The 72,089-nt window shown below is 34.0% G+C and overlaps 1 protein-coding gene across 1 annotated transcript; it reads right to left on the minus strand.

Annotated features, from left to right (window-relative positions):
* Window positions 1-2,003: 2,003 nt before the first annotated feature.
* LOC142334941 (uncharacterized) lies at window positions 2,004-33,448 on the minus strand. The gene is made up of 7 exons (XM_075383270.1): window positions 33,391-33,448; window positions 31,586-31,745; window positions 30,715-30,880; window positions 23,523-23,648; window positions 11,404-11,528; window positions 2,735-2,893; window positions 2,004-2,154 (listed from the first exon to the last, which is right to left on the minus strand). Exons 1-7 carry the CDS (start codon window positions 33,446-33,448, stop codon window positions 2,004-2,006), a joined length of 945 nt encoding a protein of 314 aa, XP_075239385.1.
* Between the last annotated feature and the right edge of the window lie 38,641 nt (window positions 33,449-72,089).

The raw sequence follows: 72,089 nt of genomic DNA on the forward strand, positions 1-72,089 counted from the left end.
AGATATTGAAAAGAGGAAATTCCGCTCAGCGTTGAAAGACAGAGCAGCAATGGCTGACGAGACTCCCCGCCAGACAATATTTGCCGCCCAAAAAGACATCAACAGAGAAACAGCAGCCAACATTCCAGCTTACCACTCAAACCAAAGGACAGTTAACAGAACGCGCCAACAAAATCGTCCACAAATGAGTGAGCCCTCGTCGCTGAGAGGATTTGAGATTCCCGAGTTATTACAAATGGCACATAGTGGTGAGAAATTCATGTATTACGATTCAGGGCCCCAAGATGAAAAAAGGATTATTGTTTTTGCAACTCTGCCAGCCATTGACTTGCTCGAGCAATCGGAGGACTGGTTCTGCGATGGGACATTCTCAACTGCTCCAAACGTCTTTTTTCAGGTCTACACAATTCACGCTTTGGTTGATGGCGTCAACTTGCCTCTCGTGTATGCTCTTCTTCCTGATAAAAAAGAAGAGAGCTATCGAAAACTACTCTGTTCTCTTCCGGAAACATCAACAAAACGAGTAACAATCGATTTTGAAATTGCAGTTCGGAACGCATTCCTTCAGTGGAATGAAAACATTCAAATTCAATTTTGTTTCTTTCACCTTGGCCAGAATGTGTGGAGACATGTGCAGTCAGCCGGCAAAGCTTCGGAATACAACAATAACTTGGATTTCCGAGAGCATATCAGAATGATGCTTTGCACGGCTTTCTTGCCAGTGAAAGATGTCATTACTGCATTTGAAAAATTGCAGTCAACTTGCCCAGAAGACTGTCAGCCAATTTTCAACTACTTTGAAGACAATTACATCGGCCGATACAACTCTACTGGACAGAGACAGAAACCACGATTTGCGATTGAACGATGGAATTGCTGCGAGCGCATAAAAAAGGGCTATGCCAGAACCAACAACTCCGTCGAGGGCTGGAACAGTAATTTCGTAAAATTGGTCAATACAAAACATCCTTCACTGCCCAAACTGATTGAGAAATTCAAGGATGAACAAAAAAATGCAGAAATAATGGTAGAGAAGATAACAGCTGGCCAGCAAGTAAAGAGGCCAAAGAAAGCAAATTACGCAAAAATTGATGCAAATTTACAAGAACTTGTTCATAAGTACCAGCATCAGAATATGATTGACTTCTTGAGAGGCTGCAGTTATAATATCAAACTCTAACAGTTGTTGTTTTCTCATTGTGATCCTTTATTTTCTGTGATTCAATTCATTCATTTTCTACCAAAATTTTTTAAGTTTAAAAGTAACGCTAGAAGCGATCTGATTATTGCAAAATGTCGATCATGAACTAGCTTTTCATTTTCCCTTCTCTCACGACAACCCATGCCCGGGCTCTCCCGATTTTAACACTTTTCCCAGTTTTTCCCAATTTTCGATCTTATTTAACCTCAATTTTTGATTTTTGCGAAAATATTTTTCCCCACTCGGGCTCGAACCAGCGACCTCCGAATGTGAGCCCAGAGCACTAACTACTGCGCCACGGTGATTTTGATTTTCCGACTTCAAAGCTTTCTTTGAAGATCAAAGCTGCACTTTCTTTTTGATCTGAATTACGAGCGCTTTGAGCGGGACTGTTTTGTCTGGGACTGTTTTGTCTGTTTTCTTCGGATTATTTTGTCCGGGACTGTTTTGTCTGGGACTATTTTGCAATTTAGGACTCTTTTGTCTGGGACTGTTCTGTCTGGGACTGTTTTGTCTGTTCACCGATTACAACATAGTTTTTTTCAAATTATGTATTTATAAGTGGACGCTTAGCTTATATATTATATTCGTTAATTGGCTTTAGATTATATATAAAAATGTTGAAATTTGTTTGATATTTAATTGGTCTAGGACTATTTTGAATATAGCCACAATTGTTTTAGGAAGGCAAGATTTCAGCAAAAATTTAGCAAAGCCCTGTCATGTCATCGCAGCAAGTACCGTCGAAAATTAAGCACCTTTCATCAAATTAGCACTGTACTTAATGGAGCCATAACTGTGGCTAACCCAGAACTGGTTTCTGTGCGAAGAAGCGGTTGAATCGTGCCATCTGTGCTGCCACAATGACGTTGTGCTTGAAACTGTCTGCAATCCCACCAATCAAGTATCTCTGCAGTTTGTGTATGTCATTTGCGCACAGCTCGTTCACAATGCTAACAAAAAGACAAATAAATTGCACAGAAGTGAAAAAAAAATTAAATTGCGTCTATGCCCCGGTCTAAAATGGGGGAGGGGGTTGCCCAGGTTGAGGTCGCGCTCGAAATCGCCTCTGATCAGACCGTCCCAGACAAGTGGGACCTCTGATCAGACCGTCCCAGACAAGTGGGACCTCTGATCAGACCGTCCCAGACCGAAGTGACCTCTGATCATGAGCCGCGGTAAATAAAAGTAAAAACAATTTACCGATCGAATCTTGACATACTTAAACGGATTTGCTGCAATATTATTGCATCCGCAGCATTTAAAAATTATAAGTGACGAATGCCGAAAAACATGGAGTCAGATCCCAGATACTTCTAAGAACTATGGGAGTCTAAGGATCTATTTTGCTTCGCCCCTCCCGCCAGTTGTTGGGCCAATATTTTTTACGACCCAACCCCGATGACGCACGTGGTGCTATTTTTATACAGAGTAAACTGCTATATAACAAGAAACTACACATAATTCGTAATTGAGGTCACTGGTGGGGGGGGGGGGGTGGGTGGGCAGAATAGATTCAAATATGACGAGTGCCTGATGAGCTGGTCCTCGTAGAACTGGTGAAGGTTCTGGATGCTCTCCTGTCTGTAGACACACTTGACTGATATGCGCATCTTGCTCAGTCTGGTGAGAGTGATGCCAGCTGAGACACAAAACAACACTCTGTTGTGAAGACGCTTCCAAATCACCAAGCTGAAAAAAACAAGTCATAAATGTCCATAACAATTTAGAAATGATATTTGTACACCTGTCTAATAATAGTTTGCTTCAATTGGAGTTAAGACTGGCCTCTTATTCATCTAAGCAAACCAGTATTGATGCAAAATCACGTATTATTCTATTGTGAAAGAATCCCAGATATCTGAGAAATTTTATCGTGCAAGATCTTATAAATTTCTTACAAAATTGTCTTTTAAGTACTCATAAGATTATGCGTCGCCTGACTAAGACTTTGTAAGACAATTTATCAGGTCATACACGTTAAAAAATTTTATCAGATCTGATCAGATCTTACACGATAAAAGTTCACTTTTGTCAGATCTTACACGATAAAAATTCAGCCTGAAAAAAAGTTTATCATGTAAGATCTTAGAAGAATCTTATAGATGAACATTCGGAAAGCTATGGATCATCTTTTTGGATAAGATTTTTATCAGATCTTATACGATAAAAATTCTTTAAAAATAGCATGTTCCTATAATTGAAGACATTTCAGAGTTGCTTTCATGCAGCACCCAAAAAGCTAAAAAAAAATGCAACACTTAAGTGTCAGAGCAACAAAAAAAATTATCTTATATTGCCTTTTGCTATCTATAAGGTATTATGGAAAAGGTTATTCGATTATCAGGGGCTTCTTGTGAAGCGGTGATTATCAACTTAGGTGATTATTAAAATTGTCCAAAATTTTTTTAAAGGCCAAAACTATCGTGGACTACTAAACTGAGCCATAGTACCTAGTTGAGACTCAGAATAGAACTGCCACCAAAACAGAATCAAAAAACAATTTTCCATGTCTCATAATTGGTAAGTTGACCGATTATTTACAAATTTCGTAGGAAAATGACTACGTTAAACGGCAACAAAAAATCATTAAAACATTTCTTATCAGATCTTACAAGATAAAAATTCTGCCCTACGTGAACTTTTATTGTGTAAGATCTGACATAATTTTTATCAGATCTTATAAGATAACAATTCAGCAAAATAGAATTGGTATCTTATAAGATCTGATAAGTACCTTATCAGATCTTACACGATTAATGCTCACGTAGGGAAGAATTTTTATCGTGTTAGACCACATAAGATCTTACACGATAAAGATTTTTGATCAGCATCTTATCAGATCGTACACAAAAAAAGTTCCAGAATCACTGGGGAGGCTAGAAAAGATGACATTTTTAAGGAAAAATAAACATGCGTTCCCGCAGTCTTTATAAAATGAATCCCCGAAGCATCAATGATCCGTCGGAAAATTATGACATATTCTAATTTTCTTACCTTTTAATACTTCGGAAACATCTACCGGACATTGTGTGCTGATAACTCAGGCATTTAATATATTTTAGAAATACTTTTGGATGTAGGATTTGGTCGGCAATTACGTAATTGTTAATGTTTTGCAGAAATTGGGTAAATTAATCATTTGGCCAATTCTAACTCAACAATAAGAATATTTGATCAAAAAATTCAAAAAGATTAGTTTTCTTTTGAGTTATTTTGTATTTGTCAAAAAATGATGCAACCAAAAAATTTTCAGAAATATTCACAAAAATATTCAGAAGGCTAACTTATCGCAATTTGTTTTAATTAAATTTGAAAAAATTTGGAGGTTCTGCTTTTCTGCACTTAATAATAGCCGTCTTTTTAAATAGTCTTCTGGATACACTACAGAAAATTTTTATTTAACACGTTCTGTTTTTTAATCGCAACCAATACACTGCAGCCAAGTTGGCATTAAATACAAAAATTATTTGCAGAATTTTGAAATTTCTTTTAAGTTCGACGAATTATCGTAACAATGTGGTGCATTATCACAAATAATTTGCTGCTGATCACACGGATATCCTAACTTTTGTTTGGTGTCTATTAACAATGAGCTGCCAAAAAAAATTATCTTATATTGCCTTTTGCTATCTATAAGGTATTATGGAAAAGGTTATTCGATTATCAGGGGCTTCCCTTGAAGCGGCGATTATCATCTTAAGTGATTATCAAAATTGTCCAAAATTTTTTCAAAGGCCAAAACTATTGTGGACTACTAAACTGAGCCATAGTACCTAGTTGAGACTCAGAATAGAACTGCCACCAAAACAGAATCAAAAAACAATTTTCCATGTCTCATAATTGGTAAGTTGACCGATTATTTACAAATTTCGTGTGAACTTGACTACGTTATACGGCAACAAAAAATCATTAAAACATGTCTTATCAGATCTTACAAGATAAAAATTCTGCCCTACGTGAACTTTTATTGTGTAAGATCTGACATAATTTTTTATCAGATCTTATAAGATAACAATTCAGCAAAATAGAATTGGTATCTTATAAGATCTGATAAGTACCTTATCAGATCTTACACGATTAATGCTCACGTAGGGAAGAATTTTTATCGTGTTAGACCACATAAGATCTTACACGATAAAGATTTTTGATCAGCATCTTATCAGATCGTACACAAAAAAAGTTCCAGAATCACTGGGGAGGCTAGAAAAGATGACATTTTTAAGGAAAAATAAACATGCGTTCCCGCAGTCTTTATAAAATGAATCCCCGAAGCATCAATGATCCGTCGGAAAATTATGACATATTCTAATTTTCTTACCTTTTATACTTCGGAAACATCTACCGGACATTGTGTGCTGATAACTCAGGCATTTAATATTTTTTAGAAATACTTTTGGATGTAGGATTTGGTCGGCAATTACGTAATTGTTAATGTTTTGCAGAAATTGGGTAAATTAATCATTTGGCCAATTCTAACTCAACAATAAGAATATTTGATCAAAAAATTCAAAAAGATTAGTTTTCTTTTGAGTTATTTTGTATTCGTCAAAAAATGATGCAACCGAAAAATATTCAGAAATATTCACAAAAATATTCAGAAGGCTAACTTATCGCAATTTGTTTTAATTATATTTGAAAAATTTTGGAGGTTCTGCTTTTCTGCACTTTATAATAGCCGTCTTTTTAAATGGTCTTCTCGATAGACTACAGAAAAATTTTATTTAACACGTTCTGTTTTTTAATCGCAACCAATACACTGCAGCTAAGTTGGCATTAAATACAAAAATTATTTGCAGAATTTTGAAATTTCTTTTAACTTCGACGAATTATCGTAACAATGTGGTGCATTATCACAAATAATTTGCTGCTGATCACACGGATATCCTAACTTTTGTTTGGTGTCTATTAACAATGAGCTGCCAAATTTGATTTCAGACGACTTGGCATACACTTTTCTTAATTTTTGCACTAAAACAAGATATTTCTAGCATGCTTTTAATCATGCAGTAAATTATTGGTAACTAGTCTTCTTTTTTTGATAAAAACACAGATGAAAGTGCTGATAATGGAACTAAAAAAGATTAAAAAACAGTTTTTGGAACATATCTGATCTTTATATGGAATTCATCATTGTACTGATGAAGATGCCACCAATATTTGGAAAAGCTCACGTTTTCTGTTTTTCTTTCGGATTCCTCAAGCTTAAAAAATTTGCGAGAAATTAATTACATATTAAAAACTGATATCTATTGAAAACGTCAGAACCTTTTTATTCTTCCAATTGTTTTCATTTGACATAATCAAGATACTAAACTCAATTTCAGCACATCCCTCGAAAATAAAAGATTCATAATTCTTTTTCAATTTTTCTTAACACAGAAACAAAATTGTTATTGAAAAAAAAAATCTTTGAACTGTTTCAAAACTTGATTTGTTGCTGTTCATAGATCAATCGTACGATATGAAAAATGGTGTGTATGCGTAGTAACATCATTACATAATCGCATGATTTTTAACATAATCGAAGCATCATTAACATTCCATTGAACTTTGAAATTGATTCTATTACTTCCAAAAATTCCATAATAGTTGGCATGTAATAGATACTGACAAATTATTGAAAAATAGTGAGAAAAAACTTAAGGCGATTTTTTGAACATATCTCCATTTTGTTGTTGTTCTGTATTGCTGCCTTTATCAATTGAAGTTCACATATTTTGTCATGTTCTTTGTATTTAAAAAAGAAAATAGATTAAAAGTCTCTGAGTTTATTAGAAATTTTTAGTACAGGTCATACATTGCTGCTAAGTTGGCTTTAAATATTAAACTTGCTGTAGTTCTTTGGATTTCAACGAATAGATGATGGATGATATTGTGTTTCTGCAAGACCAATACCTTGTTGTCGATAAAACGACTATCTGAAATTAAAATATGCGTCTACTGAAATTGATTTATTGGAAATGATTACAAATGATTTGAACTATTTTTCCTCGCTCTCTTACAATTATCAAAAAAATGACATGTTTTTAACTATTTGTTGTCCATAATCAACACCTGAAAACTAACTTGTGCTTTTTAAAGTCTAAAATATGCAAAAAATTGCAGATAAGAGACGTAACAAGAAAAAAAACATTTTTATAATGTATAGATAAATAACAAGACTTAAAAATTTTCAGTGTCTCGTTTTTCAATCATCTTTTTTTGTATTTTATTGGCACCTTCTTTTTTAATTTTTGTTTGTCAAAATATAAATAAAAATATTATACGGGAATTAAATTACGTTCTAAAAGAATAGAAAAAGTTTTACAAATTTTTTTTTGATATCGTCAAGGAATCAAAAAAATTTAAAAGTTTTTCTCTTCCATAAAGAGTTAATATTTTTACTCGAAGCATTTAAAAAATATATTAACTCGAGAGTTAATAGTTTTACTCGAGTTAATATTTTTACTCGAAATGTTTTAACATAAAATGCTATCGAAAAATTTACCGAAAAAATAATACTTTATTCGAAGAATTTTTATTGTTTTTGGCGAATCGGTTTTTTGGAAATGACGAGCCCTTTTTTTGATACATCTGGAACCATCAACGTTCGATGTTGCTTTCCTCAAAAGGTTGGTTTCCATATTTTGATGTTCTGTAGTACAGGAAAATTAAGATTCCTGAAATTAATTTTACCAGGAACTTCTAAAAATGTGTTGTCGTAAATTGCACAGCTCAGTTGATTATAATTATCGATGTTTTAAATGACTGACAAATTGCGGTTTCAGATACCCAGTCCCAGTTATGCAGACAGTTTAAACCTTATTAAAGCATTTATATAGACAAAATTAAATGAAACCCTGTAGATAAAAAAGTTTAAAAGAAAAAAATGCGTTTTTTGGAAAGGAGTGGATCTGGAATTAAAGCTTTTTACTTTCGTATTTCGTAAAATCTAGGAAAAACTTCATTTGATCCAATTTCAATTCAGTAAGTGTGATATAAAACATTTAACTTTTCGACCCGTTCAGTTGGTCTGATTTTTGTGTGTGCACTTTTTGCAGATCAACTCTACTGACATTGCTCGCAATCGTCAATTTTTTTTAATTTTTAGTTATTAAAAATGGAGAAAGGCAGAACAATTTTTTGCATTATCTATGAGAGTTTTTAAAGTTCGAACTTCATTTAAGCTTATTTTTTTTGAAGTTGGGTCATTCTGTTTTTACACCTTTTCTGTTTCCATATCCGATTGAGTGACATTTTTGCCAATGACATTTTTTCAAATGGAAAATTGCATTGACGTGTAAATTATTGAATAAATAAATAAGCTTTGCACAACTTGAGATTACATTTATTTGAAGAACCAGTTTTGATTCATTTAAAAATATACAATACATAAATATTAAGGTGTGGTAACTGTATCACATTGTTGGTAAAAAAATAGTAGGTTAATCTTGTTGCTCAAGAGCGGCACAAACAATGTCGCAAGGGGTCAATTAATTTGTAAAGTTCTTTCCAATCTCTCCAATGTAAGATTTTATAATGGATTTTTATGCTAATCCAAGGTAACTCGTTTCTAAATTGTGCGAATTTGTACAATGCACTAATCTGTGAGTAAGTTTTTTTCAAAGTAAACATCACTAAATAAATTTGGAGTAGGAAAAATTTTTGGCTACATGACAGAACATTTTTCGATTAGGCACATGTCTGCGCTGAATAAATTCTACTATACAATGATGAATCGGTTGGTGAACTTTTAAGGAAACCGTACTTTTGCTAAACAAGATAAGTACAAATTGTGTCCTTTTCGGGATCTCATTAAACTTGCTCAATCCCCAAATCTTTTTTTTTCACTTGTTGCAAGTTGCATATTTCTTCGCTCATTGCAGTACCCAATAAATATTCTTAACATCAGTATTTAAATTGCAGAGTTTTTCTCGGGGTGAAAAAAATGAGAGAAAAATTTATTTGCAATAAACTTTGGAGAATTACGGTAGAGATCGAATTAACCCTATTTTAAGATGGAAATGTAAATGAGATGACGATAACCAGTTTAGCTATTGCACAAGTAAACATGAAGAAAAATGAAGATTTGAATATAATTTTGACACCCTGGTCTTTTGCGACCCTGGTCGAGACAGGATGGTAATCTAGTAGGAATCTGGTAGAATCTGGCAGAAAATAGGTTATCTTCCAACTGCTGGCAGAAAACGTGTTATCTTGCAATAATCTTCTTTGAATGTCTTATGTTGAGTTCTCATCTGTTATCGCTAGTTTTGATGGACCATAAAACCGGAGTCAAACCATCTTCAACTTATCTTCAACCAAATTTCAACCCAACTACAATCCAAGATAACAATTAATCCAGATAAAAGTCAAAAGTTGCAAAAGTCAGAGACAACTGTTTTGAGAAAATAAAAAAGGAAGACCGCAGGTCTTCTTTTCTGATGCTTTAGGTTGATAAAATTTTGGGATCTATTCTTTTTCGGCCCCCAGTGTTTTTTATGACCCCCAGTTACAAATTCTATGTTGTTACATAGCACATTACAATGTAAGAAGATAGCACGTGCGTCTGGGGGTCATAAAAAATTTATGCTCACTAAGCTGGGGGGGAGAAACAGAATAGATCCAAATTTTGATGCTTCTTTGGTTTTTCTTTTGACGGTGCCAAAAAAATATGTACATTCAAATGTTGCATCGGTTTGAATTTTTGGGCTGATTAGGACCCTAGGATGATTTGCGCGTGATTTTTTGCTGAAGAGATACTTGAAAAAATTGTTTATCTTGTAAAAATCTTGTATCAGAAATTGGGTCTCTTGTAAAAATCTAGTGGAAAATTTGCAATCTTTAGAAATCTGGCAGAAAGTAGTCATCTTGTAGGAATTTGGCAGAAAAACGGTTATCGTGTAGGTATTGCTTCCCTAGTAACTGAAAAATCAAATCTGCCACTATGATAGCTAGTGTGGAATTACGATCAATTAAATTGAGCTTAAAGACTTGGTATCAATGGCCTATTAAAATGAAGGAGATGAGTATCCATTTTGCAAGAATCTTAAGATCACCTTGCGAAAGAATTCAACGCCAATTTTTTCCATTGATTTATAATCTCATATTCTTTTTATCATCATAGAAACTTATCTTTTCAAAGAATCTAGGTTTTAAAAAATAGATTGGTCAGTAATTGCCAGTGAAATCATTGTCGCCCCATTTTTGGCATTATGGTCAATTGTTCAAGAAAAATTTGCAATAGTCGGTCGTGAACATTTTCAAAAATTCAATGTCTTTTCTGCAATATATGACCTCAATAACTAACCGAAAATGTTCAATATTGGGGCAATTTAAACATAGGGAGCTCAAGTTGCTTAAATTTTTTTGTTTTTTTTTAAACATGACGTGGTCTTGAAATTTTGTTTGACGGAAAATGAAAAATCACATAATAAAAAAAGTCGTCTTAACAAACATATACGGTTGCACAAAGGCGCAGAAGTTGTATCAAGCTTTTGTTTGTTCGAAAGCGTTATTAAATGCAACAAAAAATTTTATCTTAATTTTACTTCGAACGGTAGTACTTTTCGCCGGTGACCGGACAATAGATCGAAAAGACAATAGACCGAAACCTGCAAAATTGGGACAATAGATCAAAAATTAATCATTGGCCGAAATAATATCATCTCATCTGGCCATGCCTTAGTGGGCCGTGGGACTTGATATGATTCTATCGCAACCTAACCAATTATCATGACCGAAGATGTTATGCACTTTATCATAAGTCAGCGCTTAAAACTGATTGGCTTATACGCGACTTGAATAATTTCATTTTCAATCAAATGTCACAATTTTTGCCTTCGATCTGTTGTGTTTTCGATCAATTGTTCTAGCACCCATTTTACCAGCCAACTTTTGATTTATATCGTGCTAAAAGGTCGAGAGAAATTGAAAGAGACAACCTAATGTGAATTTTGCATAAAATAAGCTTGACAAGAAGCTCTACTTGTTCAACCTATGCTTGGCTAGGAAAAGAGATGCGCAAGTTCGAGAGCTTAAGATAAGTTGGTATAACCGGACCACTTTCACATCAGTTGACCCTGCTTAGATCCCCTCCCCCTAAGAGGTTGTGGGCTGGCTAATGTATGCAGTTTATATTGTTTCTGAACTAGACTTGCTTCTCTGCAATCGTGCTCGTGGCTCATGATTGTACTGTGTCTGGCCTAATCCAGGCTTACCTTAGTCTTTTGTTGAGAGTGAGAAGAGCGAGGTGAAACAGGTACGCATAGTTGGCCATTTTGTCCTCCTTGTAGCCTTCAGTCAAGTAGCTCTTCATCATCACTTTTATATAGCCATCGTGCAGCTAAAGTACAATGCCATACGTATTTTTTTAACAAAAAATCTTTGGACAAATTTTGGAGATTTAATAAGTATCAGACGTTCAGTCAAAAGAAACTGAACGTCTGACTTTTATGCGTATGATAATATGCGTATTGGTTTATATGATATTTGACCTGATTTTCAAGGCTTCGGTTTAATTTGTAATTGTATGAACCAATGACACCAATTTGCAGCAAAACTAAAAAAAAAAACGAAAAAACTATGCGTCGAGTTCAAATGTTTGGTTTAAATTTGGCATTACTGCAACTTTTATGGCGTAAATTTGCTCAAATGGAATTTTTCATTATTGGAATATTATCCTAATTAAGTTACGTCGAAGCCAATCGATTGCCAGAAACCGCAATTGACCACTACAATTCTAGAAAAAACAAGAAAAAAAGAAATTGAATCCATTTTTCTTGGAAAGTCTCGAAAATTGTTAGCATTTAGTTGTGCCGTTTTAGTCCGATAAAATCTATGCTGACTTCAGTCTCTAGTGAGAAGGCTCACAAATGTAGTATTGAAGCCCATTCGCATCGCCTTTACTGAATTATAATTGCGACACAATATGTCTTAATGTCTATTTTGACTATTTATCCAGTATCCTTTTGACTTTGCTCTTTTTATGTTGTAATTATGACAGAAATCAAATTATAATTAGCATAATTAACACATTCCTCAGGTCGATTCCGTTAAAACTTTGAGTGAATGAGATCTGTTAGAAGTCGATACCATTTTTGTGAAATATTTCACTGAAGTACGTTGTTCAGGTTTTCAGTGCACATTTTTTGCATTAATTAAAACCTGTGACTTGTATGAACGAAAATAGTTAAAACAGTTTTTGTATGAACCGGAATATATTAATGCCAATTAAAACTGCGATCAGACTTTGAACTAAACACCGAATATTTTCATCGGAAAAACTTAAATATTTGAGAACTTCAGGTAAAATTAAAATACTTATGAGAAGGCATTCACAAGAACGTTTTCATTTGAAAGCATTCACAGATTAACTTGAATGGAAATATGCAAAGGTAATAGAACAGCGGGGCAGTTAAATAACCCAATGTGTTCAGAAAATCAGATATCACTTTTTCACTTTGCTACAGAAGCAAATTCCATAGCTGAAGTGTTAAATTCATATTTTAGGTCATGGCGGTGAAAGCATTATTTGACTCCAAACTCAAACAAGGAGGCTCGATGATGTGTGTTTGCACATAATGTTCCGACTTCGTCTATCCACAAATTTGGTTTAATTGTCTACTAAATGAAGAACAGATATACTAAACTTTCAAAAAATATTGATTAACAATAATCGGCGTGTTTAAGACAAATAGCCTCAAACTCCACTCTTTTAGAAAAAGCAATAAGGCCATATTAGTAGGCCGATGAGAATTGCCATCATTAAAACTACGAGACAAGACAAACAAAAATATCAATTAAGAACAAACTTTTACATCTAAAACTAAATCTCTATCTTTTTGAGAAAAAAATACATAGTAACAAAGTGGAATAAATGTCGAAAAAATCTTAACCTAACCGACTAGTTTAACATCCACATATCCATAGAAAAAACATTGGACCAATTTTAGATGAGACTTGGTAACAAGTAGACAAAAATGAAGGAAAACGTAAGAAAAGTTCATGTTTTCTTGAACAGATAATGAAAACCACTAGATATCAAATGAAAACTTTGAACATTTTTCTGTTCATTCGTACCGCAATATGAACACTTGGAGACCAGTCACTACCCAGAAGAAGTCGTAGGTCTATAAAAATAGACAACAAATTAATTCGAAAAAAATTCCGTTAAATTTTGTAAGAAAACGGCGTCCAAGCACTTAAAACCGTATTATAATCCGTTCAAAACGAAATACAGCCAACTGAGTTTTCCTTTAATACCATTTTTATCTTGGTGAGAAAACAGACCGTTGACTGATGAGACTAGGCAACAAGTGTTCAAAAAGAGCAAAAAGGTAAAAGTTAAAAAAGAAACACTTTTTTTCAAAAACAATTAATTTCAAAGACATAAAAATGTTAGCCAGTAACGGAAATCCATCAATATTTTTTTTAATTTCTCAAACAAAAAGTGTGCTTGTCTTTTTTCAGAATTTGTCATACCTCTACAATAAGAACGATGAGTAGAAGAAAAAAATAAAATAAAGCGTTTTCGAAGCTGTGAAAAAAAATAAAATAAAGCGTTTTTGAAGCTCTTAAGAAAAACAAAGCACTGAAAAGTTTACATACTTTTAATCTTGTTTTTTTAACAGCAATAATTTGATTTGCTACATGTATTTCGTGAGACTAGGGTAAAAAGTACCAAAAAAGGACTACAAAATGCAAACTTAAAAAAACGATATTTTGATTCCAAAACTTTTGATTCCAAACTCGTGAAAAACTATAGCTATAAATTGAGATCAACAAATAGGCTTTTTCATACTTCCATAGAAAAATGAAAAATTTACAATTATCCAGATGTAATCATTCGACTAAAAAAGAACGACAAACAAAGAGATCAAATATTAAGTTATTCTTTTGCAAAAAACTGGTATCGAGGCCAGTGAAACAATAAGCGATTCATTTAAGACATTCAAAATGTTCCATTGTGCTTTTTTTACTCTAATAAATCGGTGTGCAACGTGTCATTTTGGATATTAGGTAAAAAATGAAAAAAAGAACTAAAACTTGAAAATTTGAAACAAACGTCTATACTTTTTCTTAAAAAATTTATACAAAGTCATAAAAAACTTCAGCTGTCTACTGAATTAAATATCTGTTTTTTTTGTTTTTACACTAGAAGCCACTTATACTTAAAACTACCCAAGGGAAGAAAATGATCTTCAATGATAGGAAAATTGAAATTTTCTGTGAAAACATTATTATCGAAGCGTGAAAACCATTACATGCTATTACTCTGCTCTTGGTCTATTTGAAAGAGGTAATTGTTGCAAATAATTCGCATATGAAGTAACTTGATAAAAAGTCATTATATCGAAACATTTTATGCTTTTTGCACAAATCTCGATTTAAATTAGCAAACAATCGGCCTAATCTGTCGACAAGTGACAATAGCCATCTTTGGTGTTAACGACGGCTGTTTCAGCAGTTTTTTGGCGACTGTTTTTTTGGTAAGTGTAAACAAAGTGGACTTAGGTAAATTATTCTGAGCCATTTTTGATGAAAGGAAAGCTGAATTTTGAAAAATAAAGCAAAAATTTTTGTAAAAAACTAAATCAGGCAATTCAGCAGCAACACTCTTTATTTCTAGAGATAAATCCAACTTTACTATTGCTACAAATTTTGTAGCAAAATTTGCGAAAATTGCTTAAAATTACGGAAAATGTGATCAATAATAAGGAAAACCAGTCAAATGTTCATAGATCTTTAAACCTCCATAAATTTGTGGAAAAATTGGAAATCAAAAAATGTTTAAAATAATACATTCTGCGCCGGATGGGCTTTATAACGATACCACACATAACCATCTACGATGAATATATTGAACGTCAAAAATTGACTCAGCAAAAAAACCCGTTTGAGTATTTAATTCCTCCAACACTAAATTGTGGTGAAGCAAAAAACTAGGAGACAAGTCAAAAATAGAACCCAGATTAGGAATCAGAATTATATGAAAGTCGTCAAGCTAATTGAGGAAGCACTTTAAGTGACCCTGAAAACAAAAATTGTGAAAATTGAAACTATACCAAGTAATTAGTTCTTTAACTATGCTAATAAGTTTAAAACTTGAAAAAAATTATATTGCAAAATGTGTTTTCCAAAATATCTATGAATAGACTTTTTAGGTCTGGAAGCTATTGGCAATCAGAGCAAGATGGTGATCATCAATCTAAAATCAGCTAAGAAGATATTTCACTGAAAAGCTGGAAAGTTTTTCAATCAGCTTTTTAAGTCTTGAAAATATATTTCGATATAACCAAAGTACGCTGAAATGGATGTTTGGAGAAAGTAAAAAAACAACAAGTAAATTCCGCCAATTTTGACCAGAAAAATTCAATGTTTAAAAAACTGTCGAGAAGTAGCAATCCAGTTTAGTCAATATTGTTGTTATCTGAATTTCTGCTAAGCTCAACAGTGAGGGGACTCTGTTGCCCAGAAGATCGATCAAATAAAATCAACCAAACGTTTTGAATTGGTGAAGCAAATGTTAGTTTGCATTTTTTCTATTTCCCCCTTCCACTCTCGTATGCTGTTGCAAATTAGATTGCCTTGAAATAAGTTAATTCACAATGACGCTCGTAATATCAATTCTAGTTATATGGATACCAAATGTAAGAAAATTACTTGAACATCAATAGAAAAGACAACCTAAGTAAGTTTATAATAGTAATTAAAATATTAATAAACACAATATCCACGGTTCACGTCCCAAATGAACCAAACCAAAAACGCTCGCAGTATCCCAACTGGTCTTGTAATTACAAACTTTCAGAGTTCAGTGGCACTCTCAATTTGTTCCCTGCCAAATCTTGTGTCCAAACTTCTGAATTCTCCAAAATTCGCAAAAATTATTTTCTGTCACTTCAGGTTATACTCAACCAATTCGCTTTTATCTTAAGGAAGCAAAGTCGTATCTCTTATGTAAACATTGCAATTTACACTTGAATTCTCTCACATTCTGTGGGAAGGCTTTTTTTGCTTTTCAAATAAATTAATAGCAAATTATAATCTGACATGCATCTGCTACCAACCCTTGTTGATTTTATTTTTCTCATTCTCTTAAGTAAACAACGATTGTACTCCTATGTAAACCAACCTACTTCACTCTATCTCATATAAACACGTGTCATGACAAACAGTGTTTGCTTAGTAAACATTGAACGTTGTTCTGAAAAGTTGATACTCCTCTATTTCCGCTATCAATTTAACTAGCCGCAACCAATCCTTGTCAAAAATCATGTGTTGAATAAATCAACAAACTCAAACCTAAACCAGAGATCAAATTTAATTTCCAATTTTGCCAACATTCCAAGCAATTCCCTGTAATTATACATGCCCATGAGACCAGAGACCAATTTTCCCAACAACCCAACAATTTGACATCTAGGGGTCATCCCAAGGTCACCCGTCCAAATTGAGGGGTCAGATTGATAGAGCTTATTGTAGTGGAAACTTTTTTCATAGTTGCACCTACCAACAAATATTGACGGCCTAACTCCCAGTAGAACACGACTAATGACCGCGCACACTTTTTCTTGGACCTCCCGGATGACCCCAAATTTCCAAACTCAACAGCTTGCATAGTAGTGATCAAAACGACTTCGGGGAAATTGAAATTGTGTAAAAATAGGGGGCCCCAACTTGCCTGCCAAATTTCGTGACCAACGGATCAGCCGTTTGGAGTCGCTTGCAATTTAAAATTTTTTAAGTAGTCTTTTTGGCCAAAATCCGAAAAATCCGAATTCTTAAAAAGTGATCGGAGAGGGTATATATTGTCACTAACTGTCCTGGGTCCTTGTATTTTCACCGTATCAAACTCATTTTGGGGCTTGAAATTTGTATTTTTCGATTTCTGTCTTTTGGGTCATCCCGCAGCACCAGCGTGCGGTCGGAATATGAGGTTTAAAATATTACCAATCCAAAGGCCTGGAAAAGTTACGCTATACCCCAAAAACCATATGGCTACTATAAGTACTCCACAAGCAAATCAATTTTTACGTTCTTCAGCACAAGCATGTGCTAGTTCCGTGCAGGTTGGTGTGGGATCAAATCTGAAAATGAGATCTGATTCCTCGTACCCAAATTAGTTTAACCCCAAATTTCAGGTCAATTCGACTTCAACTTTCCGAAAAATTACTATTTTAATTTAGGTACTAACTACCTTCCTGTGATAATTACCAATATTCTCAAAAATTGCCATTTTACATCCTAAACCCTTCCCAAGATCATGCAAAATCTTAATTCTTAAATTCAAGGCGTTACGACTGATTAATCCCAATATTTCTGACCCGAACAGTCTTATTTCACAGTAGAATACCCAAAATCTTTCACGTCAAACTAATTCCGGTATTAATAACTGGAGGTTGGGTGATCTGATTGACCTGAAAAATATACCCGCAGTAAAGAACCACTGGGAGTTCCTCCCATCATTGATTGGTTATCAACCGATAACTCCTTCCCATCCGGGGGGGGGGGGGGGGTGGGGGTCGGAGAAGTTCTGCTTCACGGTATTCCGAAAAACCGATATACCGCCTTTCCTTATTTAAAAATGCAAATAAATTTCTTCCACAACTTTCTTAATCATTCCCATGATCACCCAATGCTTTGCTGCACAAGTACATGCTAGTACGACTGTTTTAAACTGTTATTTCATCCATAAACTATCAAACTGTTACTTAAATTATTAAAAACCTTCGATTAACACCACTTCCGGTGCTAATAAGTCAGATCGAGAAGATTTATCTGGCTGCGCATCCCTATTATATATGGACAACCCCTAGAGGAACATGCCCACATTTTTTCTTAGTCCAACGATGAATATAACTTAAAGAGTTGAGAGGTACCAGGTTTGGGGATGCCCACCATTTTACAAATTCAAAATGGAACTTTCATTTAATTCAAACTGAAATTCCAATTCTTTTCAAAGCATCTTGTCCAATTCAAATGGTCGCTTCTAGATTACTTCTAAGTTGAAATCACTCCTTTCGACTTTGGCCTGATGCACAAGTACATTTTTGCTTAGTAAACGAAATATATCGACAGCTCAATTTGTTTTTGTTCATCAATTTGTTGGTTTAGGATAAATCCCTCAATTCCCTCTCTGACGCCTTTGAACCAATAACCATTTAGGAAAGAACGCTCATTTCAAACACCTAATTAACTTGTTTAAGTTGACCTAAATTATATAACTTACTCCCTATCTGCTTATGACAATTTCCTGCGTTCTACACTCCTCCCTCCTAGAATAATTTTCTCTCGAATTCATCATGAGGAAACACATAATGAGACCCTAAAAACAAAAATTGTGAAATCTGAATCTATACCAAGTAATTTGTTCATTAAATCAGCTTATAAGTAAAAATCTTGAAACAAATTATATTGCAAAAAGTGTTTTCCAAAATAGCTATGAACAGACTTCTTAAATCTTACAGCCATTGGTGATCAGAGCAAGATGGTGATCATCAAGACAGTGCAAACCGCAATCAGAAGAGGACATATATCACTGAAAAGCTAGAAAGTTTTTTTCAATCAGCTTTTTTAAATCTTGAAAATAAATTTCGATGTAACCAAAGCACGCAGATGTTTGCGGAAAGATTAAAAACAACAAGTAGATTCCGCCAAAGATTTTACGAAGTAACTGATGCATCATTTGACTGGCAACAAAATGTCGGAACGAGACCGCCTCGTAAAATTTAGAAATCAATATAATCTTAATCCCCAGAACAATAGAAAAACAGAAAATTGCGGGTTCCGACAAGTGTTCGACTTTCATTGTGTATGCAATTCTTTAAAAGATAGTATAGCATTTTACAGGCTTTTTTGTCAAAATTCAAACAAATAGCACAATCTGTAACTCAAATAATTTTTTTGCACTCAAATAGCACATATTAAATATTTTGTAGATCAATCTAAACTAAATTTTAAAAGAAAGGCATATCAGGAAATGATGAAAATGTTATTCAAATTTGAACTTCTCAATTTAAATTAGCCGTTTTTTTAATTATATAATAGTTTCAAAACGTTACAGAATTTTGTCAGAATCAATAATTCATAATAAGAATTAACGTTTTTAGGAATTAGAAACTTATACGTGACCAACTTTGAACGCTTTTGATCTATATGAAATCGCATATCTGAATTGATTGACTTTTTATGAGATTCCTATGAATAACACCACCTCTTTCTGACGGAACAGATTTCAAACGCCGATTATTGACCTAATTGGTGGATATAAAAATTTCTGAACCTAATTTGTGGTTTAAATAGCTTTCCCATAAGCTTCTTTGTCATTTATTACTCAGTATGGGAAACTAGAAGCTCTGCAGAACTGTATCACAACATTAACATTGTTCTACAGTGTGCTCTATTAATATTGGATCAGCTAGCACCATACTAATTTGACTGGCTCAGCTCAGATATTTTTGTTCCGACCCTCTTGAGGGGGGGGGGGGGGGGGGGGGGGGTAGGAACTATATACGCAAATGGGTTCTTTTTGTTCAGACATTTTGACCTATCGATATATTCATCGTACAGAGTAGTGAGTGGTATTATTAAAATGACCGTCCAGCGCGAATATGGAATTGAAGAAAAATTTTTGAATTTCGTTTTCTAGAGCGAGTTATTGTGGTTTAAATTTTTGCGAATATTAGAACTATTTGCCTTATTTTTATTCACATTTTCCGGAAATTTTGCCTAAAATTTCGACAATTTTGCTAAAATATATAAAAAATGTTCACAATAGTAGTGTTAATTTGATTTTAATTACAAAAAATTCAGCCTTTTTCATCAAAAATTGCTCGAAATAAGCTACTTTGATTAAATTTACCGAAAGTACACACCCAAAAAAACTAACACAATCTTCTTAGACTACAATAGGAACTATGGTTACTTCCACATCCGTTGAGAAAAGTCTGGAATTAACATTTTGCCGTTTTTTGCAATCTTTACTCTATGATTATCGAAAACGCAGCATTTATTTTTGAAATTTTAACTAACAAATTATCTAGATCTATTACATTCGAAACAATTGAGTGTTCTTAATGGACAAACAGCAATAGAAAAGCTGGTTTTGTTCCAATCTTGCACTCTTACAGTCCAAAAATAGTTCGGATTGTAGTCAGTCGGTCTTTTTCTTTTAAAGAAAAAATCTTTTCTTTGTTAATTAAAGTACAAAACAGTTCATATCAAAGCTCACTCTTGATAGGTCTAAATGGCTTTCTAAGCAGTTCCCAAAAAACGTAGCTAGTTCCTTCACCCGAACAATTATGGTGGTTTTGATTTTTAAAAATGTTTGATTTTTAAATAAACAACGGCTTTTTAAATTTTGCCACTGTTTTTCACTTATTTTGGTTAATTTCTAGCTGATTGTCCGTAAACAAAAAATGATTCTGCCTTGTCTTCTTCCTACTGAATTAAATTTGAAGGTTTTTGAGGTTTTTTGCGTTAAATTATGATTTTCTGGCTTTGATACTGCTAGATTTCGCAATTTTTATTATTCTTAAGCGTTGGCCCATTTTTCACGTTCTTTTTTCTCGTTTCATCCCATCATCTTATTAATAACAGTTCACAAGTTACTTTTTTGGCATTCAGAATCAGAGACAGTACAACGTATCTTTATTGTCATAGAACGATTATGGTGGTCTTGACATTTAAAATTGTTTGATTTTTAAATAAAAATGTCTTAATGATTTTTGCCACTTGTTTTCACTTATTTTGGTCACTCAACTTCTAGCTTAGTGTCTGCAAACAAAGAAGGCTACTTTTTTGTCTTCTTTCTACAGAATTATAATTTAATCTTTTGTGGTTTTTCGCGTTAAGTTATGGTTTTCTGGCTTTGATACTGCTAGATTTCGCAATTTCTTTTATTTTTAGGCGATGGCCCATTTTCACGTCCTTTTTCTCGTTTTATACCACCATCTAAAAAATGACAGTTCACAAAATACTTCATTTAAATTCAAATACTTCATTTAAGAAACAAAACAACATAAAAAAGTCTTTAGTGGCATAGATTAATGTTTTAACGGCTTCAAGCATGACAACAATGTTGTCAAGGGAAGGTGATCTTGTGTTTTTAAAGAATTCGATCGAATGTTTTTTACCTAATCTAATGTTTTTAAAGAATTCGATACGATTTTACTGGCTTTCAAACGGGTTTTTCGCAAAAAATTTAACTAATTTTGGATTTTTGTCTATCTTTGACGTTCTTTTGTAGATGTAAGACATGCTCTCAGTAAATAAAATCTCAAGCGCTTTTTTTGGACAAACAAACGTACATATTCATTTACTTCATATTGTAGTTAATGGATTTCATTTCTTTGAAAATAGTTGTTTTCGAAAAATACAGAGGTATTTCTTAATTTTTCCTCCTTTTCTATTTTTCGTTTACTTTTTACCTGGTCTCAGTAATGAGATATCACATAACACGTTTTTAGGTTTATCAAAGACGGCACATTCAAGCATTTTTTGAGGGGCGAAATATGCCTTACGACCTCGAGAGCTTTTTCTCGCAATTTTTAATTGAATTTTTGTAGATGTTTTCAGTGGATATCTAATGGTTTTCATTACTTTTGAATTTAATTGTTTTTAAAAAAAATAAGTGAGTTTTTTTATCTTTTCTGATTTTGTTCTTTTGTCTAATTGTTAGCAAGCTTTATTTCGGACTGGTCACATATCTTTTCAATTAAATACAATTCATTTTCTTTAGTTTCAGTTTTATCTGACGCTATCTTGATTTCGTTATTTTTTTAATGGACATATAGTTTTGGATGTAATTTATGTTTTTTTGTTGTTTTTTGATTTTGCATTTTGTCTAGCCTTGCTTTCTTATTAATGGTAGAATGCATCAACCTAATGCGGCGTTTTTTTCCACCGGATTATTTGCTTTGGAGGCATCTTCTTGTCCATACACCAATTTTTTTGAAAAAACCTTTATTTTTTGTGTTGTTTTATCTGTTCCTCATTTGATAGACAATTATGCCAAAACTGTGATGAGCTGGGTCGGCACTTTGTGTGCAAACGCACATTACCGAGCCTCCTTGTAGTTCATATATTAAAAACAGCGGCATGACAATTTGACTGAATCTGGTAAAGCAATAAAATAGAAGAAAATGAACCGTTCTATATTTCAATACGCGTGTATATTTGTATCTACAAAAATTGGAAGTTTTTCATTTGAATAAATTTGTGTTTTTAGTTTTCATTTTTTTTTTTGCTGATCTCAGATCTGAAAAGTTTTTGTGAAAATTGATTTAAAGACATATATAGCATTTAAAGTGTAATGAAAATAATAAATCTTAGGATATAAAAAAATTAAGGAAACCGAGAAACAAAATCTACGGAGTGTGATCGGTTGTTCTATAAATTTGTACATACATCGAAAAAAATGAAGACAGTAATCTGGAAAGAAAATACTGCAACCCCGTTTTTGCCGCGGGATCTACGTTTGCTTCTTGTTCAATTGTTCTTACATCGGAAAAATAATTTTGTTAACGAGCTGATATTCGTTATCCTCTTTTTGAGTTCAAAGCTGTTTGGACAATAGCAGATGCAATTCCTCGAACCGGAGGACACTCTCTTCAGCTCTTGTGACTCACTGACTTGAGGACGTCATCCATGAGCATGCTGCTTTTCAAGCGGTTGGGTGCACTTGGTTGGGTCTCTTTGATGTCCTTTCAACTGGTTACAGTGCGGATTACTCGTACCAATCACATGCCAGATACTCATTAATGTCCAGATTCATGACATTAGATATGCGCCAGAGAAAGCTCAAGCATCTTCGATCCGCTGCTGGAACCTGTACTAGGTGAATTATGATCTTTGGCTCATTATGACAATGTCTTTGGTGACTGCAATATGATAATCCGAAATCTAAGAATTGTAGCGAACAGGTTCTGATGAAAAAATACTTCCAAAACGACTAACTGTCGGCTGAAAAGTACAATCACTAACTTGCCTATAAAATATGCAGGGATTAGTTGGTTGCGGAAAGAAACCCCCGCGGAAAAAACCCCCCATTTCTTTTTAGATAGGAAATAAACCCCCACGGAAATAAACACCCACGTAAATAAACCCCCACTTTACTATTAAAGCGCATTTAGCGCGTTTGGCCATGCCTCGCGGGCCATGGCCATGCCTCAGCGGCCCGTGGGACTTGATATGAAATTATCTCAACCGAACAAATTATCACGACCGAAATTCGATCTTACAATGGGGGTTTATTTCCGTGGGGGTTTATTTCCGTGGGGGTTTATGTCCTAGACCCTGGATTAGTACATTAAAGTTCATGTTCCATGTGAATAACCTTTTTCCAGTCATTTTTGTCTTTGTCGTTGTAGACCACACAATTATTAGTGTAGCTGACGACCTCTTTGAACACCTGGCCGGAGTGCTGCTGAGTAATCAACTGGTAGATTGTGAACAAAATATCCTGAAATTAACAGCTTCAACTATCACTTTTAAATCAAACAATCCCCGTACAACAATTTTTAAAAACAAATTTTTTAATCAGCACCTTTATTGTTCCGCAATAAGTACACTTTTATTGAGTAAATCTGTTCAACAATGTCAGCATTTGTACATACCCATGTTTTTAAATGACCCATGTAAAGACTCATTATAGTTTGAAGCTTGCGTGGACAATTGGCACAAACAAAAATTACTTATGTTTCGCTCAAATGAAAGAAAGCGTAATTTATTAATTTATGTTTAACTACGGAGAAGTCCCTGTCAATACTAATTGTCCATTCAAAAGACAGTCAACATTTTTGCACCGTGAAGAAACCCAGATCATCCGGAAAATTTCTTTATATTTTTAGAGCAAATTTTTGTTGGCTAATTATCTTTGGAAACTGGTTTTGTTATCCAAAAAAATGGGTGACAAAATTCCGTTACTGTTGTTTATGGTTAACGTTTAGATTTCCCATAGGAGAGACAGACTGACGTGAAGTGAGAACAAAATGTGCCGGAGTATTGATGATGTTGTCTACAAAAGGCCTCACAAAACCCCTGTAATTACAAAAAATGAATGTTTTGTGTCGAAATGCAGCGTCTCTCAGCATAGAATAAAATGAATATAAGATTATGGGAAACGATGGTTAAACGAACGCGGACTCTATACATATCCAGTGGGGCTCGTTCTTTCACTTTAGGTAGCAGGAAAATATTTTATAAAAACTAAGATAAAACATTTATTTGAAGAGAATGTATCTGCGAAAACCTTTTTTATGTATTCAAACTTTCACAATTAAGCGCCATTTTTTGAGCCTAAACCAGTCAAAACAAACTTTTGCAGTGTAGAAACCCAGGGAAACAAAACCTTAGTCATTTTTCCATCTCATGCATAATCTCGATAATTCCTGAGAAAACTAGAAACATATTGATCTTGATGAGAATAGGAAAGTAAAAAAACAGTTTTAAAAAAATTTTATAGTTGAAAACTGGGCAAAGTGGATCAACAGAAGTTCTGGACACTCTTTCTATAGCAAGTGATTTGAAGCAAAATGCAGAGAAACCGAAGTAAAAAGCGAAGTAAAAACAAAAAGAAACAACAAAAAATCAAATATATTTTGAGAACAACATTAGGCCACACGATATACGTGCACTGTGTACAATACACCTGCACTGACCACTTTTGAGATCTTGCCAGATGAAAAAAAGAGCAAATGATCGTCACTCATCGTCAAACTAAGCACGGCAAACCGGATTAAAGGCATTTTTATAACGGTAGGTAAAGGAAGACTGATTCATGGCGCATTCAGAGAACAACATTAAGCCTCAAGATCTACGTTTACTGTCCACGATATACTTGCACTGACCACTTGTGCGGTCTTGGTGCAAGAAAAAAAAGAAAAACGTCGTCACTCATTGTCAAACTGAGAAAGGCAAAGCGGATCAAAGGCATTTTTCTACCGGTGGATAAAACGAAAAACTGATTCATGGTGCATTTATAGAACAACATTAGACCAGAAGATATCCGCGCACACTCCGCAAAATACCTGCACTGACCACTTGTGGGATCTTGCCACAAGAAAAAAAAAGATCAAATCATCGTCACTCATTGTCAAACTAAGAACGGAAAAGCGGATTAAAGGCATTTTTCTACCGGTGGGTAAAACGAATAACTGATTCATGGTGCATATAAAGAACAACATTAGGGCAAAAGGTATACGTGCACAGTCTGCAATATACCCGAACCGATCACTTGTGGGAAGAAAAGAGAAAATCATCGTCACTCTTTTTCATGTCAAATTAAGAACGGCAAAGTGATTCAACGGCAATTTTCAATCTTTAGTCAAGGTGGTTGCAATTTTGGTGCTTTTATTGTGGTGGCTGAGCTCGCTAAATCGACATATAAATAGATTGAATCACAATACTACTTCAATGCCATTTCAAGCAGTAAAATTAGAATGACCTGACCAGCGAAGTTTAAAGCTATATTCTATCGCAGCAAACTGAATTGTTAAAGTCGTAAACATTTATGTTTATTAACGATTATTAGTACGCAATCGTCATACATCAACTGAAAGTGAAAATGAAAATATTTCGACACCAAGCAAAACAATTTTACGACTTAACAATTTTGCATCATATTCTTTGCGATTGGTTTGAGATTCAACCGGTTATTGATACAGATTATACAAGGTTAACAAGCTTCCAATTACGTTAAAGATACACTGGAAAAGTAAAAAAAGGGATATCTGTTTACATTTTGTTGACATTTTTATGTACAACCAATCAGAGATTCAATTTTGACATGTAAATCCCCGTGACTAGCAGCATAAAAGGAGCTGGAAAAACTAACAAAAACTAGTTGAAACTCGAAAATTTTTTCTATAAAACTGACATGCAAGGCGTATTGAAGCCAATTATTCGAGCGGCATATTACTTGTTAAATTGTTTGTCTTCTGTAAATTGTTTTAGGTATTGTACAGTTTTGACTTTATTTTGACTTATTGAAAATAGAACTAACCTTGATAATCTCATACTTTGCTTCTGAGGAATAAAATTCCTCAGTAAGAGTAACTTTGTGCAAAAATTTATAGTCAGGTGCTCTTACTGGTATTAACGCAGCCTACTCTAGTTAAATATTGTCGTTACTTGAGACCACTAAATAAACCTGCTATTTTCAAAAGTGAGAAAGGAATTATTGTTGTTCAAATACATCTTGTAAGACAGCCAGCTGCTAACTGTAGCTGATTGAAAATTATGACATTTTGTGCTCCTTATAGGGCTACACTTTGAGGAATTAGAATTTCCAATTCCGATTTATTACTTGAGTTTCTAACAAAAGCTAAAAAAAATTGATTGTTTCAATTTGAATTTTTTTGTTTTCTGAGCGAAACAAGTTTTTTGAACAGCAAAGCTGAGCAATAAGTTTTTGAAAAATCAAAGATCAATTAATAAAACGGCAATCTACAGTACAGCGGATAATGCAGTTCCAAAAATTTAACTGCAAAAACACAATATCCGGACAGATTTAAAGTTTTCCTTGCCTTTGATAGAAAAACAGCCGTTACATTTGTTCCGTCTATCTGGACAGTAGAGATAGTTTCAAAGGCACCCACCAACGAAAATCAAACGAAGCAACAACAAAAGGCCAATGAGGCGAACAGAAAAGTGCAGGTCAATAAAAAAATTGAAGTGGGAATCCCGTTTTATTTGATTAAGCAAAGCAAAAGCGAACAGAAACCAGGAAATTGATGCAGAATCAACAAAGAACAGTTTCAATCAACAACTCACACATACCTCAAGAAGTTCCAAGATTTAAATGAAGAGTTTAACACTAAAACGAGGCTTGGCTACAAAATAATTAAGATTCAGATCGACCCAACAAACTAAAGCTCCTCAGTCAACAGACTGTTGATCTTCTAGAGGAAGAAATACACAAGCGACTGCCGCGTCCAAACAAGCTTGTACCATATCAAGCAAATTTTGTTGGGGAACACCTAAATCAAGAAACAAGGAAGTGCAAAGCAGGCTTGTTATATCATTGGCTTGCATATATGAGCAAAGGCACGTAACCAGCAATGAATGAAGAGTAAAGCAACGCAACTCAAGCGGTCAACAACAGCAAGAATAACAACCAATACCCAACTGACAACCCAAGTGGAGTAACAGCAAGCTACCCGAGATACGCAGAATGTTTGGGAAACGTCTTCAGCAAAGCAAATGCGTGAAGAACGGATGAATAAATTCGATATTGAATTTGAAAACAAGATGCCAGTAGAACAGACATGTTTTGAACGGAGGAAACTAGAGCTGGAAATGCAAATGAAGGAGCTGGAAACCAAGCATTATCTGCCGCAGGAAGAGCGTGAGCTAAGGCGCAAAATGAAGAGAAAAGCAATAGAGAATGGTGTTTTTCGTTCCTAATCAAATAGTGTTCGATACAAATCAACCCTCAAGTGGACCCTAAAGAGGAGAGATGTTTCAGATTGGGCCTGTAGAATCAACAACCTTCTAATACCAGATCGGTTAACAGGTCACTTCGAAGTAACCCCTGAAGTGAACAAGAATGGTCATTTCTCACAATACGCTGTTCACGAGACCGTTCCTCGAGTTTTGAAGACCGGGACTTATCCTCCAGAGCTGGTCTACGATATTACAGTGGATAATCAGGCAGCAGTAACCCACCAAAGCTGAAGCCGAATAAATTCGATGGATACCCTATCAAAAGCCCGGAGTGGTCTAGTATGTTCATTGCTACATTGGATCAACAACCAATACCAGACTAAGAGAAGATGAGCCATCTAAAAAGTCTACTGGGAGGCAGGGAGAAGATATTCTAGACGGTTCTATGGAGCAGCATGGAGCATTCAGGAGAGGAAATTCGACAGACCTCATGTCATCGTTGATGCACAGCTGGAGAGTTCGCAAGGCTAGTCACTTGAAACCTCACGACTCAACATGTCTTATGAGATTTTCAGTTTTTGTTTTAAATTTTGTGAATATACTCAGAGAGTACAAGCAGATTGGTGATATGCAATCAAGCTCAACACTTTAGATGGCAGTAGATAAAGTACCTCAGTTTTTCAAGGAGAATTAGTGGTTCTATGTTGACGATAAAGATGAAGACTGGCCTCATCTAATTATGTTTGAAAAACGGCTATCTAAGATGACCTCTGTGAGCACAAGGTTTTCAGTTTTCAAGGGAGAGCGATGAGAAGAAAGACCGAGGAAGCACAAATAGAGACAAACGGTTCTTGAAAACATCAAATTTATGCGCTAGTTCGCACGTGAAAGAAACGAAGCAAATTCAAAGTGATCACTGTCCACTAGCTGATGGCACTAATAAAATTTGGAACTTTCCACTTTTCAGGAATATCAGTGAATGATTGGTACGCGGCAATGAGGAAGCAACCCTTATGTTGCTGATGTCTAGGCAAAAGACATGCAATCAAATATTGCAAAGTCAATGCGAGCGGCATCAATGAATGCGTGCATCAAGAAGGAAAACCGATTGCTACTCTCAAAAAACCAATTGAACGAGGGCAATCACGCAGCCAAGGTAAGCGCGGCTACAATTAACTCAAGTAACAAAGTTATGGGTTTTCTTCAGATAGTTCCTGTCGCAATGTCTCAATACAGAGTGGTGGCAACAGGCTGCACACATAAGCTTTCCTCGATATCGGATCAACGGTTTCATTGGCCGATCAAAGTGTGCAAGAGATGTTACAAGCCCGAGGCACGATGCTATACTCAACATAGCGCGAAAGCACGGAACGAAGTATCTGAAGACAGAAAAAGAAAAGGTTCCTCTAAAAATATTAGGACCACCTTTAGAGGTGCATTTGATCGAAGAGCTTGCTCACCGGTTAACATCACTGAAAAATACAAACTACAACTAAAACAAGCCGAAGCAAACCTTTAATCACTTGAATGTTCTACCCAACAAATGCTTCCACTGATAATCATCCTTGGTCAAGATGCTTATGACCTACAAGGCACATTAGACTACAAGATAGGAACACGAAGTGAGCCTTTCGCCGTTCTAATTGGGCAAAGAGGGGTAGTCAGTGGGCCCATTATTTTTGTCATTTCGCCTTCACGGAAGATGTGAAATGGGCTGAGAATATCCAAACTTGGTGGGACCTATAAACATATGCCTCCAAAGTCAACGTCGACAGTCAGTCAAAGAAAGAACTGCAGGCACAAAAGATGCTAGAGAGTACAACAAAGTTTACATGCGAGCGGTACGAAGTAGGAATGCTCTGGTGTAAACCACAGCCAAACCTACCGAACAACTACAGCTAACCCTTGGGTCAGCTTTACTCAGTGAGCAAGGATTCCATAAGGACCAAAACCTGAAGAGTTTGTATCAACAATGAATAGATACATATGTTGAAAAGGGATTTGTCAAAGATATTGGACGAGTCCAAAGTGAAAGGCATTTTTGGGATAGAATTGTAATCGCCGGACCAGCCAGTACTATACCCGAACAAGCAATGCAAAGTCAGACGTGTTTTTGGAATGCTGCATCAAAGCACAAAGGATTATGCCTAAATGCCTTTTTTCAGTTTTATTACTGTTATTTTAAGTGAAAAATTGAAGCCAGGAATTCAATGTGAGATGTTTTTTTCAGTTTTTACTTCGCATTGATTCATTTTGTACTGCATATTATCTTGTTCATGAAATACCAAATTTTGATTATCTTAGTAGGTTACTCAGTTAGTTCAATTTTCTGATCAATTAGAGAGCATACGTTTTCAAGATCTATCAAAATCAACGAACAATAGTTTACTAAAAGATTCAGTTAGGGGTATGATATGGCTTAAATGGTCCGCTCAATAATTCAAAAGGTGTCTTTTTGTCTCTAATTTTTTGAAATTCCAATCGGCCTTTTTTATAAATTTTTATTGAGTTCCTTAAAAAATTTTCAAATTGAAAATTGAAAACTGCGACCAGTGAAGGGAGAAAAAGAAGAATCGGTTGTATTTAGTCTCAACATTCTATGAATTTTGATTTTTGTTTTGGTTTTTAAAAAAGAAGACACATAAAAATTTTTGTTTTGATTTTTAAAACCAAAATCAAATAGTTTAAGATTTTGGAATCTAAACAAACTTTAGAAAGAAACAAATTGTTCCTCTGCTATTTTGACTTTTTGGTAATGTAATTATACTTTATATAATGAATGTTCTATTCCGCAAAAAAAATGTGATTCTTCTTTTCCAGTATTCCTCACAATTTATCAAACCATTTCCCTTACGCAATTTGCACACAAATGGTAATTCTAAAATACAATCAAAGCTAGCCTATAAGATCTACAAAATTATGTTTTGCTTATTTTTCGACGATGCGTAATTAAAAAGCAAAAATTTGACCTAAGAAAAACGACAGCTTCGCATATATTTTTCCCCATCAAAATTATTGGAACACAAATTAGATTTGGCAGGCATGGTGACATGTCCATGTAAAACGCTTTTAGCCGAGAGACATCGAAAATCTCCCATTCGGCTCTTTGTAAAAATTTTGTCAACAAAAAATTTATATGTAACCTCTGTCATTTCCGTTCTGAAGTTGACAATTTCATGGTAGACCAGAGTCTCGATGGCACATGCGTCTCCCATAGAGAACAGGCGACAAAATGTTGGCCAGAAATGTTCACGCATAATCAGTCTCCCTTTGGCGGTCATCTTGAGCTGTTTGATTATATGACAGGCCCTGTAAAAACTCATTAAGTTCTTTAGAGTTCTGCTTTCGCTTTTCAATTGTTTTTCAATGCACGTTTAGCTATTTTGTTAAATAGAGCCCAGAGAAATTAATCATTGTTCAGCATTAAGATGGATTTATTGTAAATTCTCAAATCTGTGGTTTGATAAAGTAACTTAACTTATTCAGTTGTCAATTCCCAGGCCGAGGTGTCACCGCTAAAAACCACGGAAAGATGTAAGATTTGCGGAGAATTTGACGAAAAATGTAATATTTGTGCTCGATAGGGTACACGCGGTAAAAAACAGCCACAAATATTGAAAAACAATACCTCTATGTTCATGGCTAATCTTACAAAATCTCGTCACTGAAATCATTGTCAGAAAATAATTGAACAATAAATTTTCACCGCAAAAAAATTGCTGCTTAAAACTTACGTGAATCTGATTTAAATACAAAATAAGACAAAATAAACGAAAGTAGGTGACAGATAGCAAAGTGGTAGAAGATGATAAAGAAGAAGTTACAAACAGGCTGATGCGGTTTATTCTTGTATGAATTGAAAAACTCATCGCTATCACCGCATTTACCGATAAAAGATAGGACACTGTGCGGTGAAAAACCTCTACCCGGGTTTACATAAGCTAGACAAAGGGTTGCAATGTTTAAAATTAATCTGTGCTTTGTGTGAAATGAGAGAATGGAGATCGCGCGTGCCTGTGAGCCTGTCCCCAGTCAATGAGGACAGTGAGTTTCTCTCCCGGCTTAAGAAGACAGTCATTGAGCTGTCCAATGAGGCTGTCGTACACCTTCTGAGTACTTCCCAGGTCTATCCACGTGATCCTATCCTTCATCTGGTACACCCTCAGCCACCTCTCTAAACAACCATCCCACACCAAATTTGTGGCAATTTTATTGTGTGTAAGGGCTTCTTTGTTTCAATTTTAAAGGTTTAAAATGAACAAAAAGGACTCATGATTAGCTTGCCAGTTATTGATGGTTCAATCCTCTGCGTGCTGCTTAACAATAGCTCCAGGTCCATCACAGCTTTGCCGATCTTGGATGCAATAATGTTGCCACATAAAACAGGCTCAAAAAAACAGCGGCCTACATTAGAAGGTGGCGAGAGGAAACCTAAAGTACATTGTGAATTAAACAAGGATGCTCGATAATGTGCGTTTGCACATAATGTTCCGACCCCGCTTAACCAAGTTTTTGAATTCATTGTCCACCAAATGAGGAAGAGAAAGAAAACTTTCGAAAAATCACTTTTTGTTGGAAAATAATTGGTGTATCCATTTGAAAAATCACTTTTAGCTCTATCCACTATACAAATGAAAAAATAACTTATCAGATGACCAATGAAACTAGACAATAAGGAAAGTAAGAGACACGACAGCCAACCAAGTAAAATCAAAACAACGAGTATTCCCTGCGATCCAAAATCAATGTCCATTTTTTCTTCAAAAAAACTGAATGAAAAAGTCAAAATAGCATCAAATAAAAAGCAACTATACTCGCCGCTTAAATGGGAGTATACAAAGAGGGTTTAGCTTTGCTGTTCTAAAGATAAAAGAAATGGAATTTAAAATTTTATTATAAGAACAGTTTGGGTGGTATAATACAAATAGAGATTTAAGTAAAATTGATATCATATGTTTAAAATTATTTAATAACCAACAACAACTGTTGGTAACTTAAACGGAAACTGTTTGACAACTGTTGAACAACTGTTTGATAACAACTATAAGACTGCACGATTGAAGAGCGAATATTAGCTATCTAACTGACTGAACTGACTGATATAAAAATGTGCATCCTATTTATTGTCAGTAATATGGGAATTAATCTCCCATTTGAAAAGTGGGATAAAACAGCCCTTTTTTATTTTGGGAAAAAAGTTCTTATTTTCAGTACATCTCAACCGGCGACTAAGTAGGTTTTATTGTGACTGGATATACAAGGTTAGATAGAAATTTATATAAAATTTACAACAGTGTTTATAACAAACAAAATTTAGAGCAAAAGTTTCCAGTTTTAGTTTTGTTCGAGTTTATTAATCTTATTTTGTAAAAATTTGATTCGGTTCAACAAATTTGCGTTTTTCTTCTTTTCTCGTAAAAAATTTTGTTCAAGTCCTAGTGTGTAAGTGTCTCTTTCATTGTTGAGGTCCGCTGTTATAAACTGGTATGGGACTGTTAAATTCTGGTTTTCGAGTGCTATGTTTTTTAGGCTATATGTTTTCAGTTTCGAATTATAAGATTGAATCTTATATATATTTCCTTCGGGTAGTATTCTGTACTGTAGGCCCCAGTCGAAATTTGGGTGTACTCGGAATTGTCTATCTCTTGTTCTTTCCTCATTGAACTTCTGCCTTTCTAGTCGTTGACTCATGGTGAGGATTCGTGGTTAGATAGGGTATACTTTTGCTGTAGGTTTTAAATGTGTAGCTGTTGGGGCAATCGTTACTTCTGTCATGTCAATTTTTTTCTCTCCTTTCCCGGTATTGAGGTTTTGCATACTTTTTCCTGGTGTGGCTTGTACTGGTTGTTGCTGTGGTTGTTCCTGTTGATGGCCCATAATCTTCGTAACTTAAATTCTAAACACAGAAACAACATAAGCGTGTGTTATGGATAAGATCTTTATTTATATACAAAACAAACTAATTATTTGTGTTTTTTATTCGTATATATTTGTTATAGTCATTATTGCTTTTAGACGGGAGAAATTGGATTATCTCCATTTTCTTCATTGTTTTCATTTCTCGCATTTCTATTTGCACTATATAATGGATGCGGAATATATGGATATAAATTAAAATGCGTTTTTTTTTCTTTTCAGTTACTAAATGCTCAGCGTCATCTGGCTGTTTCTCATTGGTTGTTTCACTTTTAAAGATAGAACTCATAATAGAAGTGAAAAGAATACTGTAAGAGGCAAATAAAATGATTTTGCCAAAATTAACAGAAGCTCCAATTATTTTATGTATCTGTAGGGCTTTTACAATTGTTACAACAATTTGGATAATAAATTTCACAAAAAGAAAAGCGGCAAAATAAATTCCGCATTGCTCTAATATAAATTGTGTATAACCGAAAATTTCTATATAGCGGTTATCGAAGAAGTTAGGAGAAATAAAAGAGTCTAAGTAGACTGTTCGCATTGGATAGTTAAGATAAGGTCTATCCTCACTCTTAAAATTATCTTGTGAAACAACAAGTTCTTTAGAGAAAGTTTGTATAGCATTTTTCATTTCGTTGTTAAATTTAATTCCGCGCCGAAATTTCTTCAATTCTTGATCAGTAAATAAATATATTTCATCGTTGTCCTGGAATTTGTATTTGGTTAATCTTTGTGGAGCAATATTAGGCTCACAAACAGAAGGTCCTTTGACTCTAGTTAAACCTGGTGTTAATTCAACCCAAGAGTTATCATCTTCAATATCTAATTGAAATAAATTATCGTGTTTATCTACACGCGATCGTTCTTCGGCGCTAGTATACGTCTTTCTAGTAATTGGATCAACGAAATGTATTTTATTTAGATACATTATTGGAATTCTATTATAACATTTGTCCATTATTTGTAATGGTGAAAAATATTGTGGGCAATGATATAAGCATGCAACATTATCGTTTGTCTCTAAGAACATTGAGCGATTGTTTGTTAGTAAGAATCCAGCCATACGTGGAGTACTATGTGAATAGACTAGATTTGTTCTTTTGATTGCACGTTCTAACTCACAATCAGTTTTTATCATTTGTAAATCTAAAAGTTGTAGTCTTCTTATGTTAGTGTATTCGTAATAATCAAATTTCGTTCCCATATGGGCTTCATAATTTATTCCTGATTCCAAACCAACACTTGGTTCTCCATCTCGGTATGAAGTCCGTTTTAAAAAATTTGCCTTTTGTGCCATTTATATAAGTATTTTTTACAACAATTTAAATTGGTTTTTTTGCTTTTCCTGTAACCATATCGAATCCTCCTTCGTAATATATGTAAAAAGAGCTATAGGGAGTAGGATAGACTATTTTGTTTGAGTCACAAATTGACTGTGGATTAATATAAATCTGAAAAATGAAGGTATTTCGTGGTCCTTTAAATGGTTGCGCACGTCTCATAACAGCTTCTGTTGTTTCAGGCTCAGCTTCATATTCTCCTACTATATAATATTTTCTATCCATTTGTATCATTTTTACTGGAGCTGTGTGTAATTCTTCTATTATACATTTTTCTCTATTTTCCTTTGTATATGCATTTGGATCCGTTGATCCACTATCACAGCCATTTTTGTTTAAACTACAAGGCAGGGGAATATTATAGTGGTTATTCATCGGTGCATCTTCTAAATTTACTAGCAATTTAATATCTTGCATATATGTCTCGTAAGTGTCGTGATAGATCCATCTTGTTTCTGTGCACTCATTACTGTATTTATCAATAATATTGCCCTTATTTATTACTGTTTTTTTCTTTACATCTTTTGTAAATGGAACTTTGTGAGTGTTAATAGTTGCAGAGCCTGTTCTCTTAGCTTCGAGACATTGCTCGGCAGTTAATTTAATATCGGAGCTAATAGTTGCTTGTGTAGCGGATAATCCACTATCGTCAAAATTATCACAATACCACTTTAGGCGTTGATGTGTAGCTTTACACATAGTGGCTTCTTATTTAGTCTTATAAATGCGCTGCATAATAGTAGCGGTTGCCTCACTTACTTTAATTTTTTCGGTCTCGATATCACACGGAGCTATTTTGTTTAATGAATACATTTTATTAGTATCCATCTCAGAGCAATCGAAGTGTCCTACTTTTGCTTTCTTTAGAGTATTTTTAAATTCGTAGTCTGCATTCGCTCCATTAATTGATAGTAATTCCCAGGCCGAGGTGTCACCGCTAAAAACCACGGAAAGATGTAAGATTTGCGGAGAATTTGACGAAAAATGTAATATTTGTGCTCGATAGGGTACACGCGGTAAAAAACAGCAACAAATATTGAAAAACAATACCTCTATGTTCATGGCTAATCTTACAAAATCTCGTCACTGAAATCATTGTCAGAAAATAATTGAACAATAAATTTTCACCGCAAAAAAATTGCTGCTTAAAACTTACGTGAATCTGATTTAAATACAAAATAAGACAAAATAAACGAAAGTAGGTGACAGATAGCAAAGTGGTAGAAGATGATAAAGAAGAAGTTACAAACAGGCTGATGCGGTTTATTCTTGTATGAATTGAAAAACTCATCGCTATCACCGCATTTACCGATAAAAGATAGGACACTGTGCGGTGAAAAACCTCTACCCGGGTTTACATAAGCTAGACAAAGGGTTGCAATGTTTAAAATTAATCTGTGCTTTGTGTGAAATGAGAGAATGGAGATCGCGCGTGCCTGTGAGCCTGTCCCCAGTCAATGAGGACAGTGAGTTTCTCTCCAGGCTTAAGAAGACAGTCATTGAGCTGTCCAATGAGGCTGTCGTACACCTTCTGAGTACTTCCCAGGTCTATCCACGTGATCCTATCCTTCATCTGGTACACCCTCAGCCACCTCTCTAAACAACCATCCCACACCAAATTTGTGGCAATTTTATTGTGTGTAAGGGCTTCTTTGTTTCAATTTTAAAGGTTTAAAATGAACAAAAAGGACTCATGATTAGCTTGCCAGTTATTGATGGTTCAATCCTCTGCGTGCTGCTTAACAATAGCTCCAGGTCCATCACAGCTTTGCCGATCTTGGATGCAATAATGTTGCCACATAAAACAGGCTCAAAAAAACAGCGGCCTACATTAGAAGGTGGCGAGAGGAAACCTAAAGTACATTGTGAATTAAACAAGGATGCTCGATAATGTGCGTTTGCACATAATGTTCCGACCCCGCTTAACCAAGTTTTTGAATTCATTGTCCACCAAATGAGGAAGAGAAAGAAAACTTTCGAAAAATCACTTTTTGTTGGAAAATAATTGGTGTATCCATTTGAAAAATCACTTTTAGCTCTATCCACTATACAAATGAAAAAATAACTTATCAGATGACCAATGAAACTAGACAATAAGGAAAGTAAGAGACACGACAGCCAACCAAGTAAAATCAAAACAACGAGTATTCCCTGCGATCCAAAATCAATGTCCATTTTTTCTTCAAAAAAACTGAATGAAAAAGTCAAAATAGCATCAAATAAAAAGCAACTATACTCGCCGCTTAAATGGGAGTATACAAAGAGGGTTTAGCTTTGCTGTTCTAAAGATAAAAGAAATGGAATTTAAAATTTTATTATAAGAACAGTTTGGGTGGTATAATACAAATAGAGATTTAAGTAAAATTGATATCATATGTTTAAAATTATTTAATAACCAACAACAACTGTTGGTAACTTAAACGGAAACTGTTTGACAACTGTTGAACAACTGTTTGATAACAACTATAAGACTGCACGATTGAAGAGCGAATATTAGCTATCTAACTGACTGAACTGACTGATATAAAAATGTGCATCCTATTTATTGTCAGTAATATGGGAATTAATCTCCCATTTGAAAAGTGGGATAAAACAGCCCTTTTTTATTTTGGGAAAAAAGTTCTTATTTTCAGTACATCTCAACCGGCGACTAAGTAGGTTTTATTGTGACTGGATATACAAGGTTAGATAGAAATTTATATAAAATTTACAACAGTGTTTATAACAAACAAAATTTAGAGCAAAAGTTTCCAGTTTTAGTTTTGTTCGAGTTTATTAATCTTATTTTGTAAAAATTTGATTCGGTTCAACAAATTTGCGTTTTTCTTCTTTTCTCGTAAAAAATTTTGTTCAAGTCCTAGTGTGTAAGTGTCTCTTTCATTGTTGAGGTCCGCTGTTATAAACTGGTATGGGACTGTTAAATTCTGGTTTTCGAGTGCTATGTTTTTTAGGCTATATGTTTTCAGTTTCGAATTATAAGATTGAATCTTATATATATTTCCTTCGGGTAGTATTCTGTACTGTAGGCCCCAGTCGAAATTTGGGTGTACTCGGAATTGTCTATCTCTTGTTCTTTCCTCATTGAACTTCTGCCTTTCTAGTCGTTGACTCATGGTGAGGATTCGTGGTTAGATAGGGTATACTTTTGCTGTAGGTTTTAAATGTGTAGCTGTTGGGGCAATCGTTACTTCTGTCATGTCAATTTTTTTCTCTCCTTTCCCGGTATTGAGGTTTTGCATACTTTTTCCTGGTGTGGCTTGTACTGGTTGTTGCTGTGGTTGTTCCTGTTGATGGCCCATAATCTTCGTAACTTAAATTCTAAACACAGAAACAACATAAGCGTGTGTTATGGATAAGATCTTTATTTATATACAAAACAAACTAATTATTTGTGTTTTTTATTCGTATATATTTGTTATAGTCATTATTGCTTTTAGACGGGAGAAATTGGATTATCTCCATTTTCTTCATTGTTTTCATTTCTCGCATTTCTATTTGCACTATATAATGGATGCGGAATATATGGATATAAATTAAAATGCGTTTTTTTTTCTTTTCAGTTACTAAATGCTCAGCGTCATCTGGCTGTTTCTCATTGGTTGTTTCACTTTTAAAGATAGAACTCATAATAGAAGTGAAAAGAATACTGTAAGAGGCAAATAAAATGATTTTGCCAAAATTAACAGAAGCTCCAATTATTTTATGTATCTGTAGGGCTTTTACAATTGTTACAACAATTTGGATAATAAATTTCACAAAAAGAAAAGCGGCAAAATAAATTCCGCATTGCTCTAATATAAATTGTGTATAACCGAAAATTTCTATATAGCGGTTATCGAAGAAGTTAGGAGAAATAAAAGAGTCTAAGTAGACTGTTCGCATTGGATAGTTAAGATAAGGTCTATCCTCACTCTTAAAATTATCTTGTGAAACAACAAGTTCTTTAGAGAAAGTTTGTATAGCATTTTTCATTTCGTTGTTAAATTTAATTCCGCGCCGAAATTTCTTCAATTCTTGATCAGTAAATAAATATATTTCATCGTTGTCCTGGAATTTGTATTTGGTTAATCTTTGTGGAGCAATATTAGGCTCACAAACAGAAGGTCCTTTGACTCTAGTTAAACCTGGTGTTAATTCAACCCAAGAGTTATCATCTTCAATATCTAATTGAAATAAATTATCGTGTTTATCTACACGCGATCGTTCTTCGGCGCTAGTATACGTCTTTCTAGTAATTGGATCAACGAAATGTATTTTATTTAGATACATTATTGGAATTCTATTATAACATTTGTCCATTATTTGTAATGGTGAAAAATATTGTGGGCAATGATATAAGCATGCAACATTATCGTTTGTCTCTAAGAACATTGAGCGATTGTTTGTTAGTAAGAATCCAGCCATACGTGGAGTACTATGTGAATAGACTAGATTTGTTCTTTTGATTGCACGTTCTAACTCACAATCAGTTTTTATCATTTGTAAATCTAAAAGTTGTAGTCTTCTTATGTTAGTGTATTCGTAATAATCAAATTTCGTTCCCATATGGGCTTCATAATTTATTCCTGATTCCAAACCAACACTTGGTTCTCCATCTCTGTATGAAGTCCGTTTTAAAAAATTTGCCTTTTGTGCCATTTATATAAGTATTTTTTACAACAATTTAAATTGGTTTTTTTGCTTTTCCTGTAACCATATCGAATCCTCCTTCGTAATATATGTAAAAAGAGCTATAGGGAGTAGGATAGACTATTTTGTTTGAGTCACAAATTGACTGTGGATTAATATAAATCTGAAAAATGAAGGTATTTCGTGGTCCTTTAAATGGTTGCGCACGTCTCATAACAGCTTCTGTTGTTTCAGGCTCAGCTTCATATTCTCCTACTATATAATATTTTCTATCCATTTGTATCATTTTTACTGGAGCTGTGTGTAATTCTTCTATTATACATTTTTCTCTATTTTCCTTTGTATATGCATTTGGATCCGTTGATCCACTATCACAGCCATTTTTGTTTAGGCTACAAGGCAGGGGAATATTATAGTGGTTATTCATCGGTGCATCTTCTAAATTTACTAGCAATTTAATATCTTGCATATATGTCTCGTAAGTGTCGTGATAGATCCATCTTGTTTCTGTGCACTCATTACTGTATTTATCAATAATATTGCCCTTATTTATTACTGTTTTTTTCTTTACATCTTTTGTAAATGGAACTTTGTGAGTGTTAATAGTTGCAGAGCCTGTTCTCTTAGCTTCGAGACATTGCTCGGCAGTTAATTTAATATCGGAGCTAATAGTTGCTTGTGTAGCGGATAATCCACTATCGTCAAAATTATCACAATACCACTTTAGGCGTTGATGTGTAGCTTTACACATAGTGGCTTCTTATTTAGTCTTATAAATGCGCTGCATAATAGTAGCGGTTGCCTCACTTACTTTAATTTTTTCGGTCTCGATATCACACGGAGCTATTTTGTTTAATGAATACATTTTATTAGTATCCATCTCAGAGCAATCGAAGTGTCCTACTTTTGCTTTCTTTAGAGTATTTTTAAATTCGTAGTCTGCATTCGCTCCATTAATTGATAGTAGTGCGGAGGTTATTAGAGGTACAATTACAGGTACTCTTATATTGAAAGGATAGGAATTTGCTAACAGTGAAGAAAGAAGAATTATAAATTTACTTACTTCAATTATTTCGTCCAACACTTCTGGATCGGGCTCGGGGAACTGAAAGCTGGTTAGCTCAACTGTTTGTTGCTCTGAATTCATCTTAATATTCAGTTATGTTAGTGAAGGTATGAATGCTTGAAGGGATTTTATATTCGCAGTTGAATTTCAAGACGGCGAATAGACTTAATGTATCTTTCACTAGAAAAGTCTCTGTGGTTAAATCGGAAAAGAGGAAAGTAGCGTAAATAACGCTTAAATCGTTAGCAGGAAAGGAAATGGATTTCAATTTGGCTAGTTTGCCGTTGATTCTTATAAGCATTTAGTCGTTGATAGAGAGATGAAGAAGGAAGAATGATTTTTGGTGTTTTTATTTCCCTATTTATACTGTTGAAAATGGGCTGTTCCATTTGTCTTAAATATTCCGAATTTTAGTGACGGTTTCGTCCTTTTTATTGGTTGGGAAGATATTCCCATTTTTCATATCAGATTGTGTAATTTCATTGGTTTTCATTTTTGGGAATATTTATTTGTTTTCAGAATTAGAATTTTTTTTCCTCTTTTATTTATAAATACTAGGAGTTGACTGGCTAATAATAAAATCATTTTGTTCTGTAAGAGTGTTTACGTGCACTAAATGTTTTATTTCTTTTTATCTTTTAAAGCGTCCCATGGAATAGGATCATTAAATAACTTTGTAGCAACTGCTTGTCTGCCTGACATTCTGGGCTCAGTGGGGCATAACTTTTCATTTACTGATTTTTTAGCTAGTGGAGTTGTAGGTTGTGTAGTAATGACTTGTGAACTACTCTGAAAATTAAAGGGACTTATATCATGTGTTAATGGTTGGGGGAATGAGATGTTTGTGGATAACTAAGAGGTCCTCTTGGATATGGAGTAGATATATGCTGGGGCCTAAATGACTAACTAGGCGAAGTAACCTGTTGTTGTGTACTAAATAATGTTCGGAGTCCTAATGTGTCAATGCCGCAATCAATCGCAGGATTATTGCTACTACATCTAGTAGTAGTATTGGTAGAAGCAGTAGTAGTGGGTCTACTATTTGGGGGTTGCGGCGGCGTTTCAACATTGTTGAATACTAGCCAAGGCATATAGTGCAGATTATTACTAGGTTGAGTAGTATTAAATTTGTCTATGTAATGCCTGTTATAGTTATCATAGAATTGTTCGGGTTTAGCATATACAGTAGTATAATCGGCAATAAGGGTTTGTATTTCTCTTTCTTTCGGAAAGTATTCTACTATATGATTTCTATGCACTACCCTTTTTTGTTGGGTCTCGTCTCATTGTATTTCATATGTTGTATTAGTTATATGTTTTGTAACGGTGTATGGACCGGACCGAAGTGATTGTAGCTTCTTAGATATAAGTAGGCTTTTAGAATGATTCTCTAGTAGAACTTTGCCTTCAATGCTGATTGATCGTCCGAGTTTAAATCTATGTCTTTATTCATGGGCTTTATTTGTAACTCGACGACAAAGAGTATAAGTGTTACAATATATGATCTTTAAATCTGTCTCACGTTGTAGTATAGTATTCGATAATCTATTTTGTAACAGATTATCTACCTTTTCGTTTTTAAACGAATTTTTACAATGTGTATGTGACGGCAAGTCTTGACAATATTGAGATATACAATTCTTCTTATTATCCCGCAGTAATCCTAGTCTAAGTAAAATAGGTATTTGTGGTTTTATTCCGAATATAATCCCGTACGGCGTATAACCAGTACTATAATTCACTGCTGTATTATGCGCAAATGCAAATTTGTCAACAAATTTGGCCCAATTGTTTCCAGTAGTGTTTAGAAAGTGCCTGAGATAGTTTGTAAGGTGCTTATTTAAGACTTCTACTTTCCCATTAGTCCCAGGGGAATATGCCGTTCGGGGCCTCAGTGTAATTTCAAGCTCAAAAGTCCATTTTACAAAATCACTACTCATAAAAGCAGTACCATCATCATGTACTATGTCTTGAGGTTTTCCGAAGCTGGTTATAAATTTCTCCATTTGATTTATAGTCTCGTCAGAATTAGCGGACTTAACAGCATATACTTGTACAAATCTAGAGAAAGAGTCTACAATCTGCTTGCTATTACTAGAAGGCCGAAAAGATCCTTTATGGTCGATATGTATAGTATGGAAGGGAGTTGTCTCCAATTCGCCCCATTGCTGTAAGGGTGCTTCGTTTAAATCATGTCTTTTACTTTTATTTTTTTGACAATCTTAGCAATCGTGGATTAACATTGTAACCCATTTATACATTCCAGGCCAATAAAAGATTCTGGATATATTATTTAAGGTGCTACAATCGACACTCAAAGGGTTACTATGCGCTAGCTCGAAACACTTAAGAAAAAGTGAGATAGGAATACATATCTTTAGTTCGAACGAAACGTTCTCATTATGTTTATTGTAACATAGTAGTTTATAACTTTCATCTAGTAGTAGTAACTTATATATACTCTTGTAAGCTTTTAGTGCCTTCCACTGTCGAGTCATATAGTAGTGTTCAGGTTCGTTGCCTGATTCTATCCATTTCAGTACTATGTGTAATACAGGGTCTTTTCTTTGTTCTTGTAGTATAGTGTCAATATCTAATTGTGCCTTTTTAGCAAATTCGGTTAACTTCGTTAGCAATTCAGAGCAATCTGATTTAACATTCTCGTTATGCAGTGCTGTAAAATCTATAATAGTATACTTCTTTGTACGCTCTTTGTAGATTTCCTTTGCCTTCTCTAGTGCATGTATCAATGTTGGATCAACTAAATTATCTATGACGTCACTAAATCCGTCGTCATTATATCCTGAGTCGACCAATTCTACATAATTTATTTCTTCTTGTATTTCACTAAATATATTATCCGATTGTTTATTATCTGTGAGCTTAACTATTTGATTTATATTTTTGCCAAATTTGAAATAGTCGGCTACATTATTTATAGCATTACAAGAATCTGTAAATCCTTCGGGTGCGTCTGATATATTAAAATCTTTTTCTGATATATTCATTACTTTTCTTGTTCCACCTTGTACTTCTGCTAGTATAGGATAAGAATCGTTAGACGAGTTTGTTTTATCCTCTTTGTGCAACACAGAGTAAGAGACTGGCTTTAAATCCGAAATGTAAAAATTGATATCTTTAGGTATTGTTTTATGTTCAATCTGAAGTTTCTTGGCTTCCTCTATTGGGATTTGTCTACTCAGTAAATCGGGAAATGCTAAGTTCTTGCCTTCGGTGTATATAATTTTCAAGTTCTGAAATTTAGTCAGGACGACTTGATATTTAAAAAATCTGTGCGAAAGTTGTCCGCGCCTAGACCATAAGAATAGTATTGGCCTGTGATCGCAATAGAGATATATAGGAAATGGGGAGCCTATTAAATAGAATTCGTACGTTTGTAGTGCGGATAATATTCCGCATAATTCTCTATGCTGTGGGGACATTTTCTGTTCAGCTTTGTCGAATACTCTAGAGTTCGCTGATACAATTCTCTTTCTATCAAGGGATTGTTGTATAAGTATACAACCAGTGCCTAAGTTAGACGAGTCAGCATGTATATGAAAAGGGTAGTTCGCATTTGGAATTGCTAAGGATATATCGTGTGCGAATTTTTCTTTTAATATATTGAATACTTTCTCGTGTTCTCCTTCCCATTTGAAACTTACATCGCCTCTTGTTAAATCGTACAAGGGCTTAGCATCTATATCGAAATTTATCACATAATTTGAGTAGAATCCCATTGCTCCTAATACGCTAAGAACATCAGTTTTTGATTCCGAGGTCTTTAAATTTTTAGTGCCGTCAATACGTGATATAAATGGGGAAAGTGTATTTTCTGATATAACGTGTCCGAGGAATATTACTTTGCGTAAAAAGAACATTGTTTTATCCGGTGCGGCTTTTAAGTTAGCCCTTCTTAATAGAGCAAGATATTCATTTATTATATTGAACATTTCTTCTTTAGCATTAGATTGTAGTAATGTGTCGTCAATATATGTGATAGCTTCCTTTTCTTTTATAAGAGGTCCGAATGCATAGCGCATTAATTTACTAAAGAAGTTGGGTATTGGTTTTAATCCGTAGAAGCCGACTTGATAAGTATACTGTCTTCCTCCTATTATAAATCCTGTTAACTTTTGTGTATCGGGAGTTAGTGGCACTTGATGATATGCACAAGAAAGATCGGTGCTTGTAAAATATGATCCATTTACTCGGGTTATTAGGACTTGTAGTGGTTCTAACGGCCAACTTGAGTTACTAGTGTCAGTAATAGATTTTAGGTAGCGAGCATCTATTACTAGTTTGACGTAGTCCTTCTTGGGGAGGATTATGATTGGGTTAACGAACCAGCTATTCTTATCGTCATGTTCATCTAGCTCTCTTATATATCCTGCTTGTATTAATTCGTCCATCAGTAACTCGAGTTTATCCCTTAAATGAAAGGGTATTTTACTAGGCCTTTGCTTTTTGAATTCGGCATTCTTAATTCGGGGTATATTAAAATGTTGCTTAGTACGGCCAATATCATATTTATGACGTGAATATACATCGTTGTCTTTAAGTAGTATATCTGCAAGTCGGAACAGTTCGTTCTCAGTTAAGTCGGTTTGTGTAAAATCGAATTTTTGTAAGAATTCCGTTTTATTGAAATGAGTATTTTGTCCAGCATGTACATTCGTTGTAAATTTATCTGTTAATTCCTTTACTTGATAAGCTGAGCGTAATGTTGGAAATTGTTCTTTTGATTTGGGTTGGCATATCCTTTTTGCCTCTTTAGAAAAGTCAGTTGCAATTTCATCCTCATTTTTACATGTCTCTACTAGTTCAGATAGCTCCATTATTTCGGCGATATGCTCGTCAGTGAGAGGACGATTTTCTATATTATTTATTAATTGTAGTTCTTTGCCACTAATGTATACATAAATAATTATTCCTGTGTGCTTAAAGTGTTCCTCTAATTCCTTAGCTATTCTTTTCCATAATCTGGGGTCTCCGCTAAATGCTATCTTAGGCATAGCAACACATCTTATGCCGTCAAGCATAAGTGTTTTTTGTTGTTCGCAAAATACTGAACAAGTTCTACTTGCTTCGTATGGGCGAGACTTATAATATTCCTTCATTACAACGCTATATACCATTTGCTGAATATACTCATCTTGAAAATGTATTAGGTCGAGGTGTGCCTCATTCTCCAATCCAACACTTTTAATTGTTTTATTGTAGAATATTTCTTTTTAAGTTGGAATATCTTTTAATAAGGGAAACAGTAAAGCCTTTGTCTAATACTAAGTCTCTAGATATAGTATGAATAATAGGCATATTGGCGTCGAATATTGAATGCCCGTCAAAGTTAATATACCTAATGCACTCAGCGGTTAGATCAGTGGATTCGAATATAGTATTTGTAGTTGTATTTAGCATAAAACAACTATCAAGCTCTTCGCATCTATTGATAACAGAATAAGTGAATTCGTTACAGTCGCGAGCACTATATTTTTGTGGGTTGTTTGTAATGTCACATATAGTAAATCCAATCATCCCTTTATTTAGTGTAACTTGATGATTTTTGTGGTTTTCAATAAGTAGGGAATATGTTTTTCTTTCTTAGTAAAAAAAGTATTTATAAAGCACAACTCGGTTTTTACTGTAGTCCTATCAGGTACAAAAGAAATGCCTTTCGGAACGATATCTTGCTCACTACACTTATGTTTGTAAAGAAATGTAGACTTAGGTGGGATATATAGAGGCTGATGTATTATCACTGCGTTCAATTTAGAGACTTGGGGGTATTCCTTTTCATTATTTAGCGAGCCATAACTAAGAACTCCTTTATCGCAAGTCTTCAGTTCTACTGCCGCAATATCAAAGTATAGTGCTTTAAAAAATGTATGAAAAAAATCGACTCCCAATAAATTAGAAGTTTTCTCCTCAGTAACCCATACTCTAAGATTTGCTTTATATTTTCCGTCTGTATCAAAGTATGAGGTTAGTATAGTGTAGCCTATTATGCGTATTTCAGAACCGTTATAAGTTCTTGTTTTATTGCCTGAAGTCTGGATGTTTATTTGTCGCCCCAACTGATTAAGCTCAATAAATGTTGGGTAATTAATTAAAGTGCATGTTGACCCTGGATCTATCATGAATTCTATTTCAAAGCCACTATGTTTTTTATTGTCTCCGGTAGCAAAGTGATATAAATTCAAGAAAAATCGGGCTTTCGGATTTGATGTGCTATTCTTATTTTTCGGAGACCGTATTAGTTTAAAGGAAATAAATCAGAGATAGCGTCACAATAATCAACATTGTTTTCTTCTTGTTGAATCCAACGAACATTGTTCTCACGTTGTGTATTATAAGACTTTGGGTCTTGTTGTAAAGTATGTCTTATATTACTATGCGCTTGATTTCTATTGAATTGGCTGTTTTCACGCTCATAGAATTGTTTAGCAGCATATCCATTTTGCCGAAATGAATTTTCTCGGGGAAATCTTTGGTCATACTGCTTATTTTGATTAAATCTTTTGCCGTACTTGTAGTTGTTTTGGTTATTATAGAAGAAATTTGGGTTTTGGGCTCGATTAATATAAGTATTATTTCTACTATTGTATTGATTATTCTTCCAAGCGGCTCGTCTGTAGTTATTACTAAATGTAGGCTTGGTTTCTTTTTGTTCTAATAATTCTTTTCTAATCTTTTTTTGCACTTCGTCGTCTAACTTCTTTTTGTTACAAGTAGAAATAGAATGTCCGTGATTTCTACAATATTCACAGAATCTAGTACTATTGGCTCGCCCCTTTATATTTGGGTCTCTATTAAAGTTGTTTGTACTTTGTATAGCGCTAACTTCGTTGCTTTTTATTAAGCGTGAGTTCTTTAATTTGAGTCTCTAAGGATGATATTTTGTCTAAAGGTTGTTTAGCCGAATTCTCATTAATAACTATACACGTTAAATCTTGTGTAAATAGATGTTCTTTTAAATCATCCCAACTTTCGTTAGATTTCTTGATACGTCGTTCATGGGCTTTTCGCTTTAGTGAGGGGGGTTGTAGTCCCCTTTTAGCAAAATCAATATATTTTTGTTCTCTCTGTCTAGATTGTATTACAGCTTCTTGCGCTCGATTAGTATTAGCTACATTTGTTAAATCTTCTGGCCAACCTTTATCAACAGCGTGCTTGACTCTATGAAAATAATTCTTTATTAGTTCACCTTCATGTCTAGAAGCATTTTCTACTTCTAATCTATGCTTAAATTTATCACGACCGTCAGTAAATCCATCAAGAAAGTCGTCTTTAATATCATTTAAGACTTTAGCTTCGTCGACAGTATTAAACCATTCCAAGGCCGTATCGGTTAAAAGGGACCCAAATAGTGATCTCTGTCTATTTTCATAACTCTTTTTCTTATCAGGATCAGTAGGAACAACTCCTAACAAAAATTTTGCATTTTGATCAACAGAATTCCAAAAGTCAAGAGCACTCTGACTTGGATCGTTACCTGAAAATGTAGTTAAAGATACATTACTCAGAGAATTAGGAGCATCAGCCATTTTTATTTACAATGCTTGGACGTTGCCAAGTTTTATTTTATTTAAGATATGTTAAGTATTTTTGTAAGAACCAGAGACGACTTTAGATAGTCTAAGGATTACGTCCTCTGGGTACAATTTATTTTTATTTGAGAACTTAGAAATTTTTCTAAGTCTTTTGTTGAAGTCAGATAACTGACGAGAGATAGAAAATTTTAGAAATAGCTGATACAATTTTAACATAGAATTTAAAACAAAGTGTTAAGTTCGACATATTTAAGTCAGAACATAGAAATGAGACAACTTGGAAATTTTTCCTAAGTTTTTTGTCTCGCAGCAGATTTTATTTAAGTTAAGGGTTAAATTTAGAGTCTTTAGAACATAGAATTTACTAACCTTGAGTGAGCCTCACTGGTCGCACCAATTTATACTCGCCGTTTAAATGGGAGTATACAAAGAAGGTTTAGCTTTGATGTTCTAAAGATAAAAAAAATGGAATTTAAAATTTTATTATAAAAACAGTTTGGGTGGTATAATACAAATAGAGATTTTAGTAAAATTGATATCATATGTTAAAATTATTTAATAACCAACAACAACTGTTGGTAACTTAAACGGAAACTGTTTGACAACTGTTGAACAACTGTTTGATAACAACTATAAGACTGCACGATTGAAGAGCGAAGATTAGCTATCTAACTGACTGAACTGACCGATATAAAAATGTGCATCCTATTTATAGTCAGTAATATGGGAATTAATTTCCCATTTAAAAAGTGGGATAAAACATCCCTTTTTTATTTTGGGACAAAAGTTCCCGTTTTATTTTTGGGAAAAAAGTTCCCATTTTCAGTACACAACACTAAAGGCCTGCACAAAATCAGAAAAACATTAAGACTTGACTTTATCGAGAATAATTAACTAGTGGACAGAAAACAAAAGGGGTCAAATTAGAAAACACGGTTACACCTATTCAAAACAATTCAATTCAAAGACATGAAAACAGTGAGACTGAAATCATTCAATCGCTTCGTTGACAATTTCACACTGATGAGAACTGTCATTATTCAGAACGTGATATTACGACAAAACGAGCAAGTACGGGCAAAACCCAAAAAGTCTAATCAATTTTAAGATGAATCGGTGTCCACGCCTATAGGATCAAAATCTATTCACCAAAATTTTTGATTATAATCAATTCCACCTTATTTTAGCGCCTTTAATGTTTTATGCAACTTTTCATTAACGTGCTAATAATGTGATGACCGGACAAGACAGCAAAAAAGAACAAAAAATAACTTAAAAAATTGGAAAATATCAACAATAAAAAGCATTATTTAAAAAAACAGCTATGAGAACTACATTATGATAAAATTTGAAAAAATCGGTTTTTTAATAAGACTACACTGGAAAGTTGCAGAAATACGATTGAATCACGCGATTGAATTGTTTTAAAAGCGTAAAGCAAAACAACCTTAAGCTTTCAACTTCAAAATGCTAAATGGTTTAAAATTTAATTGCTCCGGAAAACAATTGTGCATTTCATTTCTTAGACTAAGTCTAAAGACTACACATTAACATTGAAAACAGGCAGGTCTCAAAACTTCAGGAACAGTTTTCTGCAAATAGCGTTGAAATCAAAAAGCCGTATGCTCTGCACTGAAAAATTATATGTTCATTGGCGTCCCGTACCGATTTACAGTTGTCAATATATGAGTTTGAAATCATACGGTCTGTAGCTAATATAAAAGAAGCAAAAGGGCAAAATTATTTCAAATATATATATATATATATATATATATATATATATATATATATATATATATATATATAGGGAACCATTACAGTTTTAAGTTACTATAAAATTACTCATCTCGAACAAAACTGTCCTCTTGTTCTTATCTATAACAAGAAAGTTCTCAAATGTAACCGAAATAGCTTATTTGATCAAAAAATCTTTATATCAAAAATGAGTGATGAATTTTGGATACTTATTGAGTTATATTACCAGAAAATCTATTGTGTCACCCTAAATCATCAGATATATTTTAAAAAGCTCCCACCATATTAAGTTATTCTTTTGATTAATTAGACTCGGTAAGAGGCAAACAAAATGAATATAAAATGCTGGCAACACTCAAAAATTAAGTAAAAATTTAAGGAAACAATTTGTCGGGCCAAAAGACCATGAATCTTTCTTATAAAACACAATATTGTTTCATTGGATCCTATTGGAACATACACTGTCTTCTTTATAGCTGAATCTTTGAAAAAATTGGCGCAGCTTTTTTGCGCTCCACAGCTATTTAAAAATTCCTTTATTATAAGAATTGCGTAATAACTTTTTTGGGAAACGAAAATCTTACTATATCAAAAATAAACTACACAATTTTTATAAACATAGTTTTTATTTAGCAAAAGACCGCAAAAACCTTATTTTCAGAAAATTTTCCGAGGAACTTGACGCAGAATCGGCTCACATATGGGTAAAGATTTTAGATTTCCCCCAAAAATAGCCCCCCAAAAGGATGTATTTATAGGGGGTAATTTTAGGGGGTAGAAGGATGTATGATTAGGTGGTAACGGGGGAAATGGGGGGTAATCAGGGGAATGTTCATACTTTTACCTCCCCATTAAGAAACTACTCTCAAAGAACTGTAAAATTAAGGTATAAATTTAGGGGGTAAGATGATGTTAGATGGCGGGATTTAATTGGGAGTGAAGGGTTCGTTAGTTTGTTAGATTTGACACCCTAAAACAACCCCTAAAAAGATGTAAGGTTAGGTGGGTAATTTTAGAGGATAAAACGATGTAGGATAAGAGAAGTAATGAGGAGTAGGGAGGTTTTTTTAGACTTATTCATATACTTGGGATGCCTAGTATTGGGCAAGCATTGGTGGTCTGAGGTTAAGGTAAAGGTCTGGCTCAGGGGACAGAGGTTACGTGTTCAAGGCTGTCTCGCTGCGACTGTGGAAGTAAAACGACGCAAACGTTGAGCTGCCAAGGGAGGTAAAATGATGCAAAAGTAAGGGGTAATGGGGTAAAAGAACGCGAGAGTAGGGGATAATGGGAGATAAAACGACGCAATAGTGAGAGGGTAATGGACCTCTTTCCCCGCCTGCTCTTGCATCGTTTTAGCCCCGTAACACCCTTTTCTTGCATCATTTTACCCTCCAAAATTAAACCCTACCCTTACACCATTTTACCACCCTCCATCACCCTCATTACCCCCCCCCCCCCACTCTGGCTTCGAATTAACCCATTACCCCCAAAACCATGCAAGAGTTCTTAGGGGAATTTGCTAAAAAAATTCCACCGATTATCCCACTAATCTTACATTTTTTTGGGGCAAAAATTTGACACTGGAAGTAATATTGTGGTAAAGTATAGCCGCTAAGGGGGGATTCTCTAGAAGGTAGCAAATAAGTGGGATAATTGTTGAAAAGATCTATAGTTAAGTCTGGACTCGATGATACAGCGCCGGTTATGTGTTTTTGTCTCACGCAACGGAAGAACTTAACAACAGAGAGCATTAACCGAAAAGCCGCTATGGTTTATCTAAGCGCCTAAAATTTAACACCAATAACATTGCATTAGCAATGTTTTATTGTTTACTAACTATCTGTTTCTCCGACGTTAAGATTATTAGTCTGGCAAATTTCAGCTATTTTTCTGGACGCAAAACCGGAATCCTGCATCACGAACAGCTCTATTCTGGCAGTTTCGTTCTCCAATTCGTTTAAGAACTCCATATTATCTCCGTAGATGAGGAAAATTTCATAGAGAAATTCAGATTTTTCCACCTTGTCACGTGCATCGTGTCGGAAGCCAACGTTTGAAGTTTGAGATTTTGTTTCGCATCGAATTTGACTGTTTTCCGCTTCAATTACAATGGGTGGGACATAGTTGTGACGCGCACTGTATGTATCCTTTTCAATGTTGAGAGCTTCTCGGAGGCACGACACCATTGTATCGTCCAGGTCTTGTCGACAGTTGGTTCTCTGTTGCGTTCTATTGACACATTTCACAACTTGAAATATAGACGAGGATCGGCGACTAATAAGGCGAAATAGTAACTTCAATCTTTCTCTGTTCGGCCATGGAGCGGGTGTGTCGCAGTCAAAGAGTTTGTACAAAATTGGTGTTGGGATCCCCATGTTGTAATTAAGGAACCAGTAGCGTATATGTAATACCGAGTTGTAATGAAGAGCAAGAACAGCTCAAGTAGTATTAGTGAAGGAATGAAAAGGTGCTGAAAAAAAGTTTGAGATTTGTGTAAAACTATGTGAACATTTTTTTGGTTCAAAATACCATGACCTAAAAAATTTTGCAAACGCTAACAGCTGTTGACATTTCGAGGAAACAATAAACAGTTCAAACACAATCAAGTAATTGATAGAAGAACTGATAATTAATTCGGGTAACAGATTTTTTCAATATGCAAATACATTTGATTGTTTTAACTGTTATTCACAGTTTGAAACGCTAGCACTGCAACCTTCCGGTTTAGTTGTTTAACAGGAAATGAGAAAAAACCATTCGTTTTTTAATTGCAAGCACAGTATTTTCATGACGTAAAGATGTGATAAAAGCTATCTTGAAACCTATTTTGAAACAAAGCGGCTCGGTAATGAGCGATCGCACATAAGGTTCCGACCCCGCTCATCCACAATTTTGGCATAATTGTCTACCAATTGAGGAACAGATGGAAAAACACAAAGATTCAAGAATTTTTCAAAAAAAAACTGCTGTATGAACGAAAAGATAGCCTCCAAAGCAAATAACTCAGTGGAGTAAAAAAGATGCCTTAGATTGATGAGATATGACGATATTAAGAAAGCGAACGAAGACGAATGGCAAAATCAAACAACAACAACAACAACAAACATTAATTACATCAAAAAATTTATGTCCGTTTTAAAAAACAAAACTTAATAACAAAGTCAAAATAGCGTCAGATAAAACTGAAAATAAACAAAATAACTTAAAAATCACCAGAAAAAAATTGTAATTCACCAGTTCGTAATCAAGCTTGGTAACAATTAGACAAAACAGAACAGACACTTTAAAGTTAGAAAATTCGCTGAATTTTTTTTTTAAAAAAACAATTAGTTTCAAAGTAATGAAAATCATTAGGAATCTACTAAAATATCCCATAAGTTCACAAATACCAATGCTTCTATAGAAATGAATTAAGAACTCTTGGAATTCAATTTTTTTTGCAGTTACAAAAAGAACAACAAATGGACAACAAACTAAAAATCAATTAAAACTTGACAGAAAATGCTTTGGAAGCCGTAAAGCCATACTTTGGCCCCCAAAATATGTTCGATTGCACCTTGGTCGAACACCGATAATGTGTTATGTGGCCTCTCATAAATGAAAATAAGCAACAAATAGACAAAAAAGAAAAAAAAACGCTATATTATCTGATACTTGTTTTTTTTTTTCGAAAAAAAATTATTTCCAAAGACATAAAAACCATTAATTACAAAAAGAAAAATTTGAATACGTTTGTCCATTCTTCCAGAGAAAGCCTTTGAGACCATCAATCATCCTGAATATGTCTTACGTCTAAAAAAAGAACGTCAAACATAACAAAAATCAAAAATTCTTTTACTTTTTTTTTTGTGAAAAACCCGTGTGGAAGCCAGTAAATTCATAACGAATTCTCTTAAAACATTAGATTTCTTGACACCAGTCCCTTTTGACACTTTCCCTTGAAATGTATTATGTGACCTCTCGTTAAAGAAACCATGTAATAATTAGACCAAAAAGAAAAAAGCAAGATTATGTAATACTTGTTATTATCGAAAAGAATTTATTTCCAAAGACATGAAAGCCAATAATTACCTAATGAAAAAAATAAATAGGTTCCTTTATTCTTCCAAAGGAAGCCTTCGAGACCTGAAACTATCCAGAACAAGGCTTACGTCTAAAAAAAATGTCAAATATAACAAAAATCAAAAAATCTTCTACTTTTTTTTGTGAAAAACCCGTGTGGAAGCCAGTAAAACATAACGAATTCTTTACAAACATTAAAATTTGTGACACCAATCCCTTTTGACACCTTCCCCTGACAAAAAATAATGTCATCTTCAACCTTTAATTAACGAGGCCAGGTAACAAACAGACAATAAATGGAACAAAATTGCGAAGTTGAAATGTTTTTTTATTTTCATTTTGGAAACCAATTGTTTTCAAAGTCATGAAAGCCATCATCTATCTTCTAATATCTGAAAATCGGCTTATTTACTCTTCCAGGAAAAACCAATCAATTCGAGTCATTGTACGGGAAATTAAATACGACTAAAAAGACAAAGTAAAAACGACAGTTAGAGACAAAATTAGAAAATTCAATTAAAATCTTCGAGAAAGTACTGTCGAAGCGGTAGAGAACCACAATCTATATCTTTGAAGATGTAAACCTTATCAATTGTGCGTTATTTTGAACGCGAAAAATGTGATATGTGAACTGAAAATAAAGTGATAATTTGACAAAACTAGAAAACATGAAAAATGGCAAATACCTAAAAACTAAAAAAAAATTTGAAATCTAGTATTATCAAAGCGAGAACACCATAACATAAAGCATAAAACAGCATTAAAGACTGAATTTGAATACAGCAGAAAGAAGGAGCATTTTTTGATTGCTGACACTAAGCTACAAGTTGACCCACTTAAGAGAAAAATGGAGTCAAAGTTCAATAAACCATTTTTTTATTTAAAAATCGAATATTTCAATAGTCAAAATGACCGTAAGCTTCCAAGCAATCAACTAGATAAATTAATTTTGAGCTAATTAGGAAGCCAATATGACCTATCACTAGTGAGCTTTGAACTGAAATGTTCTGTTATTTAATTAATATAAAAAAGATCGAATTTTTTTTATGAAAGCCGACTGATGACAATCCGAATTTTTTTGGTTTGTAAATGTCCAAGATTGGTACAGAACCAGTCCTGCTAATGCTGATTTTCCATTAGGAATAATTATGTTTTGGAATTTCATTGATATAGATGTTTTGTTAGTTAAAAATATAAAATAAATGCTGCGTTTTTGATAATCAACGAAAAAAGTTAGTAAAAAACGGCAAAGTTTTATTTACAGAGCATTCACAACGAAATTTGAAGTGGAATTAGCCCCCTTTTAGGTCTACAAAGATTGTGTTAGTGGTTTTTGGGTGTGCACTTCCTGCAAAATTAGTGTGGATCAAAATCAGAGTGGACTAAAGAAACCTATTTCGTGCTGTTTTCGATGAAAAAGTCTGAATTTTGTGAAAAAATTAGCCGGAATTTGTGACAAGGAAAATCAATGAAAATGTCCGACAATATATTTTGTCTTTGAACGTAAAATCAACAACATTTTCTTGCACAATTTTATTTAATTTTATCAAAATTGGTGAAGTTTTAGTCAAAAATTCCGAAAAAAGGTGAATGAAATCAACGGAATTCACACTATTTTCTCGAAAGTTTAAACCTCGATATCTCCCTGTCAAAAACGAAAATCAAAAAAACCTTTTTAATTCCATATTCTACGCTGGACAAGCTTTCTAATGATACCAGTCTCATCTCTCTACGATGAATATATCGATCGGCCAAAATTGACTGAACAAAAAAAAACCCATTTGAGTATATAGTTCCTCCCCCCTCAAGAGGGGTCGGAACAAAAAAAGAGTTCAACTGACTGTGCGATGCTATTACGGCTTCGTCAATCTTTCGACGCTCTTGACTGAAACACGGCGTCATGCAGTTTTCGAAAAATGTAAAACCACCCTGTTCTCCTTTTAACCTCTCTTGTACAAGGGGACAGTTTGCCCCAGTCAGGACTGAATGGCTATAATGTAAGAATTTTTAAATTTCCTGCCTGTAATGGTAAGCTTGGAAGATCTTGCAAGATGAATGGCTATCATAAACTTTCTGTCTGAATTTTACGATTTTCCTAAGTTGACCTCTTGCAGTCCACCCTGGTGTTTCAAGACTTTTTGTTCCGGCTTTTTCAACGAACCGATTTAATTCCTATTCAGTTTTGAGTTGTTAGAAAGCCCGTCAAACTTTAAACGTTGCAAGAATTCTAATGATAAAATTTTTCAAGCGTTATTGAGGTTCAAAGTCTGAAAGAGTTTTTGAAGAACTTTCCAGTAAACACAGCAGTTTCTACAAAAAAGCTACTTCCATAGGATAAACAATTTCAAAGATTTTTCAAAGTTTTGAGAGAAAGCTCACACATCGTGCGAGGAGAAACAGTTTTTGATCTTTGCTATGTACAAAAAGACCATTCAAAAACATACCATTTTGCACTGAAACTACGAGGACTGTAAAACAAGCAAAATTTAGCTGTACAAATGTCTCTTGTTATTCTGGTTAAAATGGGTCCCTGAATGACTTAAAAACTGATAGCAAATTTTAATAGAAAATACAAATGAAACAATCAATTTTAAAGTAAAATTTTTACAGTATATTTTATGCACGCTATTTGTATTTTATCCGCTTTGGAGGTTCCTAAGTTCCAGATTTCAGCGAAAGATGTGCAGCCTAAATTTTAACCTTTTGCCTCGATTGAATTTTGATTTCCAATTTTTTCATGATAAAATTGTCTGCTATTACAGAAAAAATTTAATGAAAAAATTTTGTTAGAAATCATTCTTTGATTATTTTCTGCACTTTCCTGTTAAAATTGGTATCAAAAAATTTATTGGTCTGTGTGTGCCCATTTTTCAATACCCCAGATGCAAGGATTCAATTTACTTGGAATTTCGCCTGCATTTTCGGGAGATAATATTTAATATGGTTGCATTTTAGATATAAAAGCCAAGATTTTAAATACTATAAACGCAATTCATAAAGATTGTGGATCAAAAATTCGGTAAAAAGCAGACATGTTTGGAGAAAAAAATATCCGACCAATTATGCACTCAATTTAAGAAATCAACTTTTCAAACCTGCAATGGATCAATTGTTTTTGGTTATAATATATGGATAATCAAAGCGTTTGCTGATGGAACTGTTCTCAACAATTAAAACAGAGTATCCTGATTTGCAAAGTTTCTGTGAAAATCGCACTTCTCAGGTGCCAAGTTTTTAAATATGACCGTTTCTTGCAAGTTGGAAGTCATAAAAACAGTTGGCGGGGGTTGTCCTGCATAAAGTCGGGCTACTAGAATTTCAACGGACTTCAAACTCAACCGTGCAAGTTCTCCAAACATATTTTCTTTAAATTTAGTTACAGGTTGTACTTCCTCAGTTTTCAACCCAATTTGCTTCAATAAAAAACATACGTTTTAACATTACGTCTTCAAATGCAATGTTCAGAGAGTTTTGCATTTTTTGGAAACGAATAAAAGTGTGTCACCAGTTTCAATAAATCGTAGCCTTTTTTCACTTTGGAGTTACACAAAATGTGGAAATGAATTATATTTCCTCTGAAAACGTTTATGTTTTTGTAAATAGTTTTCACAGATAAATGTAAACCAATTCCACAATTTTTATCATGCAATTAGCCTAAAACTTTCTTGCCCAAATTTTATAACTAAATACTTGAGGCCAAAATCAAATATTTAATTCTTCTTCTGAACAGTGCTTTGGGTAATTTGGGTAACTTTTAATGGTCTTCTTATACCTCAATTTGTATCGGGAGGGACATTTCTGAGTTTAATCACCAATCAGGTTCTCTTTCATTTTGGTTTAATTGGCAATAACTCCGTTATTAGATACTTTAACTGTAGAAGAGGCTAACGCGTGGAAATTAGTAACTTATGGTGTGGAAATTAGATACGAATTATAATCAATAGATTTCACACTAGCCTTAAAAGGACGCACCGAGGAGAACAGTTGCACATACATCCTATTTTGAGGCAAATTTGAGCTAGTATAATTGGTTTCCTCACACGCTTAAAACTCTAACCTTAAAACATGGGTCCTAAATAGAAGTGATAAAATTGAGTACATAAAAAAGGGAATCCGATATCAGCCACGTAATGAAGTTTTAACAGTGTGTTACGTTTAGAAAAACTATAGAACCCCCGAAAATCATTCTCAACCTAGTCGTTGGCTAGCAATTCAAAGAAAAAACGTGTAAGACGAATGAAGTTAAGATTCCAACCGGGCAACCAGGTCTAGGCTTCGACTAATCAACGGACCCTGCTCGAACTAAAATCTTTCTAAAAATACCATACTCGACTCAAATAGACCTTGACATGACATTAGCCCAACTTAAGCGCACAACTGGATATTAGCTCGACCCAAGTTTTTGCTGCTAAGCTTTAGATGGACTTTTGGCTGTTATAAATTGAGGTCTAAATCTGGGTAAGGAGTGAAAAATAAGAAGAAAGCTGAAATTTGTCTCCTCAGTTACACCACTATTGTTTAAAGTAATGTTGCTCAAAATCAATTTGTAAAACTGGAGAAAAAATAAACAGCCCATTCCATTGAATTTGAAAATTGAATGCTACCAGAGAAAAGAACTTAAAAAAAGATTAGCGCAACCGGTTGAGATAATTTAATAACACCCATGGGATTGGTGCGGATATTGCTTTTTATGGCAGTAAATTTGTTCGCTGCGCCAACTTTATCTATGAATGTCATACTCTAAATGTTTTGATTTTTAAATTTGACCACAACCTGTCTCTCATTCTCAGTAAGCACACAAACAATATCCTATATTATCAAAAGCCATGTTCACTATCGAAGTTCACTTTATAAAAAAATATTTTTTGAGCAGGGTATAGTTGCTACGATTTCTGCTTGACAGTAGCGCTTGAACTAATAATTTAAGTTTTCAATGAAAATATTGCGAAAAATTAAACTTTAATAAAGTCCTGGTTTTTAATTAAATGTGTTTCTGATTGAAGTTATTTCTTTAATTGAAAACCGACTATTGTAACAGCTTGTAAATCTCCCGTTCACCATAAGGAGGCAAAGAAATGAAATGATAGGAATTTTTCTGAGAAATATTTAAACTATTAAGTTTAAGCTAAGGAACAAAAAGACGACTTTAAGCTAAGGTTAGAGCTATTGGAGCGCAAATGCATCCCTTTGCTTTTTGTTGGTCTCGTGGCTTTTTAATTAGGACAATTAAACATTCTTTGAAGTACACAATTTTTGAATTCGATTGGATGAGATTTATACTACAAAGTGGTTACTTAATATTAACTTTAGATCTTTTTGTATAAGTTTTTATGTTTTCTGAATTCCTGCTTAAAAAAACCATCTAATAGAACTTTTTTTCATAAAACTGATAAAACTGTTGCTATAAAGTCGAATGATTTTTTAGGTGTCTGTATCTTTTTCTTGAGTTTTCCAGGTTTTTATTCTTTTTTTCCGTTTTATTCCTCTTTCCAATCAAGAAACACTATCCAAAGCATTTAGTGACAGTTTTCTTAAAACATAAGGAAAACCAGCAGTCCAATTGAACATTAAAAGCCAGTCAGCGAAAAAATTTTTTTAGAAAAAATTAACATTCACAGAATTTTAGTAATTTTGGTGTTAAGATATCGAAGGGAATTTTTGCTGAAAAAAATTGAAGACTGAAGTCGTTACAATAAAAATGGTCAAAAAACTTCAAGTGTGCAAAAAAATTGTCAATAATGAACCAAATTGTATTTCAAAAATGTAATTTAGGTAAACAATATTTTAGCGCAATGAAAAGGTCATCAGAATAATTAACGCGCACATAAATTTTGAACCGTCAAAAAACCTGTATGAAAAACGTTGCTAAAATCTGATTATTATTACTTTTTAAAGACCAATTTTTTCTCGTATTATTTTTCAAACAGCTATTTCAAATGATGCAAGCTAGGAAAGCAAAATCTAATTACTAAACCTCCTTTCCGCGGTAACTGTGAGCCAAACTTCAGACATTTTTGCCGGAAAAAAAACGAAGACGTAAAATAAAAATGGTCACAAAAAAGTGTGCAAAATATTGGCATCAATGAACCAAATTGTATTTCATAAGGTAGTTTTGGAAAGAATTTATTAGCACAACTAAAAATTTATCAGAATCATTAACACATATGTAAATTTTGTAAAGTTAAAACACGTGTATGAAAATCGTTGCTAGAATCAAATTATTATTACTTTCACCTGAAAGTTATTTTCTTCGTGTAACATTTTCGAAACAACTATTTCAAATAATGCAGGCTAGCCGATGCCTAGTTAGACCAATTGATGAGGAAAAAAACAAAAAAAAAACTGTTAAATATAACTTGCATTGATCAACAAAAATCTGTAACGAGATGCTAAAACACTGAAAATTTTTGTCCTCAATAAAGTTTTGTAATGTAAAAGTTTAAAAATTAAAGAAAAAGAAAATATAAAGAAATTATATTGGACGATAGAATTCACAAAACAAAAAAAATGACAAACTGTTTTAAAAGAGATTGAAAATTAGCTGAAATTACTAAAAAATCTTGGCTTTAAGTTATGCTTGATTTACAGCTGCTTGAACTGCGTGATTTCTTTTTGCTAGAACATCAACGCTTCGTTTTTTATCGTAAGTTTGTAAATTCATGCTTCAAGACCCATCCAATTTTGGAAACAAAAAGTCAACGAAAAAAATTAACGTAGTACAAAAGAGACAAGAATAACTTACAAAACGCAGAAGAATAATAGACGGGAAAAAGAAGTCCCTGGATTACAATCTAAATAAGTAAACTGACTATTTATAGAAAAGTGCGACCAATTGATCAAACGAAAAGCGAAATCCAATATTGAACCTTTCTTCCGCGGTCACTGTGAGCCAAATTTCAGACATTTTGAAAAATACAGATCACAATACAAAAGAATGAGTCCCCAAACTAAAATTTTGTCATGATGACAGTGTCAGCAGTTTTTGTTCTATCCCACAAGAAAAAATTGATGCAGCTGTGATTTACCTAATTATTTTGGAACTTGAAGTTTTACTTCAAAACTTCTTCGAAAAATTAGATCTACTTAAACCATGAAAGAACTTACAGAAAGAATAATTTTCAAAAAGGAATTACGAAACAAAAATTTGTTGGCAGTGGTTTGATGCTCGCATCTGTGTGTATGTGTGTGTGTGTATGTGTATGTGTATGTTTATGTGCATTTGTATGCGTATGTGCATGTGTATAAAAATGTGCATATGTGTATGCGTTTGTGTATGTGTATGTGTAAGTGTTTGTGTGTGTGTTTGTTCGTGTGGGTGCGTGTGTATGTGTGTGTGTGTGTGTGTCTTTGTTTGTTTGCTTGTTTGTTTGTTTGTTTGTTTGTTTGTTTGTTTGTTTGTTTGTTTGTTTGTTTGTTTGTTTGTTTGTTTGTTTGTTTGTTTGTTCGTTTGTTTGTCTGTTTGTTTGTTTGCTTGTGTGCACGTTCGTGTCTCTGTGTGTGTATGTTTGTGTGCGTGCGTGCGTGCGTGCGTGTGTGTGTGTGTGTTATTACGTATTAAAATAAGTAGTAAATTTTATATTCTAAAGTAAAGTTTTTTCTTTTTTGGGATTAGAATTAGTCACTTAACGAGCTTTCATATGGTACGTTCTACTCGTACTAGAAGGAGCAGAAATTTTTTCGATTAAAGCCGGACAAAAAAGACGGCCTGTAATATAGTGGAAATTGAAGAGCAAAAGGAAGAGAAAAGTAAAATTATGTTCCAACATTAGAAGCAATGTTGGAACATAAAAACTTGATTTTCACGCTATCAGATATTACATACGCTAACATGCAGCCAGTGGGAATGGCTATGCAGCCAGTGGGAACGGGCACATTTATATCAGATCATAACACTATTTTAAAACGAAGCAACAAGAAAATAAACAATCTTCAAGAATTCAGATGTGAATCCATTAATAGCCATGGTTAATGAAACTTAAAGGCGTGTCATGGACCGACTTGCACTTATATTGCTATGATTTTTTTCCAAACATATCCGTGAAGAGTTTTTGTATATCTTTACATATGATATTTAGTTAACCGTATTACTGTAATGACGTCACTTACCATCAGGTGGCTCTTTCACTCCGTATCCACAATCTGTCACTTTGCACACCTGTGCAATCTTCTTGGAAGCATACCCTGACCCCTGCATTACAAACATATCTGTCTTGCACAAATCTGCCCTCATTAGTTCGTTCAAAAACTCCATATTATCCCCGAAGATCACAAAAACTTGGTACAACGCATTGCTCTCATCAAATTTCTCTTTGTTGGATGATTTTTGGTCCTCAATATCAAAAATCTCAGGGTCTTTCTTTTGTTCTTGCAGTTCGTCAGCAGGGGTTTCGATCACAACTGGGGGTACATAATATTCACTTGGGTTGAAAGTGCTTTTTTCGATCTCCAAAGCTTCTCGAAGACACGATATCATGGTATCTGCAGTTTCACGCTGACATGGGTATGCTTGTCCATGCGGGGTGCTTCGTTTGAACACTTGAAAGACAGACGAAGAGCGGCGAATGATGAGTCGAAATACTAGTTTCAATCTTTCTTTGCATGGCCAAGGCGATGGAGTGTTACAATCGAACATTTTGTACAAGATGACGTTTTGGCCTCCCATTTTTCACTCCAGGTAAATGCGCACGTTCTCTAACGCATGTTTTTCTTAATATTTTTCAATTTAATATGCTTTTTAAATGAAGAATGGAGAATTATTCAAGATCTAAAAATACAAGACATTGGTTTAAATAATTCGGTTAAAAAAATGGGGCACTTTTGTTCAGATCTGTTTTCAAAAGCCGTCTTACCGCTCTTCAAATATTAAGTGGTTCCAAACTGACGCGACAGTTTGTTTTTCTTCACAGTTTTTTAAAATTTATACCACCTATTGAATGTATCCCTTCGTGGTGTTTACTTTGCCAGGAGACTTTTAATTGAGGTAAACTTACAGAAATTACTTCCTAGGAAAAATCAAATTGCAATTGACAGAGATGACGATTAAGCTGAATAATTGGCTTGAATATTAGATTTTAGATATTTTATTAAAACTGGTTACAATTGGTCTTGAATCGAATTAGCCAGGCGTTAAATTTTTATTTAACAGGAAATGAAAATACCGTCCATTGTGGCATCAATGCTTTTGAAGTTTTCTTTCCCAGTCTAACCCGGGTCGAGGTTTTAGGGTGAATTTTCGTAAGAAATGCGGTGAATGCGGTGAATTTTCGTAAGAAATGCGGTGATTGCGGTGAATGCGGTGAAAAAAAATAATTCACCGCTTTTCACCGCATTTCTTACGAAAATTCACCACCAAATTCACCGCATTTCTTACGAAAATTCACCGCATAGACTATTATGGCAAATTGATGTAAGAAATGCGGTGAATGCGGTGAATGCGGTGAAAAAAAATAATTCACCGCTATTCGACCCCAGGTCTAGGTGTCAACGCTAAAAAGCGTTAAATTATGTGAAATTTTGTTGTGGGCTGAAGTATCCATATTGTTTTCAATAAAATCAGTTGGATGCAGATGAAACTGGAAAGTGTTGAAAGCAGACAAAAGTAGTGAGAATATCAAAAAATTTCATTTTTAAACCATTTTTTCTATATGATGGAGCAAATTATCGACACCCAAACCTAAGTTTTTTTCAACTCTTGCTGTAGTCTACTTTCAAATGATTATTGCAAATTTTCAAAAAAAAAATAGTTGGATGCAATTGAAACTGGAAAGTGTTGAAGGCAGACTAAAGTAGTGAGAATATCAAAAAATTTCATTTTTAAACCATTTTTTCTATATGATTGAGCAAATTATCGACCCCCCCAACCTAGGTTTTCGAACTCTTGTAGTAATCTACCTTAAAAGTATAATTGCAATTTTTCAAAAAAATCATTTGCATGCAAGTGAAACTGGAAAGATTTGAAAGCAAACAAAAGTAGTGAAAATAACAAAAAAATATATTTTTAAACAATTTTTTTTTCTATATGATGGAGCAAATAATCGACCCCCCCACCTAAATTTTTGAACTCTTGCTGTAATTTCAATATATTTTTGCAATTTTTCAGAAAAATCAGTTGCATGCACGTGAAACTGGAAAGATTTGGAAGCAAACAAAAGTAGTGAAAATAACAAAAAAATATTTTTAAACAATTTTTTCTATATGATGGAGCAAATTATCGAACCCCAACATAAATTTTTGAACTCTTGCTGTAATCTACTTTCAAATGATTATTGCAAGTTTTCAAAAAAGTAGTTGGATGCAATTGAAACTGGAAACTGTTGAAGGCAGACAAAAGTATTGAAAATATCAAAAAATTTTATTTTTAAACCATTTTTTCTATATGATTGAGCAAATTATCGACCCCCCAACCTAGGTTTTCGAACTCTTGTAGTAATCTACTTTAAAAGTATACTTGCAATTTTTCAAAAAAAAATCAGTTGGATGCAGATAAAACTGGAAAATGTTGAGAGCAGACAACAGAAGTGAGAATATCAAAAAATTTTATTTTCAAACCATTTTTTCTGTATGATTGAGCAAATTATCGACCCTCCAACCTAGATTTTCGAAATCTTGTAATAACTTACTTTAAAAGTATACTTGCTATTTTCCAAAAAAAATCACTTGGATACAAATAAAACTGGAAAGTGTTGAAAGAAGACAACAGTAGTGAGAATATCAAAAAATTTTATTTTCAAACCATTTTTTCTATATGATGGAGCAAAAAATCGACCCCCCAACCTAAATTATTGAACTCTCGCTGTAACCTACTTTCAAATTATACTTGCAATTTTATCAAAAGATCAGTTGAATGCAAGTGAAACTGGAATTTTCAAAGCACTGTCGAATTAGGCGGAGAAAATGACGATGTTTTAAAAAAACATTCGTTTATAACTTTTTGAAAAAGACATGATAGAAGGTATATGATAGCTCATATTGTTGCCTAAGTAACATGTTTTTTGAGTTTATATGAAAATTCCAATATGCTGATTTTTATACAAAATTTTCAACTAACTGTCGAGTTAGGTGATCAATTTGTCGGACTTCATGAAAAACGTTTGTATATAACGTCTTGAAGAAAACGGGATAAAAAAGGTATGATAGTGCATTTTGCTGCACTAAAAATGTAATGTTTAAATACATGTAGAAATAAAGGCCAATATGATGATTTCTATACGAAATTTTTAAAGAACTGTCGAGTTAAGTGTGTTAAACTTCGGTTTTCATGAAAAACGTTTGTTTATAACTTTTTGAAGAAAACGGGATAGAAAGTGTATGATAGCCCGTTTTGTTGCTCTGATAACGTACTTTTTCAATTCAAGTAGAAATAAATGCCAATTTGCTTATTTTTATACAAAACTTTCAATTTTTCAATCAACTGTCAAGTTAGGTGGTCAATTTGTCGGACTTCATAAAAAACGTTTGTTTATAACTTTTTGAAGAAAAAGAGATAGAAAAAGTATGACAGCTCGTTTTGTTGCTCTTATAGCTTTCTGTTAGAATTCATGTAGAAATAATTGCCAATTTTCTTATTTTTAAACAAAATTTTCAATCAACTGTCGAGTTAGGTGATCAAGTTGTCTGACTTCATGAAAAACGTTTGTATATAACGTCTTGAAGAAAACGGGATAAAAAAGGTATGATAGTGCATTTTGCTGCACTAAAAACGTACTGTTTAAATACATGTAGAAATAAAGTCCAAAATGATGGTTTCATTACGAAATTTTTAAAGAACTGACGAGTTATGTGAACAAAATTTCGGACTTTATGAAAAACGTTTGTTTATAACTTTTAGAAAAAAACAAGATAGAAAGTGTATGATAGCGCATTTTGTTGCTCTGATAACGTACTTTTTGAATACAGGTAGGAATAAATGCCAATATGCTTATTTTTATACAAAAATTTCAATCAACTGTCGAGTTAGGTGATCAATAAGTCGGACTTCATGAAAACCGTTTGCTTATAACTTTTTGAAGAAAACGAGATAGAAGATGTATGATAGCGCATTTTGTTGCACTAATGATGTACTCTTGGAATTCAGGTAGAGACAAATGCCAATAGGCTGATTTTAATACAAAATTTTCAAATAACTCTCGCCTTAAAGGAAAAAACTGTCGAACTTCATGAAAGTCATTTCCTTATAACTTTTTGAAAAAGACGATTTAGGAAGCGTATGATAGCTCATTTTTATGTGGTGATATTGTACTTTTTGAATTTTTATAGAAATATTATCACTTTTGTTAATTTACATCCAAATTTTCCAAAAAACTGTCGGTTTAGGGGTAAAAATTTGCCATTTTTGTCAAACTTCGACTAAATTCGACCAATTAAAAGTACAAAACATACAAGTTTTTGGTATCAAAATAAACTAGAACTCACGCTTCCAACGGCAATATAACTATATTTTCAAAGCATTGCCAAACAAGAGAATGCGAGGGCAATGTAGAGCCCGAAATCAGGGTCGATTTTCGCAAAATTTTCGAATTTTCAAAGTTGTTTGGTTTAATAACTTTTCTCTTAGTAATCCATTTTTTACTTATGTTATATCATTTTCTTGCTCATTTTATCTTCTTTACGAATATATAAGTGTTGAAAACTTTCGGTTTTATTTCATTGCCTAATTTTTCGATTTTCCAAATTTCGCTGAAAATAAGCCAATTCCGGCCAAAATCTCAAAAATCGAGTTTTGATTCCTTTGATTTTTTAACTTTTTTTAACGCCAGTTTGATGCCCCAGTTCATGCTGATTCCAAAACATATTCATTTTTTAAATTTGGTTCAGTAGTTTTCGAGATATAAGCCTTTTTCGGACGCATACCAGCCCCCGGGGCCCGTTCTATCTCCCACCCCTCCTTTCCATCTCGCAAGTGCACTCGCAAATCTTTTTTTTAAATATTTTCATATAGCTGGTACAATATTACAGCTATAGAGCTTCTCGAATATATTATTTTTATCGCTCTGATAATTTTACTTCATAGTTATAGCGGCTAACCTAGATGAGAAAGTGAAACTTTCGAATGGCAACGCCTGCTGTCACCTGACATGCTCATTCGTGTGCTGTCACGTCAAGTGACAGCAGGCAAACTGGCAGCGTGCCTGCTTGCTGTCCGCGAGGTAAGCATGTATAAATTTGAATGTGAAACGAAATAGAATGTTTCAAAAGTTCCCGCGAGAAGGAAATAGAGAAAGAATGTGTGCTGGATCCGAATTCAGTATACTATAGAAGTGATATCCATAGATCCCATATGTAGTAGTAGTAGTAGTAGTAGTAGTAGTAGTAGTAGTAGTAGTAGTTGTAGTAGTAGAAGGAGAGTCGGAGAGTCTTTAGGGTTGGAGCGGAGACCCACGGGAGATACCATATGGTAACTACAGTGGAAATACAGTGGGGGGGGGGTATATATGAAAGAGTTATATCGTTGAAAAGCTCTAATCGAGGCGGTTTCGATAGGATATATGTCAGTACCCATACTAATAACTTTACTATTATACTATTGGTTGGTCCCTGGTGTTTTGTTAAAGAGTTTTGATATTTTTAAATGCAATTTCAGATAAGACTGTTGCCTTTTCGTTGTTGAAGGCTTATTATTGAAGAGCTTTAGAAGATCATCATATAGAACCCCGTGTCAGCTCGAGGCCCAGATGTTGGAGACCCTTATGGATAGAAGATAGAAGATAGAAGATAGAAGATAGCTTATGGATAGAATTTGTTGTTAAAAGATCAGTTTTTGGATGGTTGTTTTTTAGCCAAACCTGAGGGTATTGGCTTTCGTACATGATGTTTTAGAGTGCGAGTACGATGTTTGGATCTTTTCCGTTTCTGCCCCCCAGCTTAGTGGGTGCATACTGTTTGCACCCCCAAACGCACGTAGCATTTTACTTATTAATGGCTTGTACAGATAGTATCACTCGGGAGTATAACCAACCTATTTGGGGCCCAAACGGTAAAGATCCTGTTAATTTATACATGAAATATGTGTATTCTTGATGTTTATGATGTTATGATATCATATATATTACTGTCTCTTCTAGCTGCGTCCAGTTTTTTTGGGGGAACATGCATTTATTGTTTTCCGCCGTCGGAACGCTTAGAGATCATTTGTTTTTCAAGCTTTGCAGGGACTTAAGTCACTAGACAGCCGAAAAACAAATGATCTCGAAACCCCTGGTATTAATAATCTATTAACAATAAGTCGGGTCAAGAAATTATTCAAATCGCATTATGCCTAGAGTATAAAACAAAAAGAATTTTTGCTATAGCTTGTCTAGGAAAAAAGTTAGCGTTTCATACGGAAATTTGCGATTTTTTCGAATAAATAATTTCAAAAATAGGTCTTTTTCATCGGGTCAAGGAGTTGTCCAAATCGAACCAAACTCAGTATGGAGTATCCCATGGGTACCTAGAGTGTAAAACAAAAAGAATTTTTGGTATAGCTTGCCTAGAAAAAATTCGTATTTCAATCGGAAATTTCGACTTTTTCGCTTATTCTATTTTCAAAAATATAGAAATTTCGTCGGGTCAAGGAGTTGTCCAAATCGAACCAAACTCAGTATGGAGTATCCCATGGGTACCTAGATTGTAAAACAAAAAGAATTTTTGCTAGAGCTTGTCTAGGAAAAAAGTTAGCTTTTCATACGGAATTTTGCGATTTTTTCGAATAAACAATTTCAAAAATAGGTCTTTTTCATCGGGTCAAGGAGTTGTCCAAATCGAACCAAACTCGGTATGGAGTATCCCATGGGTACCTAGAGTGTAAACCAAAAAGAATTTTTGGTATAGCTTGCCTAGAAAAAAAGTTCGTATTTCAATCGGAAATTTCGACTTTTTCGCTTATTCTATTTTCAAAAATATAGAAATTTCGTCGGGTCAAGGAGTTGTCCAAATTGAACCAAACTTGGTATGGAGTATCCCATGTGTACCTAGAGTGTAAAACAAAAAGAATTTTTTGTATAGCTTGCCTAGAAAAAAAGTTCTTATTTCAATCGGAAATTTCGACTTTTTCGCTTATTCTATTTTCAAAAATATAGAAATTTCGTCGGGTCAAGGAGTTGTCCAAATCGAACCAAACTCGGTATGGAGCATCCCATGGGTACCTAGAGTGTAAAACAAAAAGAATTTTTGGTATAGCTTGCCTAGAAAAAAAGTTCGTATTTCAATCGGAAATTTCGACTTTTCGCTTATTCTATTTTAAAAAATATAGAAATTTCGTCGGGTCAAGGAGTTGTCCAAATCGAACCAAACTCGGTATGGAGTATCCCATGGGTACCTAGAGTTTAAAACAAAAAGAATTTTTGGTATAGCTTGCCTAGAAAAAAAGTTCGTATTTCAATCGGAAATTTCGACTTTTTCGCTTATTATTCGCTTATTCTATTTTCAAAAATATAGAAATTTCGTCGGGTCAAGGAGTTGTCCAAATCGAACCAAACTCGGTATGGAGTATCCCATGGGTACCTAGAGTGTAAAACCAAAAGAATTTTTGGTATAGCTTGCCTAGAAAAAAAGTTCGTATTTCAATCGGAAATTTCGACTTTTCGCTTATTCTATTTTAAAAAATATAGAAATTTCGTCGGGTCAAGGAGTTGTCCAAATCGAACCAAACTCGGTATGGAGTATCCCATGGGTACCGAGAGTTTAAAACAAAAAGAATTTTTGGTATAGCTTGCCTAGAAAAAAAGTTCGTATTTCAATCGGAAATTTCGACTTTTTCGCTTATTATTCGCTTATTCTATTTTCAAAAATATAGAAATTTCGTCGGGTCAAGGAGTTGTCCAAATCAAACCAAACTCGGTATGGAGTATCCCATGGGTACCTAGAGTGTAAAACAAAAAGAATTTTTGGTATAGCTTGCCTAGAAAAAAGTTCGTATTTCAATCGGAAATTTCGACTTTTCGCTTATTCTATTTTAAAAAATATAGAAATTTCGTCGGGTCAAGGAGTTGTCCAAATCGAACCAAACTCGGTATGGAGTATCCCATGGGTACCTAGAGTTTAAAACAAAAAGAATTTTTGGTATAGCTTGCCTAGAAAAAAAGTTCGTATTTCAATCGGAAATTTCGACTTTTTCGCTTATTATTCGCTTATTCTATTTTCAAAAATATAGAAATTTCGTCGGGTCAAGGAGTTGTCCAAATTGAACCAAACTTGGTATGGAGTATCCCATGGGTACCTAGAGTGTAAAACAAAAAGAATTTTTGGTATAGCTTGCCTAGAAAAAAAGTTCGTATTTCAATCGGAAATATCGACTTTTTCGCTTATTCTATTTTGAAAGATATAGAAATTTCGTCGGGTCAAGGAGTTGTCCAAATTGAACCAAACTTGGTATGCAGTATCCCATGAGTATCTAGAGTGTAAAACGAAAAGAATTTTTGGTATAGCTTGCCTAGAAAAAAAGTTCGTATTTCAATCGGAAATTTCGACTTTTTCGCTTATTATTCGCTTATTCTATTTTCAAAAATATAGAAATTTCGTCGGGTCAAGGAGTTGTCCAAATTGAACCAAACTTGGTATGGAGTATCCCATGGGTACGTAGAGTTTAAAACAAAAAGAATTTTTGGTATAGCTTGCCTAGAAAAAAAGTTCGTATTTCAATCGGAAATTTCGACTTTTTCGCTTATTCTATTTTCAAAAATATAGAAATTTCGTCGGGTCAAGGAGTTGTCCAAATTAAACCAAACTTGGTATGCAGTATCCCATGGGTACCTAGAGTGTAAAACAAAAAGAATTTTTGGTATAGCTTGCCTAGAAAAAAAGTTCGTTTTTCAATCGGAAATTTCGACTTTTTCGCTTATTATTCGCTTATTCTATTTTGAAAAATATAGAAATTTCGTCGGGTCAAGGAGTTGTCCAAATTGAACCAAACTTGGTATGGAGTATCCCATGGGTACCTAGAGTTTAAAACAAAAAGAATTTTTGGTATAGCTTGCCTAGAAAAAAGTTCGTATTTCAATCGGAAATTTCGACTTTTTCGCTTATTATTCGCTTATTCTATTTTCAAAAATATAGAAATTTCGTCGGGTCAAGGAGTTGTCCAAATTGAACCAAACTTGGTATGGAGTATCCCATGGGTACCTAGAGTGTAAAACAAAAAGAATTTTTGGTATAGCTTGCCTAGAAAAAAAGTTCGTATTTCAATCGGAAATATCGACTTTTTCGCTTTTTCTATTTTGAAAAATATAGAAATTTCGTCGGGTCAAGGAGTTGTCCAAATTGAACCAAACTTGGTATGGAGTATCCCATGGGTACCTAGAGTGTAAAACAAAAAGAATTTTTGCTATAGCTTGTCTAGGAAAAAAGTTAGCTTTTCATACGGAAATTTGCGATTTTTTCGAATAAATAATTTCAAAAATAGGTCTTTTTCATCGGGTCAAGGAGTTGTCCAAATCGAACCAAACTCGGTATGGAGTATCCCATGGGCACCTAGAGTGTAAAACAAAAAGAATTTTTGGTATAGTTTGCCTAGGAAAAAAGTTCGTATTTCAATCGGAAATGTCGACTTTTTCGCTTATTATTCGCTTATTCTATTTTGAAAAATATAGAAATTTCGTCGGGTCAAAGAGTTGTCCAAATCAAACCAAACTTGGTATGGAGTATCCCATGGGTACCTAGATTGTAAAATAAAAAGAATTTTTGCTATAGCTTGTCTAGGAAAAAAGTTAGCTTTTCATACGGAAATTTGCGATTTTTTCGAATAAATAATTTCAAAAATAGGTCTTTTTCATCGGGTCAAGGAGTTGTCCAAATCAAACCAAACTCGGTATGGAGTATCCCATGGGCACCTAGAGTGTAAAACAAAAAGAATTTTTGGTATAGTTTGCCTAGGAAAAAAGTTAGTTTTTCATACGGAAATTTGCTATTATTTCAAATAAGTAATTTCAAAAATAGGTCTTTTTCATCGGGTCAAGGAGTTGTCCAAATCAAACCAAACTTGGTATCGAGTATCCCATGGGTAACTAGATTGTAAAACAAAAAGAATTTTTGGTATAGCTTGCCTAGGAAAAAAGTTAGTTTTTCGTACGGAAATTTGCTAACATTTCAAATAAGTAATTTTAAAAATAGGTCTTTTTGATTAGGTCACAGAGTTGTTGAAATAAAACCAAACTTGGTATAGAGTATCCCATGTGTATCTAGAGTGTAAAGCAAAAAGAATTTTCGGTATAGCTTGCCTA

Source organism: Convolutriloba macropyga, chromosome 2 (assembly GCF_964194025.1).
Source record: "Convolutriloba macropyga chromosome 2, txConMacr16.3, whole genome shotgun sequence".
In the NCBI taxonomy this organism is placed as follows: domain Eukaryota; kingdom Metazoa; phylum Xenacoelomorpha; order Acoela; family Convolutidae; genus Convolutriloba; species Convolutriloba macropyga.

Coding starts and splice junctions, on each gene's coding strand:
- LOC142334941 (XM_075383270.1), bottom strand. CDS start 33,448: ATGGGCCATCAACAGGAACAACCACAGCAACAACCAGTACAAGCCACA. Junction 11,529..23,522: donor ACAAAAATGACTGGAAAAAG/GTTATTCACATG, acceptor ATTGTACTTTAG/CTGCACGATGGCTATATAAA. Junction 2,894..11,403: donor ACTCTCAACAAAAGACTAAG/GTAAGCCTGGAT, acceptor TGTTTTTTTCAG/CTTGGTGATTTGGAAGCGTC.